Below are 72089 nucleotides of genomic sequence, written 5' to 3'. Positions count from 1 at the left end.
TTTGAATTAAAATGTAAGAGAATAGATTTTAGGATTGACCTTGAAAGACTATATTGTCAGCTTGTGCTTCATTTCTAGCTCCATTAGAACTGTTTATAATGGACAAAACCAAAGAGAAGAGCATTTTAATCTATTAACAAGGGCCACTTTGAGCATCAGTGTGAATTAGCGATATCCCTTTAGCTATTAAATGGCTAGACTGTTCCAGACTACAGAAGACCCTGGAGATGGTTAGGGTATGTAGTACAATTGGCATGAAGCAACTGATTTGAATTTGTAAGGAATCAACGAGGAAGGTACAATAGCTAAGATTTTCTAATAAAATTACTTAAATAATATTAAAACATGTTGAGTATCATTGGTATAATACCAGAGGAAAAAAGGTAAGCCTTGATTTTTACCTGGATATATCCCTGGAATTAACTTGCTTCAGTTCTCCAACATATGTTTTCTTCAAAGTAATCTTCTCAGATTAATGTGTTGCTGCAGTAGTTATTAGTAAATCATGTTTTTAATATCAAGAAGCATAGTTTTTGTGATTATGCTTTCAGCTAAGAGAAAGAAAAAATTCTTGCAGCCACTAGCAAGCTAATCATCATGTTTTATTTTTATAAGTTGAATTTCATGCTAATTCCTGAACCAGATATTGGAAGGGATTATAGTTTGACCAAACTGCATTAATTCTTAGGTTCTGAAATGATCAACTCATAGAGCAGACTTAATCTGACAATTTGTATACAATAGAAAAATTATATACCTTGACCTAATGGGATTTATCACAGGAATGCAGAATTTGTTTAATATGTGAAAATTACTAAGTCAAATATACCAAAGCATAGAATAAATGGGGAAAACATCCATAGAATCATCTCAATAGATGCAATTTTTAAATAAAATTCAACATTACTTTCTGTCAAAATATTCAAAAACTGAAAGTAAATTTTCTCAAACTCACAAAGTAAATCTTTGAAAAATCCATTTCTCCTATGATGCTAAATGGTGAAAGACTGAATAATCTTTCTCTAAGATCAAAAACACAATTAGATGTCCACTCTCACAATTTCTATAATTTCTATTCAATATTATGTTGGTAGTTCCACCATCAAAGTTCAATACTAAAATGAAAATGTCTCCAGATTATAAGAAAAAGGAAAACCTATTTCTATCCTCAGATGGCATAGTCTCACATGTAGAAAATCCTAAGGAATCCACTTAGAAACAGTTAGAGCTAATCAGAAAATTCAGAAAGTTTGCAGAATTCAAAATCAATATATACAAATAAAGTTTGTGTATTTAAAATGAACAATCTGAAAATTAACTTTAATTGATTTCATTTACAATTTCACCAGTAACAATAAGATTCTGCAGAATATATTTAACAAATGAAGTAAAATTCTATGTCACTGAGTTAGACAACCTAGAACAAATGGATGAACTTCTAGAAATTTTAATCTACCAAGACTGAATCATGGGGAAATTGGAAATCTTAACAGACTGAAAGCAAGTGACAGATATTAAATTTGTAATTAATGAGAAGTCTCACATCAAAGAAAAATCCAGGACCAGATGTTTCATGGATAACTTCTACCAAGTATTCAAAATACTGTTACCAATCATACACAAAATGTAAAATATTGAAGACAAGAAAATATTTCAAAATTCATTTACAAGGCCAACATTATTCTGCCATAAAAGCCAGAGAAAGACACTACAAGGAAAGTAAGCTACAGGACAGTATCATTCAGGAACACCAATGATGCAAAAGTCCTTAAAAAATACCATAACACATGCAATGATATGTGGAAAGAATTGCTCACTATGATCAAGTGGGATACCCTCTGGGTGGAAATATAAAGTTTGTTCCATGTATCCAAGTCAATAAATGTGATTCACCCTACTAACAAAAATGAAGGGCAAATGTCCTATGATTATCTCAACAGATACAGACAAAGCATTTGACAAGAGTCAATATCTTTTCCTAACACAAACTCTCAACAAATTATAGAAATATTATTTCTCAAACATGAACTAAGCCAAATATGGGAAGCCTACTGATGATATCATATTCAATGGTGAAAATTTGAAAGAATTTATGACATGGAGCAGGATAAGGATGCCCCTTCCCATTACTAAAATTCCTAGTTAGAGTAATAAGGCAAAATAAAATAAAATAAAATAAATCCAAGTTGGAAAGGATAAAATAAAATTATCTCTGTTTTCTTAAACTTGTTTATAGAAAGATTCTAAGGATACCACCAAAACACTGGTAGAGCTGGTAAATCAGTTCAGTAAAGTCTCAGGATATAACACCAACTTAAACAATCAGTAGCATTTCTAAACACTAACAATAAATGTTTTAAAAAGAAAGAAAATAGTGCCATTAAAAATAGCACATGAAAGAAAAAGTTACTTAAGACTAAATTTATTTATGTAAGTAAAAGATGAATACTAAAATCTATAAAACATTAATGAGAGAAATTAAAGTGACAAAAACAAATGTAATGATATTTCAGGTTCATGAATAGGAAGAATTAATACTGTTATACTCAAAGATTCAATGAAATCCTTATCAAACTTACAATGTAATTCTTCACAGAAATAGAAAACAGTATCTCTTGAAATTTCACAACTACAAAGTTCCAAATAAATCTTGACCACCAAACAAAGGTGGAGGAATCACACTACCAGCTTTCAAAATATATTATAAAACTATAGTAGTCAAAACACCATGGTACTGGAATAAAAACAGATATATTTACCAATTAAGTAGAATAGGAAGTCCAGAAATAAAATCACATATCTATAGTGAATTGATATTGGACAAAGGTGCTGAGAACATGGTTGGGGCAAGGACAGCGTCTTTGATAAAGGGCTAAGAAAACTGGATGTCCACCTAGGGAAGAATGAAAATTGATGCATCCATTATACAAGAACCAACGCAAGATGAAGTAGACTAAAGTATAAGACCTGAAAGTATAAACTATCAGAGGAAAATGTTAGGAAATTTTCTATCACTTTAATCTAGGCAGAGATTTCTTGGACATGACCCTAAAACCAAAGGAAATGAAAGCAAAGATGTACAAAGTGGGGCTAAATCAATGAACTGTTAAGGAAACAACTAACAAGGTGAGGAGACCACCCATGATTTGAGAGAAGTTATTTTCAAGTCATACATCAGATTAAAAAAAAACACATTTAAAATATACAAATAACTGAGAAAATAATGAGAAAACACATACTTATTTAAAAAGGGCTAAAGACTTGATATATCTCAAAAGAATATATGATGAGTTTATAAATGTATAAGTTTATCCCATGTTGCTACTGGAAGGATAAAAGCAATTTGATTTGCTACTTTTCTCATAAAATTTTCATAATATCTAACTTGCTTTGATATTATGAAAATTGTTCTAAGTGTATAAGTTTAATTATGTTTCATATGGTATTGTATGAATACTTTGAATTTGAACATTTTCAGTTTTAATTTCCAGCAAATATATATCTGTTATTTTGAAACTGTTTGTTTATGTGTATCTTTTCTCTCTTTCCAAAGATTGCCTTATTTATTTCCTATCATTTTAAACTTTTTCTTTCATACTTCTTTATCTTTGCTTCATGGTTACTAAGTTTCCAGTAATTTAAGAAAATTGCTTCCGTATATACAAGTAGTTTTACTTCACAAAGGAGATGGTGTTCATCTTTCTCACTATAATTGTGGTTCTTTTCTCCAGCTCCTTAACTATTTGAAATGCTGACATTTCCTGTGGAATGTCAGCATTTCTGTTGTAATATGTAGAGAAGTAAAGCCAATGGACAGGCTTTGTCAGTATGAGCTTATGAAGAAGACTCTAAGTAGTGATACTGTGGACTCTTAAGTAGTGATACTGTGAGTACCTTAGTTTTCACTCACAAAATTTCCAGTCAGAAAGGGAACATTTTTTAAAAACTTTTTTTCAATCAACACTGGTAATTTAGAGAAAGAGAGGTGGATAAGTAAGTACCTAAAATCAGATGGTGATCTATATCCATTACGTTCTTTTATCAATCTTTCACCCTAGTAAGAATATAAATCACTCATATACACTGCAGACTCTGGACATCCTAGGACCCCTATGCCTGTTTTGGGGGTTGTTGTAATTTTTGTGATGATGACCTATGCAGTGACTTTTTCACTGCTTTATTACTTTTTAATACACTTCCATTTTTCTTTCTCAGTTCTGTAGGTTTTCTGGATTTGCTTTGGGGAAGGAAGATTGAAGTTCATGCTGGTTCACCTTCTTGGCGGAAAGCAGAATCCTTATGTTCCCTCATTTGTATCTGTTACTCCTTTCTAACACTATGACCTTTCATCATATTAATATATTTTTCCTTTAACTCTTAGTAATGTGGGGTTGGAAAAACATCATGAGTCATGTGGTGTGTATGCCAAGTTGATCCAAGCTCTGCAGATTCAATGCAGAAGGATTGTAAGTTTTATCCACATAGATAGAAAGCATGCTAATTGGGAAATGGTAAAAGGTTTGGGGACCTAATGAAAGTGACATTTGGAGAAGCATTTGCCAAGGAAGGCGTGGAAGCCTTCAGACAACTTTAGACACTATTTTATCCATCCAGACTGAAGTAGAGGGCTAGGCTTGAGGGAATGTCAGTGAGAAGAGAAGAGTAAGGAAGTGTTTGTTGCCACTTAAAGTTAAAAACCACATAGCTTGGAAATTGATTTTGACATGTGAAGTAGAATAATTCAAATAAAATTAGGCAGAATGAATGCTTTTGACATTTGCAGAAATGAGAAATATGATGAGAAACAAAGTTTCTGGAGTTACACTAAGAGTATTTCATTTGCTGTCTGTTAGTCGTCTCGGATCATGTCACAAAATTACAGAGCTAACTGCTCCTTGATTTTATTGCGGATAATTACCTTCTGTACTGTTTGCATCATTAGCAAGGTCTTTTTTATCAAATATTTTAATGTCACAGAATCTTCTCATAGGTACACCAGCAGATGAAAACAACCATATATTTTGGTATACTCTTTAGTGAGTGATAATAATTTATCTGAGAAGGAATTTGATAGTTACAGAGATTTTTCTTTTCTTTCTTACAACTGATACATAAAAACATGAAATTGTACTTATTAATGGGATATTATGTGAGGTTTTGAAGGATGTATAAATTGTATAATGTTTAAATCAGTTTACACGTAACATTTCTATATGGCAAAAACTTTGAAAATCCTTTCTTCTAGCTTTTTGAAATGTACAGTACATTATTATTTCCTACCCTCACTGTACTGTGTACTAGAACACCAGAACTTCTTGCTCCCAACCAACTATAACTCAGTATCCATTGATCAAGAGACATATTTCCATTGATTGCTGACCCAAATAAGAAATTTGGAATATTGGAAAAAATCAAAGTTGAAAATAGATTTTGAGTTAAGTCTCTTTTTAAAATATTCTATATCCTTAAAAATGTATTCAGTGTAATTTTAATTTGCTATGTAGTTGCTAGAGTTGTTGAACATTTTTGCATACATTTGTTGATCATTCATATTTCTTCTTTTGAGAAGGATATGTTCAGTTCCTTTGCCCAATTATAGTTTGGGTTATTTGTGTGTGTATGTGTGTGCGTGTGTGTGTGTGTGTGTGTGTGAGAGAGAGAGAGAGAGAGAGAGAGCGAGAGAGATGCATTTTGAGTTCTTTGTATATCCTGGAAATTAATGTCCTATCTGAGGTACAGAGAGCAAAGATTTTTTACCCATTCCATAGGTTCTCTCTTCATGCTCTTGAGTTTTTTTTTTTAACTGTGAAGAAGCTTTTTAGTTATGCCACTGCATTTACTAATTTTTTTTAATTTTATTTCTTGTGCTTTAGAAGTTTGGTTCAGGAAGTCAGTTCCTATGTCAATATATTGAAGTTCTGGTATAGGGTTTCTGGTCTAATTTATAGATCTTGATCCAATTAGAGTTAATTTTTGTGCAGGGTGGGAGATAGGGGTTAATGTTCATTCTATTACATATGGATTTCCCTTTTTTCCAGTACCGTTTGTTGAAGAGGCTATTTTTTTTCCAGTGTGTGTTTTTGGTGCATTAAAACTACACTGAGATTTTATCTTGTGCCAACAGAATGACAATTATCAAGAATGTTTAGCCAGAGGAAGGCAAATTTGTATGCAATGTGTTAAATGCATTCTACTGCCATGTATAACTAATTAGGACAAATTAAAAAATAAAAATTAAAAATAAATAAATATCTTTGTGTTAAAATTATATATATATATATATATATATATATATATATATATATATATATATATATATATATATATAAACAGCAAATGTTAGCAAGGAAAAATGTGTGAGGGAATGTTCATACATTTTCAATGGGACTGCAAATTGGAGTGATCACTCTGAAAAACACTATGATGTTTCATCAAAAAACTGTAAATGGATCCACCATTTGAACCAGTTTTCTACTCCTTGGCATATATTGTAAGGATTTAAAATCAGCATATTACAGTGATACAGCCACATAAATGTTTATAGCAGGTCAGTTCACAATAGCTAAACAGTGGAACCAATCTAGGTGTCCTTCAACAGATGAATATATAGAGAAATTGTGGTATATAGGAACAATGGAATATTACTCATCCATAAATAATGACTTTATGCCATTTGCCAGCAAATGGATGGATCTGGAGACTATCATGCTAAGTGAAATAAGACAGTCTACAAACATCAAAGGTCAAACAAATGTTTTCGCTGATATGTGTAACCTAAACCACAAAAAAGGGAGAGAGGGGAAGAAGAGAATTTCAATAGATTAGACAAAGGAAAATGAAAGGAAGGAAGTTGGATAGGAATAGGAAAGACAGTAGAATAAATCTAACATAATTTTCCTATGTACACATATGAATATGCGTAGGTGAATCCTGCCATCATTCCTACCCACAAGAATGAGTCCTAATTAGAAATAAGATGTAGCCTATGTTTGTATAATTGTATCAAAATGAATTCCACTATCATGTAAAACTAAGAAAACCAATAAAACAATTCAAAATTTCTTAACTTGAGTAGAATAATAATAATATATAAGAACTATTATATCTTTATTCTAATAGATTTAATTTTTTTATTTCAACAAATACATATTTATGTTATATTATAATCACAATTATCACTGATGTGTAAACAAAAAAAATCATGTTATGAAAAAACTTAAAAGAGAAGGTTAATTAATTAAAATATAAGCCAGTATACAAATTTTAAAACAAACATGAGAAGGTACAAAAAGCTACACATGTACTATAAGGGTTTAAGTAAGACCACCTAATCATATTGATTGACAAGATGCCTTAATAGAAACTTTAAGTACTGTGAGAAAGCCGGCATAAAAGCACATTCTAGGCAAAGCACACAATTCAATCTAACAGTTATGAAATGATGGGAAGTATAACAATGCATTAGATTAATATGACAAACTAATTAATGATCCTTCATATCTTACTAATTATTATCCACAATAGTTTATATCTCAGTATAGTTACTGCCATCATGCATCTGCTGTAGCTCAGGTATGTAGATAGAGAAAATCATCTTGTGGCAGAGGAAAAAGATATAAAAGCTTCAAATATACTGCCCCATGGCGCCATATTTAACCACTTTGCAAAGCTCCTGCAGGCCAAGTCTGATTTCACTGAAGCACAGAAGTATCATTCTACAACAGAAATGGTCTTGGCAGACAGTGGAAACAAACATTTTCAACAATAACAGAGATTTCCCCAGATTATTTTGACAGTTGAATATAAAATTTGGTAGGCTTGGAACATAGAACACATTTAGGAATGGTAGATGTAGTTGAAAACGCTAATATGGATCAAACTATGAAAAACTTTACATGACACCAGAGAGTTTCATTGGAGAACTACATGTCTGATAAAATTTTCATTAAAAATTTTCAGTCTGGCAAAGAGAAAAATACCTGTCTGTAGGAAGGTAAAACAGAACAAGTGGTGGTGTTATGAACCACTGCAACAATTAGTATGGTTTTAAAAGGATAAATGCTGAAATAACATCATATGGAAACAATTGGAGAATTATCATCTGGCAAAATAATAGAATGAATTAGCAAGAAATTGTGACCAATTTGATAGCAATGACCAAAGATAATGCTTTTATTTTTATGTATTTTACCTGGGAAACTCAGAGATTAGTGATTATCCTCCATCAACATAGAAAACCAGCAAAAATAAAATACTTGAAAAGAAGTGTGGTGAGAGGAGCATTTCCATTAGTAACAGCAAAGTTGGAATAATTTAATACAGGACATTCAGAAAAATATTTCATATAATACAGTGCAGATAATATACAGGAATCACAAGTAAATTTGAAGTTCAGATAATAATTAATTCTTTTTATAATAAGAATGATCCATGCAATGTTTGGGACATGGTTATGCAGGGAAAGCACTCATAATTTATATAAAATTCAAACATATCTTACCATTCTTTATTTTTATTTGCTAAGTCTGACAATTCTAAGTTAGAGGTACCAAAGCAAAGAAAACAACTGATTTATTATTCAAATCCACAAAACTAAATGTTTAGAAAATAATCGGATAAACAAAATTTTAAGTAATGATTTTTCTAATTTTTAAATCTATAGTATCTATGCTACTGAAGCATATAAAATATTTAAAACTATTTAAAGTATGTGAGACAATTTTATGAGCTATTCAATAAAGGTGGCACGGAAAACTATTCATCTATGAAAAAAGTAAATGTACTCCTCATAACATATCCAAGAAATTTATTAATTTTTAAAGCCTAAATTGCAAAGTTAAGTTTTAATCCTTAGAGGTCTTTATAGAAACTTTTTATGTATCTGGGAGTAGGAAAAATATTTAAGGAAGTCACACCATGAAAGAAAAGAAAAAGTTGATCTTGAGAGTAATGATATTAAGAATATTATCTTAATTTTAGAATGGTACCCAAAGAATAAATGTGCAAACAGTAAGATGTTATTTGCAAAACAAATTATTATGTATTAGTATGCAAAAATATATAAATATCTTCAGACATCTATTTGGACAAAGCAAAACAAGACAGTAGAGAATTGCCAAAATTTGTGAAGAAGCATTTTGCAACAAAGGAATCAGGTGGGTGTGGTGGTGTAAGCCTGTAATCCCAGCAGCTCAGGAGGCTGAGGCAGGAGGATGGTGAGTTCAAAGACAGCCTCAGCAAACCTGAGGTGCTAAACAACTCAATGAGATCCTGTCTCTAAATAAAATACAAAATAGTATTCGAGATGTGGCTCAGTGAAAGAGTACCCCTGGGTTCAATCCCTGGTAGAAAAAAAATAGGAAAAGGATTTATATGGCCCATAAATTCATGAAAATAATCTTCAAACTTATAAATAATTGCAGAAATGTATTAGAATTCTGCATTTTATACCCAATTGCTTGATAAAATTAAAAAGTCTGGCAATGCCAAATGCTAGCAAATATAATTCAAACTCTGCTCAGGAAAGCATAAATCTACACCATCATTTGTAAATTAATTTAATGATTGCTTTCAATCATATCATGTATTCTATTTGATCCAGTAATTCCATTCCTTCTTATACATTGTAAAATAATTTTTTACATATGTGTGAGAAGTAGAACAATGTTTATTTTGGCATTATTTCATGATAGCATTTAAATTTTTTGATACAGTTTATACAGTATAATAGAAAAATAAATTTTACTGCTCTAAAGCTATATAACAGTGAAAATTAATACATCAAAAAACAGGAATCATACTGTTTAAATCATGAAAATATGCTTATGAAAACAGATTGGAAAATATTTTGAAATGTCATTGTATTTACATAAAGTATATTTTGTAGATCTTTGCATAATTTTAATGATATGAAAACATGTTTGGAATAGCAAATATCATTTTTAGGGTGTTTACTTATTTCTGTAAAGTAAAGAAAAAATAAAAAGGACTTTTGTGTTTATCTTTTTTTTTTCAGTTGTATGTAAAATATTACTAACTGCTTTGGTCAACTTTTCACCACTGTGACCAAATGACTTGACAAGAACAATACACGGGAGGAAAAGTTTATTTGGGGCTCTGGATTTCAGAAGTCTTAGGTGGGATGGCTGATTCCATAGCTCTAGGCCAGAGGTGGGGCAGAACATCATGGCAAGGGGCTGTGGTGGAGGAAAGCAGCTGAGGACATGGCCACCAGGAAGCAGAGAGAATTACACTCACTAGGGATAAAACGTACACCAAAAGGCATGACCCCAGTGACACAGCTTCTCCAACTACACCCTACAGTTGCCATCCAGTTAATACCTATCAGTGGATTAATGTACCGATTTGGTTTAGACTTTCATAATTACAACAATTACCTCTGAACTTTGCATTGTGTCACATAGGAGTTTTTGGGCCACAACTCATATCTAAACCATAACACTAACTGAATATTCTCACATGCTAATCTTTAAGACATAGTAGAAAGTGGACCTTCATGCACCAGACTTAGATGACTGTGCTCAATTTCTATTTCTGCCACTTGTTACCTGTGTGACTTTAGACAAGTTCATTAACCTTTCTGTGATTATTTCCTCATTTATAACTGAGTACAGTGATAGTATAGATCTTGTAATGCTGTTATAACGATTACTTGAGTTATTCTTTATAAAGAAACTAGACTATAACAAACCTGTATTGGTGTTTGAGAAATAAAATAAAAATTTAATGGAGTATGTATATTGTCAATTACTGAATAATTTTTCAGAAAAATTATTTGGATGATTATCATAGTGGTTGGTTTAAAGCAGTTTTCTGGTTGAGAACAAATTAATATACAAAAGAAAACAAACAAATCTTCATTTCTGTTAAGGATATTGCTTATGAAAGGAAGAGATGAGTGGAAGTTCTAAGGTCTTCTGGCACTGAGAAGTCTCCTGGGTAGGCAGAGGCAGAATAATATTCTCATTACTCTTTTTGTCTTATAGTTCCATGTTCATGGATTGGAAAAAATAGTGTGGTTAAAATGTCTGCACTGCCTAAGATTGGTCTATGGATTCAATTCAATCCCCATGAAAATGCCAATGACATTCTTCACAGAATGCATCTTTTCTGTTTCCAATAAACGTTAGGACTTTTAAAAAACGCAATAGCAAAATAAAGTCTTGAACAAAAGAACAAACCTGGAGACATCACTATACCTGCTTTCAAAACATTCTACAGAGACATAGTAAACAAAAACAAAACAAACAAACAAAAAACTCAGCGTGGAATTAGCATAAAATAGAAATGTACAACAAAGGAACAGAATATCAGATTCAGAAATAAATTCATGCATATTCAGCTAATTGATTATCTACAAATATATACTGAAGAAAGAACAAACTCTTTTTAAAACATGATCCTGGGAAAGCTGGACACACACATGTAGAAGACATGATAGGTATCTCTCACCCTGTGCAAAATTTAGTTGAAGATGGATCAAAGATTGAAACTAAAACTACCAGAAGAAACGCTTCAAGATTTTGATACAAGCAATACTTTTCTGGATAGGACTCCAAAAGCACAGAGAACAAACGCAAATATTAACCAATGGGCCTTAGAGAGGGCCTTTCTATATTGTTCAGGTTGGCCTCAAACACCTGGGATCCCTCTCATCTCAGCCTCCCATGCGGCTGGGACGACAGGTTTGTGTGCCACTATGCCCAGCGAGAAACACAATTTTAAAAAGCAAATGAAAAAATAAAATAGAGAAGTCAGGATATTTTTTTTTTAAGAAAGAATTTAAGCAAATAACTTCAGGACACTAAAATTGTTGACAGTGAACTTTGGCAAAGTGTTTAGCCACCTTCTTGAATAATGGAAGTGCAATGTGGCAGAGGACCTGGTCTACTATTTGATGATGAGGTTGTAATCACTGCAAAGCAACCAAATAATAACTTGGTGAAGTTTGATAAAATGAGATTACTGGGAGCATTTTTTTCATGATTTGACAATAAAGATACTAAGTAATCTCTTAGAAAAGATAGCTATTCCAAATCAAACTACCTTAGGAAGAGAACGATCAGAATTAGGCAAAAAAATACAATTTATTTAATGGAAATTATAATGAGAAGTTTTATTGAATACTATTTTATTACCAATAGTACTGATGCAAACTGTAACTGTTACTATCACTGAAATTTGTGTTAATGTCTCTTTCTGGCAATAGAACAAATTATACATTTAGCATAACCGACCTTCTTTGTTAGATAAATTTGTGTTTCTGCTATGCTTAAAATAATTTTAGTTAAAACAATTTTGTTTAAAATACTTTTATCATTTTTTATCTTATTTGGAGTACCCATTTCCTTAGAATGACTTTTATAACTTTATATTAATCCAGGTAAATAACAATATTAACTGAAATGTATTGAGTGTATCCAATGGGAAGTTCCCTTTAGTGATTATTTTTTTCTTCATCTTCTTGTTTGGGTGGTACTGCGGATGGAGCCCAGGGTTTCCTGCATTCTAGGCAAAAACTCTTTTACTGAAATATTCCCAGCCCCTGTCTTAGTTTGTTATATTCCTGAATTCTAATTCTTATAACAAAATTTTCGTTGTCCTTTAACTGTCTCGCTTCCTATATTTCACATATTTAAAAAATGCAAGTTTATCTTGCAAATAACTGTTAAGTACAGAAAATGTTAATTCGAGATCTGTTTATTTTTACATTCAATGTTTTTTTTTTTTTCCACTACTTTTCATTGGCAGACACTTCTAACTTTAAAGAAAAGTGATTAATGTCACTAAAATACATGACATTTAATTCTAAAGTATACCACTTGTGCAATTTTTCATAAATATCACATCTCACATATGCTACACAATATCACTTTCTCTAAGGATTCCATGCCAAAAGGTTCTTTACAGTTTTGCCAAATATTTTGAGAAATATTTTTACCATTTGTTTCTCAAAACAAAATTGTGGCTTACATAATTATTCAATTTTGTAAAGAATCTCAAAAATGCATTCAAATTACCCAAAGTCACAGGATTTGTATATACTCAGGATTTTAACTTGGACTTTTTTTTTCCCCAAGAATGATTAGATTTCCACAACTATCATTGAGTTTTTGAACAACATTCAAGAAATGTAATATTTGCTTAGAATTTGGCAAATGTGTCAGGAAATCACGATTGGATTGGTAATCTTTTTTTTATATATATATTGGGGATTGAACTCAGGGGTGCTCGACCAGAAAACCACATTCCCAGCCCTATATTGTAATTTATTTAGAGACAAGTTCTCACTGAGTTGCTTAGTGCATTTCTTTTGTGGAGGCTGGCTTTGAACTCTCAATCTTTCTGTCTCAGGCTCCTGAGCCTCTGGGATTACAGGCATGTGCCACTGTGCCCCACTAGGATTGATAATCTTTTATCTGTATGATTGCTCCATCTTTTCTTCTTTCATCTCTTTGCTAGCAAAAGACTAGATATAAATATTATAATTTTGCCCTTTTCTTTAATAAAAAGTGTAACTATTAAACAGTGAACAACTTTCATTAAAATATAATCTAAGTTTAGCAAAAAACAGACTGGATATACACTTTCAAAAAACTGTAACTCCAAATGACATATGGATTAAGAAGCCAATTGAAAAGATTGAGACAGCAGGCTTATAAGAAGGTCATATTATATAGGATATAACTTTTCAAAACAGTTGTAGTTTTGCTTTTCTTGTCCAAGTCTCCTTCCTAACCAGGGGGAACTTAGTTTGCCTTTTTACCGGAGGCACTTTATGCCTCCTTTACCAAGCAGAGTTGATGCTTTCCTTCCATTGAGAACCAGGGCTGCAGTTAATACAAACAAAAATTCTTTTAATCAAGCACAGTATTTTGAGAAAATAAAATGTTAAAACAGAAATAAAACTTTAAAACTCCTTCAGAAAAGGTAAGCCCTTCATAAAGATGTTCTCTCCAGTCACTAAGACTATAGCACTGAATCTATAGCAATAAAACATATAATTGCAAAAGTCCCATAATCAGAGTACAGATCACTTTTTAATAGCAACCACATTTAAGTGTGACAATGTGTATTAACATTTAAATGGAAATACAGCAATCATCTATCATACTTCACTTGGAGTTTATCTTTTCTTAAATTAGTTTCTTGCCATTATTTTATTCACTGGACCAATATCCTTAATTGTGAAGTTTTCATTTATGCCAAGATTGAAATTTCATGAATCTTAAAATAGGACTTCTTTATTATTGGATAAAAGAATTGTGATAAAGTGAAGCATATAGTGAATATGTATATGTAGGTCTATATGTATACATTTTACAATAGTTTATTTTAAAACCCAGTATAGAAAATGTTTGGGAAGTATAACTGTCCTGAATTAAGAAAACTACTATTATTAGTTATTATTAAAATGATATGTACTTTCAAAATCCCATTGTGTCTAGATAAAATACATTTCAAATTTTACTAAAGGGAAAAAATTGTGTTACATGTGATTTTTCTGTATTCTTTTGTTAGAAATGTTTGCTAGGTAGCCAGTTGGATGTCCTTTTATTTTCAATGCGTATTTAAAATATGTAGCAATTTGATTGAGTCAGTTACAATATAGAGCAGTGGATCATGTCAACATTAACTTGATTTTCCATCTACTTTGAACTTCAATTAAAGGCAACTAATTCAACCAGCAGCTAAAGATGTAAGGCAGGGCATAAGAAAAGTCTTAAGACCTCAGGGAGTGTAAGTGGAAAATAGGGGTATAAAGGTAGCTCTCAAGAGAGCAAAAATAAAATTGGAAACTAGTTTTAGAGGATCTAGCTTTAAGGACACCTGTAGTCAAAACTAAACCTAAGCTGGTCTTACTTAAAGGTGTTTGTAATTTCTAATCTCCAAATTTAAGCAAAAGGTAGAAGACTGAGTTTTCAATGTTGATGAGGAAGTATTATCAAACAAAAATTTGAAACTATTTTTTAATGTGCTTCAAAAACAGAACAGAAGTGGAACTATTATAACTATTCCAGGTCTCAAATAACCATATAAAAATAGCATTTTCAGACATAAAAATTTCCAAAATAATTGAATTACTTTTAGACTTTCAGTGCTTTTTTTTTTTTGTGGTACTAGGGATTGAACCCAGGGCCTTGAACCCAGTGCATGCAAAGTGAGCACTCTACCAACTGAGCTAATTATGTTTTTTTTTTTGAGGAAATGGCAGATTATGATCAAGGGTGGAGAGAATGGTGCTTCCTGTGCCCTAGTGGGCAAGTGGTCAGTACAAATCTTAAGGAAGCTGGAACTTGCTAATGTTCAAATTAGTTGGATTCTATGATGAGGAGGCCATAACCACACTCTAGAAGATTCTCAACTTCTTGATCAACTCACTTCCATATTCAAAAATAGGTAGATAAACCACAAAGTTGCCACCAGTGACCAGGACCACAGAGAAGTACTATAAATTCAATTGCCAAGCATCATTTTCAGGAAGCTACTTCCCTGTTGAGTGGAAAAAAAATATTAATGGCAAACCAAACCAAACACACACAAGCAGGGCTATTCAACAATGAAACTGGGTTGCCCTGCCAGATAAAGAATCATATTCATGTATGTCCCTAATTGTGGATGAAGAGAATATGGAATCTGTAGGAGAAGTTATAATTAGCGTTGATATAAGTACCTTGTGAATGATTGCAGAAATAATGCCTAACAAAAAAAATGCATATTTCCTTCCTTTGTTAACCATGTTTTCCCTAAGCCCTCTCTGTCATAGTGGATAAACCTCCACTAGAATTCTACACATCGATTATAAGAGTACTGTATACTTATAAATTAAGAATATATAAAAATCTCCCTTGGATATTGGTTATAGAACTTCGAAAGCTTAACTAGAAAAGAAATCATACCACTGAAAAAGGATATAAATTAAAAGGGTATCCAGGTGACACTTTGATGAATGGGACTGTGTTCTTCTCCTCTTGGGGGGAAGAGATGAGCATACATTCATTTAGGAAAGGATTTACATCATTTTAGGCAGAAATATGGCGCTGTACAGTTTAGAAGGGTGGAGTGAATTAAAACTCATTCAAGAGGCAGACAGTTTCAGAAAGTCTCCTGGCCTTTCAACACTATTCTTATTCCCCTTTAGACCCTCCCAGGATCACAGTGCTTGAAAGATAGGAAATTAATGTTTGGAATTCTTTTGCCAGTAAAATTACAGTTTTGGTCTTACCACCAAGAAGAGCATGTGTTCTGTGGAATGAGGCCAATAAGCAGATTTTACCAACAGAAGCAGAGCCAGGTAATTGGGCTTTGGCATGTGGCAGAAGTAAGATTTTCATCTTTCTGTGAATTACACATTTCTGTTCTGTAGGCAACTGGAATCACTGATGGCAATGCTCCCAGCAATTCCCACCTTCTAGTTTCCTGAACATAGCAGGTGCATTGCTAACCTTTATTTTTCCAGCCCTTTTAGCAGCTGCAAGCCTCTGATTCCCTTTTTTCTTAATTTTCCTGAAGAATAATCAGTAGGAAATAAGGTTAGAAAGTGAGGAACTGGGGTCTGAACCAAGCAAGTCTTGAAAGAAAGTCAGTTTTTGTTTGCAGAAATGACTCCGTTTCTGTGTTTCACCCCTTCTCCCCACAAACACACACAACGTACCCCATCTCTGTCAGGATTTGTTTATTTTACATTGAAAGACTGTGGAAAAGTCTACCCTTCCCTGCCTTTTAGAAGCATCTGGCCTACTTCCCAGTATTCTGCAATGTTCAGAACTTAGCATTGCACAATGGGGGAAGACTGACCATACATTTCAGACATTTGCATTTCTAGTTTTTGTGCCTGAAAGAACTATTCGGAACTCTTCTGATTTTTCTTTTCTCTAACTGAGGTCCAGAATCAACAAATGCTCTAGGGAAAAAAAATAGTGCTGACATTTCTCTGCTTAGCTGACAGTGGCTCTACATCTTTGAAACTTGTTTTTCAGGTTCCCATGCCTTCCATATTTCTTAGATGCTTTAAAGCCCAACCTGTGTTTTATAATATAGCTGGTTTCTCCCCCGCCACTTGCTTCAGGCATATTGGCTAATGACTGGATGAGCTACTTCAATTAAAAAAAAAATGAAATATCTATTGCTAGAAGTGCTAAACTGAAAATTAGATAAAAACATTAGTCATTTTACTGAATGGATTATCATCTTATTTATGGAGAACTAATCTACTCTAAACGTGGTATGTGTTTTCTATTTTCTAATCGTTGGTTCTATGATGATATTTTTAATGTGATAGCTGTATTTTTGAATAGTTAGTAGCAGGGTTGCATATCAAATGTTGCATGTGTGTGTATAAATAAATTAGAATTGGATAAATCTAATTATGCAACCATTATTTTTTCTCCTTAAAATTAATAATGCCATACACATTCTTTAAGAAAATTAAATACTCTACCATGTTTATTATGTGTTCAGCAATTTATTGAGACACAAATGTCAAGTACTCCTCAAACTTGAGCTTGCCTGGGAATCACCAGGAAACATTGTTCCAACACAGATTGCTGAGCCCATCCTAGAATTTCCTGATTCAGTAGGTTTGGAGAGGTCTGAATATTTGCTGTCTTTAAAATACTCACTGGTAGTGCTGCTTCTGGGGACCACAGTTTGAGACTCAATGGAATAAAGAAATGAAACAGATGCATGATTTTACGTCCTTCATTTTGTGCTTGTGTAAACCTAAAATATGAAAAGTGCAAGTGAGTGAAGATTGGCCCCTATAGCTCACAGTTCTGCTCTATAATTTGCACTTACAAATGGCCTGTCAAGTTGGTTATATGATCAGCTATTTAAATATTGATGAGACATATTTCCCCCTCACTGCTGTTCTCTGCTAAGCCAGGTTGGAACTGTAAGCAAATCATTTTGTCAGTCAATGTGTACTGCACATTACTTTCTTTTTCTCCCGCTCTCTGTATCTTCCTCCAATAATTTCCTGTAAAACTTGCTCCTTACATCTGTCGGGAATAGCAGCAGTTCAGGTCATCCATCAAACCAGCACTCTGTGTCAGCAGCTTCTCAAATGATATAAGGTGATTCTTATATGGCATAACCATCAGAAAGCCACAAAGAAGAAGTCACAGTTGTCAACTTGGGTCATAAACCACAAGAAATCTCAATGAGCCTTCTAGTATCTGCCAAGGCTAGTATTAAAGAGACAGGAGGATGGAATGTAGCACAGCTGCAAAGGGCAGGTAAATGTGTCTTTCTGTATTAAAATGCATATAGTATAACAATCCATATTATGGCCACTATGGTAGCAATTGTGTTACCGCATCCCTGATTTACTGAAGTTGGATTTACATCAAGTATTAACATTTCAGAGATAATTCACATGTGGAAAATCCATTTGGAATCACAAATACTCATTTAGGTATGTATAAGAGATATTATTTGAGTAAAGGTAATATAGATGTGATTGGAACACATTGCTTCACATAAGTCAGTCTACATTTTGAATTACAAGTTCATGTATTTGATAATTTTTACTAGTCAAGAAAAATTCCATGTTATTGCAATTTAATAATTTAAAGAGACTATTTTTAAAAAATATTTTTAGTTGTAGGTGGACATAATGCCTTCATTTTCATTCATTTATTTTTATGTGGTGCTGAGGATTGAACCCAGTGCCTCACTCAGTGCGCTAGGTGAGCCCTGTACCAGTGAGCCAAAACCCCAGCTCCCAGTTTTTTTTTTTTTGAGTTGGGGTCTTCTCTGTTGTCCAGGCTGCTCGAATTCATCATTCTTCTGCCTCAGTCTCCTGAGATGCTGAGGTTACCAGCAAACCACTGCACCTGGTTTAAGGCAACATACTTTTTATCTTGTATTTTCTTCCCTTTGCTTTAATTTTGACTCTCTCTCTATATATAGGGGGGGGGAAAGGTGTTATCATTTCAAACAAGTTGAAGAAGGAGGAAAAATATTGAGGTTTTATATTTGACTACATGGGAAACATGTTTGTCCATGTTTTGAAAACAGGAGGCACATGTTTTTTAAAATCAAGTGGAGAAATAACACTAAAATAGGATTTTAAAAACAAAATCTCCCAATGTCAAAAGTAATGGTCAGTTGATAAGAGTATAAAACTCATATTTGAAATGCAATCTTAGTGTAAAAATAGCCTCCTTACAAGATTTTCTCCATATTATTATAACAATCAAATGCAGATTGAACTTCTTTGTCTCTTAGCCTTTCTTTCATGATTTTAATTCCTGTCTGATACATTACCATCTTTAAAATTATCTGAACATATGTTTGAGGTTTCCAGTATTTTATTTTGGTGGTAGTGACTATAGATTTAATCTTCAAGGCTTTTAAAATATTCTTTATGCACTTCTTATACTATCACTTTCATTATCCTTAAGATATCATTTTCAGATCATTTAGTATATTTAGTATATTCTCTAAGGCTTTTCATATAGTTTATCTCCACTTCTTACAATGCTTATAAAATCACTTATGTTCTTTGTTTTTCAAATTCTCTTTCTTTGGAGAGATATATATATATATATATATATATATATATATATATATATATATATATATATATATTTGTACTGAGGAGTGAATACAGGGACTTTTAACCACTGAGCCACATCTCCAACCCTATTTTGTATTTTATTTAGAGACAGGGTCTCACTGAGTTACTTAGGGCCTTATTAAGTTGCTGAAGCTGGCTTTGAACTCTGAATCCTCCTGCCTCAGCCTCCTGAGCTGAGAAAATTACAGGTGTGTGCCACCACACCTGGATTGATGTTTATTCTTACACACACACTTTATTATCATCACTGGTGGTGATATTTAAAAAATAAAAAATCGATAATTGGCTGGGTTCCCTGAGTTGACTGGTACGATTATTTCTTAACATATTTTATCAAAAGACAATGTATCAGGATGGGTAAGCTAAATTACATTATAGTAACAAATTTCTTTATTTTGGTGGGTTGACATCAGGTTTATTTCTTGCTCATACAGAATTTCCACCTTGAGTTTGGTTCTATGTTGTGTTTATATTGCTTCTACTTTGGGATTTAAGTTGAGATAGCAGTCACTATTAGGATTTTTATTAATTATCATGTAAGGTAAAATAGATAACTTCTGGTAATAGTTAAATGCCCCCAAACTGGAAGAAGTACACAAATCATTATCTGGAACTAGTTACAAAGCTACAAGATGGCCACAACTTGCAGTTCTATCTTGTACATTTGAAAATCAGAGCATCCCAGCTAAGGCTCATAGTAATCACTAATGACTACCCAAGATCAGAATGTGGGAGCTTAGCTGGATGCAGATGGGAAGGCTATGGTGACTCCTGCACTTCCTCTGATGATGTCTTCTAGGAGAGCCTTCTGTAAGGAAGTGTGTTTCCCAGGTGTCAGAATGACTAAAACATTTTCTCTAGGAAACAAATCTACACTGAATCTTTGGCTTGCCCCAGATTATTTTCTTAAAAGTAAAATGGCCTGCTGGTTTTCCTTGTAAATGCTTATCCTTTCAATTCTACATTGTAAATAAATAGAAGAAAAACATTATAGTGAGGTTTGTTTCAATCCTATTACTCCTGTGAAATTTATATCTCCTGAATCAGAGTCAACAGCATTTTGGAGATTGCAGTATTAAAGTTGTGTTACAATTCCTCTCATATAACTTGTAGTTAACAGTAGCTTCCTATGAATTTCAGTCAATAAACACATTTCATCTGAGTTTTCATTTGAAGAAGTGTGCTGTTATAGAGTGATTGATTCCTATTTATTTTACATTATAGTTTCAATATGGTTTTAGGAGTTAGGCTAATCGAGTATATCTGATATATATCAGTTTTTAAATTTATTTTCTTTAAATAAATGTTATTATTTAAAATTGTTACCACAAGCTCCATGTAAAACAATATTTTCCACTGCCGTACAGTGGTTATATGTAGTGCCTTTTGCCTTTAGTATTACAAAGAGTATTTATTTCTACAGTTAGAATAGTAACTTTTTCTCTCCATCCTGTTTGTGAGGTTATTTTATACATTTATAAAAGAGTTATGGTTTATCATTTGTCAAGTCTGCATTTTATTCTGTGATACCTCAGTCTCCTAAGTAATTTTTAATTTGCATATATTAAAATTTAGTCTTTGTGTAATATTCTATGGTTTTAAAACTACACAGTGTTTAGAATGGGGATATAACTCAGTGGTAGGGTTTGCCTAGTATAGAATACCTAGGTTCAATTATCTTCAGGGGAAAAAAAAATGATTTTGCAACCTGGCATGTTGGTGCACACCCGTAATCCCTGTAACTTTGGAGGATTGCAAGTTTGAGGTCAGCATGTGCAACTCTGAATCAGAGGGGAAAATAAAACAAAAACAAGTCATTGCTGTCTTATACAGCTTTTTCTTTTCCCTAAACCTCCATATCCTGGACCTATTCAACACTACCACCTTATATTCTTGGCAACCATTCATCTACCAACCATCTTTATAATCTGGACCTTCAGAAGGTCAAAAAATCAAATCACAAAATATGTAGACTTTTTGGACTTGTTTCTTCCACTTAGTATATGCACCATTTAACTATATGTTTTGAGGTATAATAAATAGCTCATCCTTTTATAAAAAAATAACTAAATAATATTGGATTTTGTTGTAATACAGTTGATTTCCTTCCTTTTTAAAATAACCATTAATATATTATCTATTATTATCAAGTATTATTTACTGCACACAATTGTATATGTTATAATTTTCTGACTGGCAGTGCAGCAGGTCTGTTTATACCAGCATCACTGCACATGTGAGTACAGGGTCATCATGACTGCCTCACCAGGCTATAGGATTGTTCAGCTATGGTATAACTGAACAATTTTTTTTAAAAAAATTGGTTCATCTTAATTACATATAAATTTTGGGTTCATTTTTACATAATTATACAAGCATGAATACAATTTGCTCTAATTCAATCCTCAGTACTTTTTCTTTTCCTCCTTCCCATTCCCTTCTCTCTAATGATTTTTCTTCTCTTTATTTGTAATTTTAAAAATTAGTGCCTTGTATATATACACTAGAAGATGAGATTCACTGTGGTTATTCATGTATGTACATAGGAAATTAGGTCTACAGTTTCCTTCTTGACTTGATTTTTCAAACAGGACTTGGTTGCTTCTGGCTTCTGTTGATCATGAATGAAACTGCTGTTAATATCTAGGGCAGAATTGTGTGCAGACATGTTTTCAAGTCTTGGTGGCAAGTAGGAGGATGTGTGATATGGGGAAACCATATTAAGTTTTGTAAGAAACTGCCATATTATCTTTCAAAGTAGCTAAACTTTGTGTTCTCACCAGTAGCAAAAGGATATTCCTCTTAATATTCTATATGTGATATCAGGATTTAGGGATTTTTAGCCAATCTAACAGATGTGCAAACGTATTTCCTTGTTGTTTTAATTTGTAATTCCCTAATGGTATGTTGAACATATTTTCATTTCCATAGCTGCATATAATTTGGGGGAAATTTTTGTTCAGATAGTATACACTTGGATTATTTGTTTTCATTTTCAAATTTCAGAGTGTTCTTCATATAGTTTGGATACAAGTCCTCCATAGATCTATGACATGAAAATTTTTCTCCCAATCTGTAATTTATCTTCTCTCTTTTAACAATGTCTTTTGTACCACAGAAATTTTAATTTAATAATGCCCAATTTATCATAGTTTTCATGGGTTCTGCCTTTTATTTTATCTGGAATGCATCATAAAGCCAAGATTGTGTAGATTTCTCTAACATTTTCTACAAGAAGTTTTATTAGAGTTTTGTATATACATTTAAACACATGTTACATTTTGAGCTAATTTGCATATGAGGTTTAAGGATAAGGACTTGCTGAATTATTCTAAAATATGTGAACAGCCAATTTTTTTCCTGCACTGTTTATTTAAGATTATGCTTTCTCCATGGTACTACCTTTGTGTCTTGGCCTAAATCAGATAACTGTATTTGCATGGGTGTGGACTTATTTCTTGCTTTATGTTGTGTTCCATTTGTCTAAGTGCCTAATAGTTTGGTAATATTACATTTCTGTGACTGCAGCTTTGCAGGAAATCTTAAAAGTCTGATACTGTGAGTTCTTCAGCTATGTTCTTTTTCACTACCATATTAGACATTCTAAATCTTTTGTCATTTTTAGTACATTTTAGAATCAGTTTGCAGATGTTCAGAAAATGAGACATTGGGATTTTGATTGGTGTAGAGTTCAACTGATGAATCAATTTGGGAAACATTGACATCTTAAGAATATTGAGCCTTCCGATGCATGATCATAGGTATTTCTGTTTATACAGAATTTTTATGAATTCTATCTGTGTTTCATAGAGTTCTTTATGTATCTCCTGTATGAATTTGTTTTAACTACTTATACTTCAGTGTTTTTATTTGGACACTACTATGTTATATGGTAATTAAATAATCCTAGTCATTCAATGTTGGTACACATTATAAGAAATTACTTTTGTGTCTTGATTACATAATGTGACTTTCTGGACTGATTTATTACCCCCAGATTTTTTCTTTTTTGTGAATTATTTTGAGATTTTCTTCAAAGAAGAACATGCCATCTTTGACACAAAACCAAACCACGATTTCTGCATTTATAATCTGCTTACTTCCTAGGACTTCTTGTGTTATTTTGATTAGGAGCAGTGTGAAAATAACCTTGTAGTTTTTCTGATATTTTAGAAAATGATTAATTCTTTACCTCAAGTTACGATAGTAGCTATTGGATTTTAGTAGATGCCCCTTATTGAGTTGAGTCTGTTAACCTCTACTCCTATAGTGCAAAATGTTTATCATGAATGGAGATTTTGGTTAATACTTTTTCCATGTAAATTAATAAATTCCCATAAACTATAAATTTATTTCTTTGAACTACTGTTGGATTGCATTTATTGCTTTTTGAATTTCATAAGTTTGTATTAATGTTAAATATCTTATTCCCTATGTTATAAAATACTTTTTATACAGTTTTTGCATTCATTTAGCTAAGCAGATCTTAGTTTTCATTTGTTGTATTTGCTTGCCTCTCCAGTTTGGGCATACAATTTTTCTTGCAACCTCAGTTTTTTGGATGGAGCCAAAAAAAAAAGTTTCATTGTAAAATGAAAATGGAAACCTTCAAGTTCTTTGCATGCTGATGTTTAAATCATAAGCCACCCTACTATTTCCTCCATTAAAACAATAATATCTTAATATCCAAAAATGACTGACTGTTGATACTCATTCCAAAAATAAAATTATTTCTGTAAAATTGTGACAGGATAATTCTGATTCTTCTCCTTTCTAACTTTTCTACTATCACAGAATTACATTCTTTTTCTTTCCTGTTTTTTTTTCAATTTTCTCATGGTTCTCACTTTTTTATTTTTAAAATTTTTAAGTAATGAAGCCTAAGCAATATAAATCATTAAAATATGATAAAAATCCAATCAGTCAGTAGTAATGCTACTGGAAACAACATATTGATGTCAACCACAGGGAGTTCTCTAGTCAGACAATTTTCTTCTCAAGTCAGACTGAACAATGTCATTAATTACTTAGGTAAATGGGAGACACCACAAATTTGCAAGTCGTATCTGTTGACAATATCATGTAGGAATGATAAGTCTGATAAAACAAAATTAAATTTAACTGGAATGCCCATCATTATTTTCACTCCAAGTGATGGTTACTAACAATGTAAGCAAAAAAGAAAAATAATTATCAGTCAACAAGCTATCAAAGCATCTTCAATTGCAGTCAAATATCTTTACATACATCACTCAATATTATTCCTAAAAAAACATATATAAGACATATTGCAGAATAAATATTATTTTTCATAATAAAGAAACTGTAGAACTAAGACACTATTTTCATGCCTCAAATAGACAGAAATATAACAGATACTTGAACCCATGTCATATAAACTATGTAATAATAAATTTAAAAAGATGTTTTACCTCATTAAATATCACATAATAATACATGTATCAAAACATTACATTGCCTCATGATTTTTGTTTTTATGCATCAATTAAATAAGCTTAAATTAAAAAGAAATTCTTTTGTGACATACATGTGAAAAACATTGTGCTGTAATTTTTACAGTTGTATTTTATAATTTTGTAGAACATTTTTAAAATTTCAGTACACTCAGAAAATTACTAAAGATGAGTGAATACTTTGAAACAATCAAAAGAGCCATATTTAAAGATGAATTGTAAAACAGGTCATGGTAAATCTTTTCCTATGAAAAACAAATGGCCTTGGAAGAAGATCAGTAATAAGTTGAGTTTTAGATACTTGATTTTCTCACATTTAATGTTTTATGTCTTGTATCTGATTTAAAAAAAAAGGAAGGAATAAAGGAGAAGCTACTCTCTTTTCTAAAGCTCACTGAATCATAGGTGAGCTGTCTGGAATGCATGATAGGAATCTCCTTCTTGCTGATTCATTTTGGTTTCTTAGAAAGCTGCTTGTGATCTATATCATCTCTCTTAACATTAATATTCCTCTTGGCAAGTACCTTTTGTCGGTGTGAATGCGTGTGTAAAAGAAGTAAGATTTATTAAATATCTGAAAGCACTTCTTTCATTTTGTAGTTCTTTGTTCATAGCATTCTTGGGCAAAATTTTTTGTCTTGAAAATGGAATGAACTATTCCAAGGATGAAGATATGGTGAGGAATTACAGATCTTATGACAGAAGAAGACATGAAATGTGTATTCCCGATTTTGCAATAATACAACTTTCTGGAAAGTTTAGTGATTTTTTAATAAGATAAAAAAATAATCCTTTAAAATACCAACAATGATAACTGGAAGACCAGAATATAGCAATTTTATAATTTAGGAAAAAAGTCAAAAGCTCACAGTGAATTATGAGTTTTGCTGACATGTGGGTGGTAGAAGAAAGAATAACAAGAAAATGAATCTGAGATAAGAGAAGGGAAAGTTGAAATTAAGATTGAACCCTGAATCTTCCGATGAATTCAGGAGGCATTTGGTATATTGATCTATGAAAGAAATTCCAGGAAAAGATTTTATTCCTTCTTGTTTTTCTTTTTGGCACTTGGGTGGAAACCTCTGAATTAAGATGAATTGAACTGACATAGAGTGGTCTCAGCAAGGACAGAGGGTAAAGCAGAATCAATAGAGAAAGGAATTGTTAAATAGTCCCAAACCTCACTAGTGTGGCTTATACCACATCAGCAAACATAATTCCTTTATCTCTGGCAGTTACAGTGATGAGCCTAATTGAAAGCTCTGTCCTAAATCAGCTCTTCTACCCCTAGCAAGAGATGAAGTGCACTCTCAGCTGAGGATGAAGAACAGAAATCCTGGGTCAAGAGCTACAGAAAAATATAAAATAGATGATGCAGAGGCCTTTACCAAGAGCTACTGCTCTGAACAAGACAAGAAGATTATCAAATCATGGTTGAAACCAGACAGGGCTAGAGCAGCTGTTCACAACCTCTCTTTGGGAAAGGACCAGTCTTGCTTCAGCTGACTGGAAGTGGCACAGTCAGCCACTCCACTCTATGGAACAGTGGACAAAACATCAATCTGTGAATGCCCATATCCTCTAATGTCACGGCATTATGAAAACATCACAATTCTCTTTGAATAAGGAGTAGAGAGAGGAATAAAACCAGACATAAATATTAATACCAGAGGAACCCAAAAGAAAGAATAATCATCAAACCAAAATGTCCTCAAACAATTGACTTTCCTTTCTTACCCAATCTAAGTCCAAGAAGTTTTATTCTGGACATATCATCATTGCCTTATCAAAACCATTCATTGGTAGAAACCTCATAAAGAAATTTTCATGGTCATGTTACAGTTCTGCTTTGATTATTTTAAAGTAGAATATTTTGTTTTTCCTACATTTATTGAAATTTAAAGGAAGGAATGCTACTCTCAACTTCCCAGTTTAATTTCATATCTATTGAGAAATTTTAAGCATGACGAGGTGCAAAAATGTACATTTCTTTGTACATCTGTGCCTTATTTTTCATTGTAAACTATCACTAAATAACTATGTACAGAAACATATCAATAATGCTAAGGTGTCTTCTAAATATGTGACACTGAAAAAAGTAAAGCAAACTTCACAAGTGAAGTTATAAAAAATAAAACATTAACCAGTTATACCAATTTGTAGTGTTTCTCCTTTATTGAAAAGAGAGTGCATATTGTCCTTTAACTCTGATACAACCTACTATGACCATAAAAAAGGCGCAAGGGCAAAAAGGAATGCAGAAAATAAATACTTCTTACATAATGTTCCAGGACATCACAGAATTCAACTCAGAGTTCTAGGCTAATGTGTTTGAAAGTCACATATGCATACTTCTACTTACAAAAGAAAAAAAAACATTCTTGCTTGATTGACAAGATGTTATTCTTACTAAATGGGCACCTATCTTTTTTTATTCCATTCTTCCAATGTATAAAGAAACAAGTGACAGCCTTAATTTATTCTGAGACAGCTCCTCCATTTTAACTAGCAAGCCTTTACTTCAATCCTATTCTTAGTCCATAATAAGGAGACTTTTTAAAACTTCTTTAATCACTAAGAAAAAGATGTTCACCTAAAAAGACATTAGCAATATGTACAGCATTCAGGCACCTGCTCCACTTTTCTTTTTAAGTGTATTTAGCATAAGGTATTTCTTAACATTTGCCTGGTAAAACTAACAATGTCTGTGTAAATGGACACTGACCTTCATATATAGGTTTCAAGCAAATGGTCTCCAGACCTGATTTTCTTATTTTCCCTTTGGTATTGGGGATTGCACCCAAGGTTGCTTTACCACAGACATCCCCAGACCTTTTTATTGTTTTAATTTTGAGTCAGAGTCTCTCTAAGCTGCTGAAGCTGGTTTTGCACTTGCCATCCTCCTACTTCAGACTCCTGATTTGCTTGGATTTTAGGTGTGCACCAACATATCTGGCCAGATCAGATTTTCTGGCAATAGACAGATGACCCTATTCCAATTGTACCAAAGTGAGTCTCCCTATACTATTAGGTCAGGAAATAGCATATCAGTCCTCTATTAAGATGCCTTGTAACTTAAATATTATACCATTCTATGGTTTTCCTTGAAAAATAAATGTATCATTATAAATCAAGGTTTGCATCATTCGTATACATTTTTTTCAGATGTAACTCTTACAGATCAGGATTGACCATGTATAGATAGTCTTAATTTCTTCATGAAATAATGCTACCCCGAAGTAATTTACTGCAAATCCACTTGACATTCTTGAAACTTTGTAGAAAGTTCACTGGTGTCATCATAAACAAATTGTGCTTCATTCTTCTAGCTAAAAAATAAGCAATATTGTGAATTATTGAGGTCATAATTTTTATTGTTCTTTGCTTTGTTTCATTTTTGAATAAATGAACAAGAAATTAAAGATGACCTCTAAGTAAAAATTGCTTATGAAGACAAAAATTGTGCCTTGTGCCTTGTGGAATATATCATCATCTTGAATTTCACCTCTTTGGAATTAAAATAACCTTAAAATGTGTATTTACTTTGTAATGAGTACATGACAAAAACTGAAATTTTAACAGCTTTGTAGTTGATAACCCCTTTCTTTTAATTTCTAAAAGTAATAGAGATGTATAAGGTCTAACAATGCCACCTATCACTTTATCTCAATTGTATTGTAGTAAATATCAATTATCCTCAACTTGCAGCCAAAATTATAGTATTCAAGTCTCTTTTCTCAAATAAAATTTGGTACTGAGACAAAATGCAAAGGTAACTAGGTTGCTCTTCATATCATTAGCATATCATATAATTGATTTTATGATTGTTCAGAATCTTGAACAAACCTTTGAGTTTGGAACCTACGACAGCATTGTCATTTATTTAATGATGGCATTCTGACTCCTCTCCTCCTCCACTCTTATTATGACAATTAGCTTTAAGAGATGAAAGTGCTTTTGAACAGTGAGTGATTTTATTTTCATTAGGAAAAGTTTTCTACTTTGTCGCTTACATTTTGACCCATACAGAAACATTCAAAATACAAATTTTCTGAATATATAGGTATTGATTGATTTAAATAGGTGGTATAACCTTTTCTCTCATAATTTAGCATGGATGTAACCAATAATGCACCCCCACAATCATTTGTTGTTAAAGTAAATGATCTGCAATGTTCCCTCCTGCTCTTGACTTTTTTCACATAGCTGGTACTGTTGTTCATTTTAACAAGCATATATTTTATTTCTACTGATAACAGTTTCTGGATTTTTTGTTGTTGTTGAAGAATGCAAATGCATAAACCCAATACAGAACAAGACTTTTATGAACTTACTACTTTTATAGGATGCATTAGATTACAATTACATGAAAGCTATATTAAAATAAAAGCAATGAGCAAGAATATGTTGAATTATGTAGTACTTTATAATTTTATAATTATGTAGTGACAACTTGATTTACATAATATATTTAATGCATTGAATTATGTTTCATAGTGTAATTCACATTTTCTTTTTAAAGTTCTCTTTCTGTCATGGATAAGTAGGACAAAGACTTGATTCAATTATCTGTTTTTTCTAAAATAATCATTCAGTGGATGACTAAGAGATCTGCATTTTTCTTACATCCCACATTGATTCTTACATAATCCAAGATATTTTCAAAGAGAAAATTTGGACATTTTTAATTAAAATGGTAATTGATTAAATGTTTCTTATACTCCTTATAAAACATATTTCAAAAATTTATATAAATTATACATTAGTTTTGGTGCATTTATCGATGTTATAGAAGTAAATTGAATGAAAAATTTGAAAAGGATTCCAAATTTTAAATGGGATGTGTAGATACAAACTCATCTGCTCCTAAACACATCTCATTAAAAATTTTGTTAAGCATTCATATGCCAACTATTTCTCATGGTTATAAGGCTATATATATTAATTTCTGCTTGGTCCTTAGTAGTTAATATAATATGCAACCAGGCACATAACTGACAGCTTCTTGGAACAAGGATTTTAGATTAGAAAAATTGGGATAAAAGTAACTTATTGCCACTGATCTTCACTCTTATATATAGAAGACTGGCTATTGTAGATTCTAAAATATTAGATATTCTCAGTTTTTCTTAGAGAAAGAAGTAAAACAACTTAGAGAGATACAACTGAGCCCACTCAAAAATAGCTAAGCCTATTGTGATATGAAATGTGACAAGCTATGATGCAGAACTGGGATGCCAATAGCTTTCCTAATCTGTCTTAGAGAAATCTATTTTTGTCTCTAAGCATACCGGAAGAATGGCCATTCTCTTAATATTTCAGGGTGAATTAGTTTACCATTCTTTCTCTCATGCTTCTGTGTAGAAGCATATAATCAAAATTAATATGAAATTGAAAGCAGCTCTCCTTCCTCACAAGTGAGAATCAGGTTGATTAAATGAATAAGACTTTGAAGTAAAACATGAAAACTCCTGGTAAAACTTGCAATGTTTTAATTTTCTATTCAGAATTTCAAAACCTTTAATAGTGGATTCCATGCTATTTAAAACTTGTCAGCACTGCAGTTATACTGATAAAATTACAATAAGTGTCAGTGAAGGAGAATTTTAATAAGTAAAATAGTTTCTGAGTTAAGCATTTTTCATCTCTTCCAGAATTCACCACCTGCTCAATCAACACATTACACTGCCTCAGAATAAAGAAGAGTCATATTTTTTTCCCAAAGGTAACAATTAAACTAGTTCAGTATTTCAGTTGTTGAAAGCATTTGCCTAATATTAACAAGTTCAATTTTGTGAACATAGTACAAATGAGTGGGTCAGGTGTTCTGCGAATATGCTTATCATGTCACTGATAGACTTCACTGATCTTGATATTACATAATTCTCCCAAGTAACCCCTTGTTTAATCTCTTCATTAAATCTAAACATGGAAAGCATGTGCAATAATGACAAAAAATGAATAATTTCAGTGTGCATTCACTTGTCTAAACCCATCAACCCTTAGAATAAATATTTAAAGTAGGGGTAAAGTTATTGATTATCAGAACATGTTTAGAGTATTTAGCAGGTTAAGCATAAGGACTTGGCAGTTCTTTATTTCTTTTTTTACATCAATTTACCATTAACATTTGAGATGAAGGCTCTTTTTGTCTTTGTTACTTATTCCTGCATAACAAACCAACCTGCAACTAGCATCTTCAGTAACACACATTTGGTGTTTTATCATTTCTAGGGTCATGTAATTGGGAATAAGGTAGCCTAGTAATTCTATCTCAGGATCTCCCAAGAGTTGAAATGTAAACTATGGGTTCAGTAAACTGAAGGGCTGGCCTGGGCTGGAAAACCCTCTTCTAACAAGTTTTTCACCAGTAACTATTAAGAAGATGCCTAATCTCTCACTAACTAATAACACATATGGTAGTACCAATCACACCGATCTTTACATAGAACTGGTTGAATATCTTCATGGTCCCCCTCAGACTGACTGATTCCTTAGGGAACAAGGATTACCTGGTCTCCAAATTACACACTGTCATTTTTATAATACAGTATAGATTTCACAGGTCAGCCCTATTTAATGTGGGAGGGAGTTATACAGGAACATGAATGATAGGAAGTAATATTCATTAGTGTCCACAACTACATTCAGTATTTAAAGTACTATCAAGAAAGATTGGAAACATTCTCAAGTATTATTATTCTAGGAGCCTGAACTATTTTAGAAGCTACCCCATTGGGAAGCTGCTGAAATCAGCTATTAAGGAATTTCAAAAATGCTCTTTGAAAAATCCATTCTCATTTTTTCCTAATAGAAAGGGTTCACCAGGTCAGGAGAATTAATTCCAATGCTTTGCTCATTGTCTCCTTTATGATAAACGTCTAATCCACTATTTCTCATGAGCCTCATTCTTTTTTTTTCGTCCTTATTGACAATGAGAACACTAAAAACTCTTTTTCCACCAATTTGTATATGCAACATATCCTTCCAGCATTAGCAAGTGTCTTGTATTTGTAATATTGAATGGGCAATATCATATACTTTTTTAAAAAACTTCTTATTTTGATCAGGATATATCATAAACACAATGAAAATATAAGGTAGTAATTATGCAATTAAATTATCTATATAAAAGTAACTCAGAAGTATCTCAGACAAGGAACTTTGCCAAAAGTTAGTCAAATTTATTTGCCCTTTGAGGAAAAATTGCTGACATTATTTTTATATGGCTTTAACCCACATTATTCTAATATCTGCCATTAAATCTTGTTAATGGCACATTTTTTTTGTTGACCAGAATATCTTAGAAAACTAAAGATCAGAATGAACTTAAAACTATATTCCACTCAGCTTTACTTTCTTGTTAAAAGGTTTCTTTTAAATTTGAACTGTTATTTTCAAAAAATATTCTTCCTGGGGATTTTGTCATAACTCAATTAGAACTGACAGCACATTTCAAATTCCACTTTTGCTTTAACAAATTACTCTACCAAACTTCCTTCAGGCTGCACTTTGATTATTAATTAGCACACATATCATGTAGCTAAAGGGATATAGGTTTTTTATGGCAAAGGTTTTTCTCTCAATTAAATGTAACAACTTATTCATTTCCAGTGACTTTGAGGTTAACTTTTAAAACTCATTTTTTACTCTTTATTTATCTTTCTTAGATGAAGGACATACACTAATATGATATCAGTTGATTAGTGGTAAATACTGATATTCTCTTCTCCATTAGTAAGGTTTGAGTTCAGAAAGAAACTTACCTTTGTTATTGCATCCTCTTTAATAAACTCATTTTTTTGCCTATATTATCAATGTTTACAGTGATTTATAATCAGTAGGATTTTTTTAAAGAATTCTATTTTTGTATTTATAGATGAACAGCATGCCTTTATTTGTTCAGTTTTTTATTTGGTGCTAAGGATGGAACCCAGTGCCTCACACATGCTAGGCAAGGATTCTGCCACTGAGCTATGGCCCCAGCCCCAGTAGGGTTTTTTTGAATTATGAAAAAGTCAGATGACTCTTTCCATCTGTTGAAGATATGTCACCAGCATTGATTATATATTGTCAGGATATAAGAACCTTCTGTTAATTGTCAGTAATAGACGCACTCTAATACCCCAATTTGAGTTTTAAAGTACACTTATATGTGGATATCTTACTAGGAGTACGTGGTTTAATTCTCAGTCTTGTTTATTCTTTAATGGTGTTCTCTTTGCCTGGTTTTCCCTTCCTATGACAAGTCACAAAGTCAGCCTATTTCTAACTTCTGTCCAAAAAATTAGTCATGATTTCTCCCACTTTTGAGCCTGGAAAACAACTATTGTAAATGCTTACCACCTAAACAACTTAAAAGTGTAAAAGAAAGAAGAATCTTTTTTCCCCACCATTTCTATATTGGTAGGATCATCCAATAATATTTCATACAAAAGCTTGGCTAACGTTTCAATGCTGTTTAAGTCTGAGCTCTCTCTGGAAGATTGGACCACACTGCATTTCAGAATTAATCACATGGTAGACATGTCATTACAACTTTTAGCCTCTCTCTGCACAATCAAGTCCACAAGTTTCATTTCTTTTAAGCCTTGATTTTAAGTCAGAGGACTCACCACTCTATTGAGCAATTCTGGTTCTCCCTCATATGTTTAAAATAAGCAAATTTCAGGAGAAATGTAATTAAGTCTTTGTTCTTATTGTGCAGGAGGACATTTTGGCTCTTCATAAATAATTGTCTGTTGTTTCTCAGCAATCTTCATTATGTGAATATTTTTAATGCATGGGATAAAAAGAAATTCCTCCTAGTGGATAAACTAATGCATATTTGAAAACATACATATGGATAAGTACTTACAATCGTATGTATATGCGTGTGAATATGTGTGTACAGTCAAAAATATATATATATATATGTTCATATAACTTATTTGTTTATATAACTTATTATATGTTTATATAACTTATTTCATGCTTCATTAAAAATTCTTGGTACAAACTGAAAACATATTAAAATTCAATTGCCAAAAGTATAACCTGAGGGAGTAAATAACAGCAATAATTTTATTTTTCCTATTTTGTATTGATAACATCTTGTTGGATTCAAACACAATATATTTATTGATAAAAATAAAAATAATAATAATAACAAAGAAACAACTTATACAACTATGTTTTAAGAGAGAAAAGTAATGTCTTATGCTCTCTCCCAGAACTTGAAATAGGATCACGTTGAATCATGTTCCTTGTAAAATGGTAAAATGTTAAATCAAGTACTTATAAGAAAAAATTATCCTGCAGTTTAGCTCTGCTGCTATTAGGTTATCTTCCCATTCTTTTGCTATGAATTTATTGACACACATAAACCTGTTACTTTTGCTATCATGGATTTCAGATCATTTTGCTTCAGGGGGTTGCTCACTGATGTTATTTTCAATTTGCAATCTAGAGGTAGGCTTAATGCACCACTTGAAATACAGCAGATTTTCATCTATAAGTTTATCTCCTGTATAACAAAATCTAAAATCCTGTTTTTGGCACCCAGATATCAAGCAAAGCACACACTCTGATTTATTTCAACCAATATGTATAAAATATACTGATTGAATCTATTAGTAGTCAGCCACACACCTATATTTTTATGAACTAAATATGTACATTTAAATTAATAATTTTCATGAACTTAATATCTTAATATCTTCAATATTTGATGAATCTTAGGAGATAAAAAAGTTTTAAAAAGTCATCATAAGATTACATTTAGTGGCATGATATGATATAAAGTTGAAAAGCAATGAAACACAAAATAAAATAAATTATGAGAGGAGTTATAAATTATTTACTGATAACATCACAGACTGATGAATAGATAATCCTATAACATCATGGACAGACTTTAAACAGAAAGGCAATCTCAGAGCTTGTCTAGCTAATTCTGTTTTATTGATGGTTCAAAGAAATCATAATTTATAAATCTTTTCAATATTTAATTGGCCAAATATAGAAAGGCATCATGACAAGGAAATACCATCGTGGATAATATCAACTCCATTACCTTGCTTTCTGAAAGACTTCTTTCTAAGAAGTGATACACTAAAAGAGGTGAATAAGGAATGTGGAATTGCAGTTTATGATTATAGTCATAGAAATTTTTATGATAATCAAAAATGTCCCCCAAAGATTGGCATGAGTTTAGAGCCAAAAATCTAATCTAATTCTAATTTTAGTATTTATCTTATAAAATATTTATGTGTGCTGTTATCTTGAGTTCTTTCCAATAACATATTTTAAGGAGATATAAATAAGGTAAAATGCATAGAGAAGTTGTGTTAGTCAGCTTTCTGTACTTGTAACAAAATGCCTGAAATAATCAGTTTACACAAAGAAAAGGTGGCTTTTAGCTCACAGTTGGTAGGTTTCGGTTCATAATCAGTTGGTCATTCCTTACTTTAGGGTTTGTAGTGAGTAATATGAGGAATGATAAATAGATATAAAAATGATAAATAGATGAAAAGAAAGGTCACAATATCCCCTTTAAAGTTAGGCCCCCAGTGGCCTAACTTCTTCCCAGTAGGCGCCACCTCTTAATGAAGTCACGGCCTCCCAAAAGTTTCAGGCTGAAGACCAAGCCTTTCACCTTTGGGGAATCTTTCACATTCAAACTGAAGCATAAGTCTACTGGTCAATGAGTTTTGAAGAATGTATGTGGCCATGTAAACACATCTTTATCAAGATGTTGAATTTCTGTGTTCCCTTATGCTTCTTCCAGTCAATCTTCCCCATCTCTGGGTTCCAGACTTCTATCATCATAGATTTATATTGCCTACTCTAACACTTCAAGTAAATGGAATCAGGTTGTATTGTCTTGTGTTCCATTTCTATTTCTCACCAAAATGACTCTCAGCAAAATCTGGGAATCTACACTATTACATGTATCATAATTTGTTTCTTTTTTGTTGCTGAGTAATATTCTGTCTTATGCATGATTCAGTTTCATTATCTAGACACCTTTTGATGTGTACTTATAATGTGCAATTAGATATTTCCAGATCTTGCCTATTACAATTAAAACTCTTTGAAACATTCTTATCTAAGGCTTTTAGGGTCATGTTTTATATCGCTTAGCTAAATGACTGGAAGTAAAATTCAAGGGTCATAATTTGAAGAAAGTATCAAAGTATTTTTCAAAGTAGATGCATGCTTCTGTTGGCAGTTTGAGAGTTTCAACTGCTTGACAAACATCATTATTTACTTTCTCTGACTCTTAAAATTTTTATTTTAGTAAGTAAATCATATTATTGTGGTTTTTGACTTTTCCATTCAGTTAACTAATGCTGTTGATCAGTTTTTTCATGTGTTTATCGGTCATTCTGAATATCTCTTAAGCATTTGCTCAAGACTTTACTGCATGGATTTTGCACAACATATTAGAGCAAGAGGGATTGGACAGAAAACAGAAAAAAATGGGATTTTTTTTTGTTCTGGATAGATATATCCAAATTTTTGTGCTATATTTCTGAACATAAACTGTTTTTGGACTTATCCAATCATTGGAGTTACAAAAAATTATATAGTTTTTGAAATTTACTCCTATTTTTTTAAAGAGAGAGACAGAGAGAGTTTTTTAATATTTATTTTTTAGTTTTCGGTGGACACAACATCTTTATTTTATTTTTATGTGGTGCTGAGGATTGAACCCAGCGACCCGGGCATGCCAGGTGAGCCTGCTACCTCTTGAGCCACATCCCCAGCCCACTCCTATTTTTTAAAGTGTGTGTTTATCCCCACTATTGAATGGCTAACACATCTTAGATTTTATAACTTATCCATATTTTCTATTAAACTAATATTTCAACAGACAATAATCTGATTATGATTCTCTCTGCAATGCTTGTACACTGATATTTTATATACTAACAATTTAATAAATTCTCTTTTTTTCAGTGCAATGAATTGTTGTCCTAATTCTCTGGCATGGCAATATGTCTGAATTAAACTTTTTTTTTTACTATATTTAATGCATTGTTCATCAGTAAAATTTCATTAACTACAGTCATTACATAATATTTAATACTCCATGCAAATTAATAAGTCAGAATATTGCCCCTCAACTCTTAGCCATTCTTGAAAGCTGACCTCTGATGTTTTAATCTTTTAAGTTTTCCAAAATTCTTTGTTGTTAGGACCTGAAAAATGTCAAGAGAATGCCAAGGAAATGCTTTCTTTGTATAACAGAGAATTTAGTTCCATGTGATCACAGTACCATATTTGAACCTTTATGGAACCAGCTGCTATGGGAACGTGATGCCATAAAGCAGAAACTGGAAACAGTGGAATATAGGGAGGCTTTTAATTTTGGGAAAATAGCTATGTCCATAATATGGTATGGTTATGTGAATCAATAGTTTTCCCTTTTGCTTAAATTCTTCCTTATGTTCTTTATTTCAACTGTGTATTTAACGATCATATATAGAATATTTTCTATGTTCCATGGACTGATCAATCATTTTACAAATATTAACCCAGCATCAACCTATTAGGCACATACTATTATTTCTTCAACTCTACACATAGGGAGCTAAACATCAGAAGGTTTATGTATACTATCTTTTTCAGTTATCTATTAACAATAAGCCATGCAAAATTAAAAAGACAAGTAATTATTTGTCTATAATTTTGTGTGTCAGGACTTTTAAATGAGCTTAACTGGGAGGTTGTGCTAAGTTGGCCTAGAGTCACCCATCCAACTTCTGACATTGTAGTTCCACTAGGATGACTCATCCTAGATGGTTTTACATATATAAGTGGATGCTGACTCTCAATGTCAACTAAAGCTTTGTCCAGCTTCACAGGATGACTCATCCTTCACTAGTTCTAAAGGTTTATTGACTTGTTCTAAAGGTTGCGAAAACTAACAAGAAACTCTCTTGAAGCTTAGGCTCTGCAACTTGAGCAATACAACATACTGTATATTTTCTAAGCAAATAAAAATATAAAAAAGATATATAAGAGGTATTGATACCAATTGCAACTCATTACAAAGAATTAGTAAAGCCACATTGCAAGGGAATGTGCAATTAGGGAGAGAGCAGTTATTCTAGGCAAACATTCCACAATATTGAACAGATGAGTTGTCAAAGCCACATACCTCATGCTCCTAAATATTATATCATTATGCTTTCCATGTAAGCCAGATTTGTGACTTAATAAACCTCTTTTGTGTCCACATGAAGAAATAAATAATGATAGCATATTCTTAAACATTTTCTTACCTCAATTTCTTTTTTTATATCAATTTTATTTTTTTTAAATACACAACAGCGGAAAGCATTACAATTTCTTATTACACATAGAGAGCACAATTTTCCATATCTTTGTATATAAAGTACATATATGCCAATTCATGTCTTTATACATGTACTTTTTAAAATTACAATTCTTATTACACATATATACCACAATTTTCATATCTCTATTTGTATCTAAAGTAGGTTGACACCCAATTTGCGTCTTCATACATGTACTTTGGATAATGATGTTCATCACATTCCACCATCTTACTAATCCCCTGCCTTCTCCCCTTCCCTTGATCCCCTCTTCTCTATCTAGAATTCATCGAATCCTCCCATGTTCCCGCTCCCTATCCCACTGAGTCATCTACCTTATATTAGAGAAAATATTCAGCATTTGTTTTTTGGGATTGGCTAACTTCACTTAGCATTATCTTCTCCAACGCCATCCATTTACCTGCAAATGCCATGATTTTATTCCCTTTTATTGCCGAGTAAAAATCCCATTGTGTATATATACCACATTTTTAAAATCCATTTATCCACTGAAGGGCATCTAGTTTAGATCCACAGTTTAGCTATTGTGAATTGTGCTGCTATAAACATTGATGTGGCTGTGTCCTTGTAGTATGCTGTTTTTAAGTCCTTTCGGTATTGACCGAGGAGAGGGATAGCTGGGTCAAATGGTGATTCCATTCCCAGATTTCCAAGGAATCTCCATACTGCTTTCTATTTTGGCTGCACCAATTTGCAGTTCTACCAGCAATGTATGAGTGTACCTTTTTCCCCACATCCTTGCCAACACTTATTGTTGTTTGTCTTCATAATAGCTGCCATTCTGACTGGAGTGAGATGATAGAATACTTTGATTTGCATTTCTCTGATTGTTAGAGATGATGAGCATTTTTTCATATATTTGTTGATTGATTGTATATCCTCTTCTGAGAAGTGTCTGTTGAGGTCTTTGGCCCATTTGTTGATTGGGTTATTTGTTTTTTCGGTGTTTAGCTTTTTGAGTTCTTGATATACCCTAGAGATTAGTGCTCTGTCTGATGTGTGAGGGGTGAAGATTTGCACCCAGGATGTAGCTCTTTCTTCACCTCACAGATTGTTTCTTTTGCTGAGAAAAACTTTTTAGTTTGATTTCATCCCATTTATTAATTATTGGTTTTAATTCTTGTGCTATAGGAGTCTTATTAAGGAATTTGGGGCCTAATCCCACATGATGAAGATTAGGGTCTACTTTTTCTTCTATTAGACACAGAGTCTCTTGTTTAATTCCTAAGTCCTTGATCCATTTTGAGTTAAGTTTTGTGCATGGTGAGAGATAGAGGTTTAATTTAATTTTGTTGCATATGGTTTTCCAGCACTATTTGTTGAAGATGCTATCTTTTCTCCAGTACATGTTTTTGGCACCTTTGTCTACTATAAGATAATTGTAATTTCGTGGCTTAGTCTCTGTGTCCTCTATTCTGTACCATTGGTCTACCAGTCTGTTTTGGTGCCAATACCAGGGTTTTTTTCTTTGAGTCCCAATTGCATCAATTACTGAACAGATTGAATTAGAGAAAGTTACTTGGCTTCACTGACTCCCCATTGTCCTCATCTATGAATGGCAAGTGGTCGGGACTTTTAAAAGGATATTTTATTTTCCTTTTTTCATTTTTTAATTGGTAGATTAATCCATAAGTATTTACCTTGTACAACAAATTGTTTTGAAGTACATGTTTATCATGGGATTACTAGATTTATCTACATATATATTGCCTTACATGGTTATTTATTTATTTTGTTGAGAACACTTTTAACCACTATCAGTATTTTTCAAGAATACAGTATATTGTTAACTATAGTAACCATGTTTATAATGAAATAACATTTGGCCATAAAAAATGTATAAATATTGTGTTAGTCAACTTTTTGTCACCATGACCCAAAGAAATGACAAGAATTATTTAGAACAGGAAAAAAAAATTCCTTTGGCTCACAGTGTTTGAGGCTCAGTACACAGTTGACCAGGTAGAAGGCCATGGAGAGAGGGCAGTAGAAAAAGAAAGCTGCTTACCTGGTGGCCAGAGAAGGGGCAGAGTCACGGGAAAGATGTGATCTCTAAAGTTACATGTTCAGTGACCTGCTTCTTTCCTCATGTCCCCTGACAGTTACAGCCAGTACAGTAGTCCTTTCAAATTCTAAACTCATGAAAATTATCAATACACTGATTAAGTTATAATTCTTATAATCTAAAAATTTCACTTCTTAACATTCCTGTATTGTCTTACATGACCTTTTAAGGGACCATGCATATCCAAACCATTATAGATATTTTCTTTATTAAGAAAATCTGCTATGAACGTGATAGTTTTCCTGTTTCTCTTTCAGCAAGTTTGTCATTGATGTATAGGAACACAATTGATTTATTTTGAGTGTTAATTTTATATCCTGCAAGTTTGCTGAATTTTTTTATGAGTTGTAGAAATTTTCTGGTAGAGGTTTTTTGTTTTTTTTTTTTTATATTCTAAATATAAAATTATGTTCTGGGCAAATAGGGATAGTTTGAGCTCTTCTTTTCCTATTTGTATCCCTTTAATTTCCTTGTTTTGCCTAATTGCTTTGGCTAGCATTTTAAAGACCATGTTGAAAAGAAGTGGTGAAGGAGGTCAACCTTGTCTTGTTCCAGGTTTTAGAGGGAATGTTTTTAGGTTTTATTCATTCAGCATGACAATGGCCTTGTGTTTAGGGATATAGCTTTTACAATGGTGAGGTATTACGAAGTTAGTCTCTGTGTTCTCTATTCCTCTCTGTGTTCTTCTCTTGCTCTGCCAGTCTATTTTGGTGCCAATACCATGCTGTTTTTTTTTTGTTGTTGTTGTTGTTGTTGTTACTATTGCTCTATAGTATAGTTTAAGGTCTGGTATAGTGATGCCATCTGCTTCACACTTCTTGATAAGGGTTGCCTTATCTATTCCGTGTCTCTTATTTTTCCAGATGAATTTCATAACTGCTTTTTTTCTATTTCTATGAGGACTGCCATTGGGATTTTGACTGGAATTGCATTAAATCTGCATAGTACTTTTGGTAGTATGGTCATTTTGACAATACTAATTCTGCCTATTCAAGAACAGGGTACATCTTTCCATTTCTAAGGTTGTCTTTGATTTCTTTCTTTAGTGTTCTGAAGTTTTTGTTGTAGAGGTCTTTCACCTCTTTCATTAGGTTTACTCCCAATTATTTTATTTATTTGTTTTTAAAGCTATGTAAGTGGTATAGTTTTTCTTGTTGCCCTTTTAAAGGATGTGTCACTGATATACAGAAATGCTTTTGATTTATTTGTGTTGATTTTATACCCTTCCACTTTTCTGAATTTATTTACTAGTTCTGAAAGTTTCCTGGTGGAATTTTTTGTGTCTTCTAAGTATGGAATCATATCGTCAACACATAATGATAATTTGAGTTTTTTTTCTATCCATATTCCTTTAATTTCTTTCATCTGTTTAATTGCTCTGGCCAGTATTTCAAGAATGATATTAAATACAAGTGGAGAAAGTGGACATCCCTGTCTTGTTCCAGTTTTTAGAGGGAATGCCTTCAATTTTTCCCCATTTAGAATGATGTTTGCCTGGGGATTAGCATAGATAGCCTTTATGATGTTGAGATATGTTCCTGTTATCCCTAGTTTTTCTAGTGTTTTGAACACAAAGGGGTTCTGTATTTTGTCAAATGCTTTTTATTTGTCTACTGAGATGATCATATAATCCTTATCTTTAAGTATATTGATGTGATGAATTACATTTATTGAATTTCTGTAGGTTGAACCAGCCTTGCATCCCTGGCATGAACTCCACTTGATCATGGTACACTATTTTTGACATATTTTTGTATTCAGTTTGCAAGAGTTTTATTGAGAATATTTGCATCTATGTTCATTAGAGATATTGGTCTGAAATTTTTCTTCTTTGATGTGCCTTTTCCTGGTTTTGGAATCAGGGTAATTTTGGCGTGTTCCCTATTTTTCTATTTTATAAAATAATTTGAAAATTATTGGAATTAGTTCTTCTTTAAAGGTCTTCTAGAACTCAGCTGTGTATCCATTCAGTCCTGGGCTTTTCTTGGTTCATAGGTTTCTGAGGGCATCTCTATTTCATTGCTTGAAATTGATCTGTTTAAATTGTATATATCACCTGATTCAATTTGGACAAATCATTTGACTCTAGAAATTTATTGATGTTTTCAAAATTTTTTGGAGTACAAATTTTCAAAATAATTTCTAGTTATCTTCTGTATTTGTGTAGCATCTGTTGTGATATATTCTTTTTTCATCATGTATGTTAGTAATTTGAGTTTTCTCTCCTCTTAGTTAACATGGCTAAAGGTTTGTTAATTTTATTTATTTTTTCAAAGAAGCAACATTTTGTTTTGTCAGTTTTTTTCAATTTTTTTTGTTGTTGTTTGTTTCAATTTCATTGATTTCAGCTCACATTTTAATGATTTCCTATCTTCTGCTTTTGGTGATGATTTGTTCTTTTTCTAGGGCTTTGAGATGTAATGTTAGGTCATTTACTTGTTGGCTTTTTCTTCTTTTAAGGGTTGAACTTTATGCAATAAACTTTCCTATTAGTACTGCCTTCATAGTGTCCCAGAGATTTTGATATGTTATATCAGTGTTCTCATTTACCTCTAAAATTTTTTTTAATCTCCTTCTTGATGTCTTCTCCAACCCATTGTTCATTCAGTAGCATATTATTTAGTCTCCAGATGTTGGAGTAGTTTTATTTTCTTTAATCATTGGTTTCTGATTTCATTCCATTATGATCTGATAGAATGCAGTGTAGTATCTCTACTTTTTTTGTATTTGCTAAGAGTTGCATAATATATGGTTTATTTTAGAGAAGGATACATGTGCTACTGAGAAGAAGGTGTATTTTCTTATTGGAGTTTGAAATATTCTATATATGTCCGTTAAGTCTATGTTATTGATTGTATTATTAAGTTCTATAGTGTCTTAGTTCAGGTTTTGTTTGGAATATCTATCCAATGGTGAAAGAAGTGTGCTAAAGTCACCCAAAGTTATTATGTTGTGGTCAAATTGACTCTTGAACTTGAGAAGAATTTGTTTGATGAACATAGATGCTCCATTGTTTGGGGCATATATATTTATAATTGTTATGTCTTGTTGGTGTGTGGTTACCTTGAGCAATATGAAATGTCCTTCTTTATCCCTTTTGATTAACTTTAGCTTAAATTCTACTTCATTTGATATAATGATGGAAACCCCTGCTTGCTTATGCAGTCCATGTGAGTGGTATGCTTTTTCACAACCTTTCACCTTGAGTCTGTGGATGTCTTTTTTTATGAGATGAGTCTCTTGAAGGCAGCATATTGTTGGCTCTTCTTTTTTGATCCAATCTGCTAGTCTATGTCTTTTGATTGGTGAGTTTATGCCATTAAAAATCAGGATTATTATTGAGACATGATTTCTATTCCAAGCCATTGTTGTTTATTTTTCTTATTTAACTTGAGTCAGTTTGTCCTTTGATTAGTTTTTTTCTTTAGTGAAATACATCCCTCTGCTGATTTTCATTGTTGTTTTCCATTTCCTCTTCATGAAATTTTTCTGAGGATATTCTTTCTAGTTGTTAATTCTTTTAACTTTTGTAGATTCATGAAATGTTTTTATTTCATCATCAATTCTAAAGCTTAATGTTGCTCAATACAAGACACTTGGTTGGCATCTATTTTCTTTCAGAGATTGATGTATGTTCTTCCAGGATCTTCTAGCATTCAGAGTCTGGGTTGAAAAATCTGCTCATAACCTAATTGTTTTTTTCCCTATATGTAATCTGATTTCTTTCTCTCATGGCTTTTAAAAGTCTCTCCTTATTCTGTATGTTAGGTATTTTCATTATAATGTGCGTAGGTGTGGGTTTGTTGTGATTATGTACATTTGACATCTTGAAGCCTCATGTGTCTCTTTTCCAATTCATTCTCCATGTTTGGAAATCTTTCTGATATTATTTCATTGAATAGACTGTTCATTCCTTTGATTTAGAACTCTATGTCTTCGTCTATTCCAATAACTCTTAAATTTGGTCTTTCTATGCTATTCTATATTTCTTGAATGTTCTGCTCATGTTTTTTTTTTTTTTTTTTTTTTTTTTTTTTTTTACCTTTTTTCACTCTGTGGTCTACATTCTTTTCAAGATTATATGTTTTGTCTTCATTGTCTGAGGTCTTGTCTTCCAAGTGATCAAATCTGTTGGAGATACTTTCTATTAAACTTTAAATTTTGTTTATTGTTTCTTTCATTTCAAGGATTTCTGATTGGTTTTGTTTAGAATCTCTATTTCCTATGGAAGTAAACTTTTGTTTCCTGTATTTGTTTAGGTGGCCCTTTGTCAAATGATCTTTTGCTGCTGCCTGTATTTGCTCTCTTATATCATCCTTTAATCCATGGAACATTTTAATTATGTACATCCTGAACTCCTTCTCCGTTGTTTCCTCTGCTGTGTTGGCCATAAATTCTAATAATGTGGTATTTTGATTTGTTTGGGTCACTTTTATCCCTTGTCTTTTCATGTTGCTTCTGTGTCTTCCCTTCTAGCACTGTGGATCTGAGGCATTATCTTTTATTATCCTAAATGCTTATAGTACACCTGTAGGTTTCCAATATCTCTCTTTTGAGGGGAAGGACAATGTTAATAGATCCCAATATAAACAATATACAAGCTTAAATCAAATAGTTGTTATTAAGATGTTTACAGTTTGGTCATAATATACAGAAATGGTGAATTCAATTATTAAATGCAATATAATTAGGAGGGTTGTGAAAGGGTTTACAGTTTCTGATATTGGAAAAAGAACTGAAGGTGAGATGTATGATGGTATGCTGAGGTGGTAGGAGATGAGGATATAGTTTTTATATCTTAAGAAGCATGAAAGAGGAATCTAAAGAAGATTAGTAGTAGGAGAATAGAGAGGAAGTAATTTTGGATAGACAAGTAAGTGGGAAGACAGTAGAGGACATGAAACAAATACACATATATATTAAGAAAAATAAAAGTTGTTAAAATAGTAAAAATTGGGCAAAGGAAAAAAAAGGATATACACACAACTGTAATATATTATTCAGATGTCCCAGTCCTTAAAATTTTAATTCATGCAAAGTACTTAGTTTCAAGTGTCTGGGATGTGAGGGCAGAGAGGGAGAAGAAAAAAATCTTGAAGGAAGATAAAAGGATGGTTTTAGTTGGAGAGCAGTATTATTTTTGCTTCCCTTCTTAAACAATAGGTGGGGTCATCTGTTGTTAGCTAGTATCTTCACCCTCAGGATAGTGAAGGTAACCAGGATGGGAGGATCGGTTCTGGGTGGAGGGCACCTGGAAGTGCAGTGTTGCACCCACCAGTCCCTGAAGGAAGATAGCACATCAAGGATTTCTCTTTAGGCCCTCTTTTATGATGTGAGTGGCTGGTCTTATCCCCTTTTCTTTCCCGAAGTCTTCCCAGTTTCTGGTCTCTAAGCTACATCACACTCACCCTCTCCCTTACTAATTCCTAATAAGGGATTTTTCTCTCCCAGGGTCTTTTGTGTGGCATTTTGGGCACATTGTGCACCTGCTGCTAAAAGCTATTTTGTGTTGGACAGTCACTGTGCCAGGTTAGCAGCTGCTGGGGAGAGTAGGGAACTAGAAACTTGGTACCTGGCCAGCCACAGTTCCAAACTGGGAGTTTCATGTACTAATGATGATGATGAAGGTGACCCAAGATGGAGGTGGCTTCTTTCAGTGATAGGGTGTTGGGTTGGGTGGGGAGATCCGGGCAATGACATTGGACATGGACAATGTGTTCAGAAATGAGCACTGTGGTGTGCACTGTGTGGTTTTGCCTGTCTTCAGAGCCTATGTAAAGTTCTCAGGTGCAGGCAGGCAACTGTGCATATGGGACTATCTCCGTTGCTGCAGAGTCCCAAGACGGAGACAACCAGTAGATCCCCACGTTTGTAGATGGGGGTCCACATGAGAATGGCAGCCAGAGTTCCTGAGTGTGAGTAACTGCTGTGTATCCTGCCTGGAAGTGGCATCTGGGATTTCTGCTTGGGTGGGTGGCTGATAGTTCTGCACGGGTGCTGATGTCGATGGTTCTGCTTGGGTACCTGGTAGTCTGTGTGGGCAAGTACTTGGGAGACCCATTCTGACACTGAGGCCTGGAGCCCTGGGCAGTTATGGTGGCTGTGATTCCTGTGAGGGAGTAGGAATTTCGCTCACAGAGAAAGAGTATTCTCACTACTTGAGTCCCAGGTCATGGAGCAACACAGAATTCTGGCTCCCTCTGGCCTGCCATCTTGAATCACCCTAAAATTGTATTTTATATAAAATATCTATTTTATGCATATATTTGTGTAAAGTAATATAAGTATATATTATATAAAATGGATAATTAACACATGATACTGCAAGATAGTTAAATACTACATAATCAAATGGGGTTTATCCCAAGAAATCAAGGCTAATCTAACAAATTAAAATATATTGTATATAAAATATTATATTCATATGTACATGAGTATATAGCCATATATGTTATATAAATGTAATACAACATGAATAATTGCTACATGATTATCTTAATACATTTTATAAAATGTATTATTAATAAAATATGTTTTATTTAATTTCTGAAAATAAGATATCTATTTAACAATGCAAAATCACATGGGAAAATTAAATATAGAAAAATTATATTTTTATTTAATATTCTGTATATATGTATAAAAGGAAGATTATGTGACTAAGGAATTATTCTATTTGGCAATATTTGAACAAAAGTGTAATGAGTGTGTGACACATGCATTTAATCCCAGCAACTCAGGAAGCTGAGATAAGAGGATTGCAAGTTCAAGTTCAAACCCAGCAACTTAGGGAGACTGTTTCAAAAAAAAAATAGGAATAATATTTTATAAACAAGTATAACTTGAGCACATTTTAGAATATTAATACTGGATAAATATTGATTGTCTAAAAATAGGTCTTGGTCAGCTTGTTCAGCTTTAGAACCTAAGGAAATCTTTCTCAAGACTTAGAAGTCCTGAGACTTGGAATGTTGAAATAATAAAAGGTTGCACCCTGTCTTCTAGTTTTTGAGGGTCAATAAAAGCCTAACTTCAGTGGGTTTTACAAGTTGGAAAACTACATATTGTCACTAATATATGAGAAGTTTTTTTTGCCTATAGATACAGCCAATTATCTTTTACTCAGTGGTCAACCCAGTTACTTGGTGAATCTAACATCAACTATGTCTGACAAATGGTGCTGTCACATTTTCTATCTTATGGACTGACTACCATTCATCTTGATAACATGTGTGAGCTCTCATCTGTCTTATGGGTTTTGTCTGCTTAGATGTATGAAAGGGCATGATTGTTTTCTTTCTCTGCAAAATCTTAGCAGATTGTGATATGATCAGGTCCTGGTTTAATGCTTATTCCATAATAAAATTGCTTTCATTCTGTACACACTTTTTGTAGAGATTTTATGAGTTGTGAACATATTTGGGTATTAATTATAATTCCTCTAAATTTCGTATAGGATTTATTTAGTAAGTACCTATCTCCCAAGTATCAATGTCTAATTAAGTATCTTTTTGTTTCAAATAGACAAGTGGCATATGTTGTAAAGTATCATAATATAAAAAAAAAGGAACACAGGTTTATCTTATCACTATAAATGAATAGTGCCAAACCAGATATCTTTTCCCCCAGGCTTGAGTATTCAAATAGATATTTCCAATATACATCCCACCAATGCCTCATATCCTAACGTGCCCAAATGTAAATGTGGAATCTTATCTGTCCAAACTGCTTCTAGTTTCATTCAATGCATTCGCCCTGACCCAGTTGTCCAAGAAGGAAGTATCATGCTTGATCAGTTTTTTTTTTTTTTCTCATCCTGCCAGCCATTCAGGAATGTGAATGGTCCCTCCTGAATAACTGTCAAATCCATCAACTCTTCTCCATTACTACTGTCATCATATTATTCCAAATCTTCATCATATCACAGTGGGTTATTGTAACAGTTACCGAAATGGCATTCCTAAATTAATTCTTACTCTTATTTAATTCATTCTCCAGTTTCAGCCCAAGTAATTTTTCTTTCTTTTTTTTTCCAAAATGAAAATCTGTAATTGTCAGTCCCCTACTTAAAATATTTCCTAATATTTATTGCTTTCTATCTAAAAAAATGAAAAAAATTCTTGCTCTCCTCATATTTGCAGGCTTAAGTTAAGCTGTTTCTTCTCAACTCATAAATTTTGCTATTTGGCTGCCTTGAGCTACTGCTTTCCAATTCTCACTCATCATGTACTCTCTCTGCTTTTTCAAGACTTATGGTAATCATTATTTAATTTTTAGGAAGACATTTACCTTCTGCATGGTTAGTATCCACCCCATGTGCTCTCAGTGTCCTCCACCTCAGCTCTATTGGTAGTAATTCCATTGTATTTTAGGTTCCTTACACCTCTAGGCTTGATCCACAATTTTCTAAATTTCATAAGTAAAAATATTTTCTGTTCAGTGCATTTATTCTCTTTACATATATTGGGCAGAGAGCTCTCTCAACAACAAAAATAAATGATATACCAAGTCCACACTCTTTTTGACACTTAAATAAAAGTTTCATCTTATCATAGAGAGAAATGAATCAAAATATTTTTGATAGGCCTAAGTGCTTAGAACGCACTAGAACAGTTATATTGGTTTTAAGGGAAAGGGTATGTACCTTAGATGGAAAATCTCCATGATGATATTTGTTCACTGTATCCCATGATTCCTAGTACATAGTTTATAGGCAATACATCTTTGCTAAATATTTAAATTCATGAATAATTTAAAGATTTTTTCCCCACTCAAGTCATTCATTATGTAGATTGATGGTACTCAATTAATATAAATGATCATATATGAAATTACAAAAATAGCATTTCAATCCATACTAAATAATATAAAGAAGTTCCAAAATATGTTGGCATGACAATAAATGACACACATTGCTCTCATTCACCTCCTTCAATGGTTCTAATTACCTAATTTTGGTAGATGCATTAAAGAGTCCTGGAGAGATAAGGACATTTAACTAAGACATAATACCTAGTCAGGGTGGATTTGGGTTTGGAACCAATTTTATTTCTCCTTAAAGTCTGTGCTCTTTTCAATAAACATTCTGAATCATGATTAAATCATGAAAATTAGAGCAAAAAAATCTAATGTGAAAAATAACATATATTGCAATATACTACTAAAAATAAACCAAAATAATGGTGAATTTAAACTTTTGAAGCAGTGATTTAGTAACTATTCCCAGTTCAATTTAGCAGAAAAACATTAATGTGAATACTTATAAAATAGGATTTCATTTCTAATGCTATTTACAAACTATAAAGTCCTGATTATCTTTTTATTTCTCTCTGTCAAGTGGAGTAAAATAACTACTATTCTAGCCAAATATTTTTGAGGCTAAAATGTGAAATATAAAATATCAATTTTAAGACTTTTTAAATTAATTGACAATTGAATTTGATGACATAAAAGTCATTGTGACTAAAAATTTGACCTATTGTCCTTCTGATAGTGGAATTATCTATTCTGGATTCAGCCCAATATTTTACTTTGTGATTTGACAGGAAATTACTGGTGTTGTAGAATAGTAACAAAGAATAAAGTGTGAACAGATAATGCATAAGACCAGTTGTGAAAATATACATGAGAAGCCTAATTGTGATTCTAAACATAATTTGTGGCAACTTTGTCAACTAGATTACGGTTTTCTGCAGGACAAACTAAATGTATATAAAACTAATCCTCTATCTTACCATTGTTGAAATTTTCTTTAATTATTTTTGAAAACTCTAATAATTAAAATAGTTTAATGTTAACTATTCCTAGGTAAATATGGCTCTATAGCCATTTTTGTTTGTTGACGTTTTATGTTGATATAGAATTTTTATTTTTATTAATATGAAATGTGTTCTTTTGTAAGGTAAATACTGCATATTGACTAATCAACTTTTATTCCTTTCTCTCCATCTTAGAAGCGACATAACGCTGCTACTTTTATTTCCCTGGTAGCTTGTAGTTTATTTTCTGGATGCAAACTGAATAAATAAAAGCTCCATAAATTAGGAACATGTGTGTAAGGTTTGGAAGACAAAAGCAGAGAAAAACCATTTCCTGTGTATTTTTGCCATTATCACAGCAGACAACATTGAAGATTAGTGAATATCTCCAGCAGCCACTCTTCAAGACTCTTCATCCAGCTCCCAATATGTTAGGAGACAGATGTGGCATCACCAACAGTGGCTTCCTGATTCTGTGTTTGATTCCTTGAATGCCATCCTCAGGGGTGTGTGCTTGGAGCCATGACTCTTATTTCTAGTGGTAATGAGAGAGCTGTGTGGTATTCCTTTGGTATTCCTTATTGGTAACCAAGAACACTCTACCTTAGGGCTTATGACTATGGAAGTGTCTCTTTAAAACAATCATGTACAATAGGTTTTGTTTCTTGTACTTAGCTTGTTAATATCAGAAGCAGATGTAGAAAACACATGCTCAACATACCATAAGAAAAATGGGAGAAACAGTACTCAAGAAGCTGTGGCCTCATTGAAAAGAGTGACTACTTCATTTGGGTATGCTGGTGGAGACAAGGAATGTGAAAACTGAGCAATGAGTTGGTTACTTTTGATAACACTGCTAAAAGAAAGTTGATTTCAAGTACCAGCATGTCCATTCTCAACTCAAGGCAGACTTTAATATCTCATATCAGAAGTCTTTGAGCCTTTATTGATGAATGTTCATACCTTTTTGGAAACTTTTTAACATTTACCTGAGATAATTGCTTTGATGTACACTGATGATCCTCACTCCTGCATCATTCAGGATCAATAAATCAATTCTGATCACAATTTGTCTCAGTAGATAATAATATCAAGATCAATACATTGGCATCAAATATTACATTAGTGTAAATATATATTGTCCTAGTGACAAAATCTAGAATGACTTTTTGGGGGAAAGTATTCTAAAAGTGCCAGAAAATGAAAGATTTATTATACTAGGGCAATTTAATCAATATGGCTACATGTACTTGAAATTCTGAGTGCAATGTGCTATGCAGAGAAGCCGGATGTGGTTCCAACAGTTGGTTCAGTTGTTTTGATTAAAACCGAGTCTTAGACTCAGAGGTGGCCCACATTAAATTAATATGCTATACTAAACATTTCTTGGCATCATTTATTATTGGTCATAGGCTCTGGATTCTTTTAGAGAATCCATAATGCCACGGTGTTCTACCAGAGTATGAGCTTAAAGGCAGATGACAGAGATGGGTCATGAGTTATTTTCACAGTGAATTCAGTGGTGAGGAAGAATCAAGGAATAGTTTTACTACCTGGCCCTTCAGACAAAAAGAAAACCATAAATGCAATACAGTATTTCCTGGGAAAAGAGCTGAGATTGAGGGTGGGTATTCCTATCACAAATCCATTTGATATGTCTGTTCGGCCTGTGCAGATGAAACATGGCAGGAGTGGGACACAAAACACATAAAATCTGAGGATGCCTCCAATTGCTGTTCCAGATGTACTCTCTTTATAGGACCAATTAGCATCACCCCTGGCACCTTTTATGCAGCTTATCAAACTGCCAAAAGATTTTGCTTTCTCCAATAAGTAGAAAACACCAGCAGCAGTTGGATTTCAACTTGTAATGACAGCACTAAACCTCTATTGTCTCTTTTCCCTTTAGAGTTTTCTGTCATAATTTAATTAGCAGTCTTCCAGCCTAACTCGCTGTCTCAAGAGACATAGTTCTGGTCCACCACAGTGATATCTAAATTCTGACAGGACACGGAGAATTGAACAAAGTTACTACCATCTCACATTTAGCCAGAAACATGATTTTTTGGAGGAAACAAAAGCTGTAAAGTGTCAAATATCAGGAATTTTCCATTTCAGCCATGAGTGTTGGGTTTTTCAGACCTAGATTGTTGTACCAGGATTTCCTCTTTAGAAAGGCAATGTTCATTCCCATTTATTTTGTATTACTGAAAAAGGGACACAGGCTCACATAGCATTTTCGTACTTCAAGGTTAATATATGACAAACTGAAGTGTTCTTTAAAGATAGAAGATTTTGAATTGGGGTCCAGACCTCACATTGACTCTAAGAGCTAACAGCAGTAGTGAGTATACCTCTGCCACATATGACTTGGCAGAGTCAATCATGCTTAAATTCCTCCAGCACGTTAAGGTGTGCATATAGTGTTTTGCAAATGAGACTTATAATATGGGCACATAGGGTTTGGGGAAGATCCTTCTGGGTTCTGGGGGACACTCAACATTACTGGACTACAAGAGAGTATTGTAGTCAAATGCAAACTGACCTCATCAGTGGGCTGAGTGGGCATTATCTAATCCACCAAGCCACAAGTGCTTGTTTACCACTTTTGCACCATGAAATGCATACACTACATAGGAGAAGGGCCCCTAGTCTTTCCTGAAAGAAAAAGTTAAGATACCTAAAATAGTGTGTCATGCTTCCAGATCACCAAATATTGCTGCATTTTCCTTCACCCTCAACTGACCACCTTGCCTCATGGTAATTTTTCTTAGTTAACTTTTCTAAGGAAGTTGAGGATAATCTGCTTTACAGATAGTTCTGCATGAAAAACTGACAGCAGCTGAAGACGGAAAATCATGACTTTAAAATCTTACACATGAAAATAAAGAACTAAATTTCCAGTGAAAGAGAATCGATGGTCTGATCAGCATAGATTTTTCTGTTGTCCCTCTCATTATTTTCCACAAGACATTGGGCTTTGATGATGTAGAAGTCCTAGTTTTAAGGTGCTATGGCCTAAGTTTTGTTTTTATTTTGCCCCCAAATTTATACATTGAATATCTCACATCCAATATGATAGTATTTGGAGATAGGGTCTTTGGCAAGTAACTAGATTCAGTGAAGTCATGAGGGTGGGTTCTTAACATTTCCAGAATTAGATATCAAACTCAAAGTTACATTTAAAAAATAAAATGAAACAGATAAAAATCTTGTGAAAATACTTCAACTGTCAGATCAAATACCCTGAATTTTGGATAAATAATATAAAATTATATAAAATTACCTTGTCTTTGTAATTTCAAATACCTGATAATCTCTCTTCACTGGGATACAGTCAACAAATATGATGTAGTCTGAATGATGTCTAAATAATAAGCCTATATAAATATTAAAATCCATAAACTAAACAATTCATTTTATTCAAGGAAGAATCCAAAGCTCTTCACCAAACTGTCTTCATTCCTAATGTACATGCCACAAAGATCCACAGACAACACTTTTCTGAACCAGTTTCCACCCAGAGCTCATAATACTAAGAACCAGCTTCACATATTTTATGATAGCTGTTAAAAGAATAGAGCTGAGCATTTGCTGGAACACATGAAATGATAAACCCAATAATAGGAACTTGCAAGAAGAAAACAACCTGGGTTCATTTACTTTGTGAAAAACAAGGCTATGCATCTCTGAGAGAATTTACTTTATGAAAACTGGACAGATGATTAAATTGTTCATTTAAAATTATTTGTGGAGTAATTTTTAAAATATTTAATTAATTAATATTTAATTAATTTTATTTTTTAAATACAGTGGAAGCATTACAATTCTTATTACACATATAGAGCACAATTTTTCATATCTCTGTATGTAAAGTATGTTCACACCAATTCATGTCTTCATACATGTACATTAGATAATGATGTTGTGGAGTAATTTTTTTTCTATGTTGGGTACTATAAGATGTGAAAGTAAAAAATACAAATGTCTTTACTATTTTGCATCTTATATTTGAGTGATTAATGTTCATCCAATATTCATCATAAAATTTTGAGCATCATGATGATCAAAAAGATATAAAGTATTATAGGTGCCATGATACTAGGTTAAGCCACATGGAGTTGTCTTTGTTAGGTATAAAGTGGGCAAGTATGGGGAGTTTCACACTGTCTGACCTATTGATAACTGTAAATTCTAGTAGGAGGCAGAGATGTAAAAGTATACTTGTGATGAATCATAAAAAAATGTTATTTCTTAAAACAGAAACAATGTAGGTCATATGTTAATAATTAAATCTCAAAAACCAATCATAGGATTTTATAGCTCACATTATTTATTACTTAAAAAATGTACTGTGTACTGTGTATATTATCTGTATGTACTTTTCTATGTATTTGAAATATGGCTATGTTACAAACCAACAGTAACTTTTTAAGTAAAAGGTGAACAAAGATATAAAATCAGAGTAGAAATATCAATTTTATAATATATTGATGAAATTAAAGCAATGACATAAAATTTCCAATTGGTTGTCTTGGAAGATTTTAAATGTACCTAAAAAAATTAAATTCTCAAAGATATTATCCCTCTTTTTAAAGAAGAATAAAATTGTGGGTTATTATCCTATAAATTAAGAATACTGTTAAATGTGACATGAAGTTGAATTAGGGTATAAATTAGAAAAATGAAATATCAAACCATAGTTCTTAACCATTTCAAATGTAACTGAATGTCTTAAATGACAAAAAATTAAATAAAATAGAGACAAACATCAAATGTTTAAAATATGTGAAGGAACTAGAGGTTTCATCCTTTGCTCAGTTTGTAAAAGCAATTGAAAAACTATTAGTATGTGCTAAATAAATATTGTGTCTAAGTAGCTGCATACTTAGAGGTATATTTGACATTAAAATACTCACTATCAAAGCAGTATTTGTAATAGATGCAACTCTAAAATAGCCTAAGTAAACACTGATGAGTAAAGTAGACAAATACCTTGCTACATATTGTTTGGTTTCATGTTTTTGTTCTGGCAATTCCCTCTTCTATTCTTTAAGTATTTAGAATACTTGACTCTATAATCCATTATTTTTTTCTTTTTTCACATATTTCAGATGATGTCAAAACATTTGAGGCCAATCTTTTAGTATGCTTCTATTTAAACTTTGTAAAATATTGTGAAGTATGCCAAACTTTTAGATGTATGTTAAATGCTCTCATATAGATTCATAAAAATGATTTACCCAATTTCTCGATAAAACACCATAAATAAATATTAATAGGTTTACTGAAAGTAAAGTGATTATTTTGGAGTGTATAAAGTATGGATTCCAGCCACAGATCTGTTGCACAGAGTCAATTAGTTGGTGTTTGTTAGTCAATTTCTTATTTTTTCAGCTGTGTAAACTACATAATTTGTAATTTCTTTTATTTAAGAATCTGTAGTTAATAAAGTAATAGGTAGAGATATTTTTGGAAGTATGAAAAATGGCCTGAGATACCAAAAACCAAATATATCACAAAATCATTAATAAAAAATATTTGTTGAGTTTGATAGAAATAATTTTATCTTTCAATTAAATAACTGGTCAAAACTGCTTAGAAATTTCAAGCAAATGCACAGCAGTTTAAAATTCAAATTCTAGAAGTCATATAATCAAAATAGGACAAAAATAGTAGTGAGTGACAAGTGGGACTTGATGGCATTGACTTTCATAAACTATGGGAAAAGAAAAATTAGAGATTAATTAGAGTGCTGCCACATTTTAATTATATATTATAAAAATGAGAGGCAGACAAGAGGGAGAAAATAAAGCTTAAAATATATTCAGATAATAGAAAACACAACCACTGAGCACATACAATTTTAATGTATAAAATAAAGTAGAATTAATGACACATATTGTAATTTATCCCTAGTAATAAAATGGCTTGGAGGAAATCCACTTATTAAGTAAACACTTATGTTGTGCTTACCAGGTGTTAGGCTCTGTTGTCTAACAAATATAAACACTAATCCTCATAAGAACTGCAGAAGGCGGATGCTATAATCACACCCATTCCACATGGGAGGAAGCCTAAATACACAGCTTTAGTAATCTGTCAACATCACAGCAGAGCCCTAGTAGAGACCCAAGGTGTAGGTCCAGATTTCTGGCTCTAGACTCTTGCTCTCTACTGTTATATTATACTGTCTATCTAACTGAAAGACATTAAGAATAATTTTCTGAACGATTACTGGAAAGATGAAAGCGATACAAGTTTTCTCTGTATAATGAAAATATTAGAAAGGGTCACTATTTTGTTGGGTTATTTCACACCTATTACTGAGTGACAAGGTTATATGCCAAATGTTCAGGGACCAGTAGACAGTGCAAAAAAAGTACCTGGTTTTGATTATGGTGCATGATCACTGAGTTGGAACAAATGATTGTAGATAATGGGGAAATGACAATTGTTGTAACCACAGAAGAGAATAGATTATTACAAAATGAACCGCTAATTTTAAAAAATAAATCCTAGAAAAAATATAGTTAAAAATCTGTATGAGTGAATGCATTTCTTCACAGCACTTTATTGGCATAAAAAATACATTTGTATAGACTAAAAAGAAAAGTATATGGCAAAGATAAAAGAGAAACACTCTTTAATGTTTAATTTTTAAAGCCAAATTACCAAAAAAATAGAAGATGACATCAAAATATTAGAAAGGTAACCAACTGATGGACATGAGAATGGACTTGGAAACAACTTTTTATAGGAACATGAAAGGGGCTTTGGAGTTTGCATAGTACACTGAATTGTTTTAGCACTTATTAGGCTGCAATGGCTCCAGTTGTGAAAAAGAATACAAAAATTATTTGGAGGAGAAAAAAGGAAGTGGCAGAGTCCTCGTGTGTTGAGACAAAGCTCCTACAAACATTCAGACTGATAAAATCTATAGAGCTGGAAAATTAAGGGACAACTTTAACTAAGTTCTTCTTCAAATCGTGGCTTAATCAATCTTAAAATGTGGCTTATCAACATCCTCACCTTTTCCATTCCTCAGCTGTGTCCTATGTAAATTTTACCCTCTTGCTTTTCATTAATTTTATTTTTTTTCTTATAAACTTGAGAGAGGGATCATGAATATAAAGTCTCCTTTTGATTTTGTGAAAAATGAGTTAAACTCAACTTCTATGAAACTAGGAGTCTAGAACTTTTGTATCCTTTTTTTTTTATAGTTGGGGCCACTGAGGTATAATAAATGCCAAAATAATTAAAGTCACTATGTTAATGTCAAACCTTCTTTAATGCTCCTTTAAATCTTAGGCCCCTTACTTACTGCCACATCCATCCTGGTGGTATAATCTTTTTGTGCTGGAGGTGCAAATATATATATATATATATATATATATCTCCAGTACCTATCATCACTCTGTAAATTTTTTTAAAATTTTTGATTATCTTAAAGCTCTAGATGATTTTGTTGTATAATAAGTATTTTATCTTATTTAGTCACAAGGCATTTATAAACTAAGATAAAATTCATCATACTATTTTATAGAATTGTACAATTCATACATGGTTTATTTCAAAAATTCAACAATATCAACAATTATGAATATAACAACATAAGAATGATTATGTGTGATGCATAATTATTTTCTTTAGTTTTTATCAGATTAACTATTTATGAAACTTCTGCCTAAAATGATTTAGTGAATATGTAAATCTACATTTCACAGGAGGTAGCATGTTTTGTATAGCTCCTACATTTTTAAACTGGAAGAGAGTTAACCAAACAGCTACAGTGACCACATGACATCCTAGGACAAGAGACCCAGTTGCAGGATCTTTATGAAAATGTGAACTGTCTCCCTGGATTTGAGCTCAGTGTCAACCTGTGCCTATTTTAGTTTAGCACCAAGGTCTTTCTCAAGGCTTGTTTATTTAAATTGACAAGCTAATCTCCCCAAGGACTACAAGAGTCTTATTATGCATAACTACATGTGATTTTCCCATCCTGTGCTCATTCACATCAATACAGGATAATTCCAAAAGCAGTTTTATTCCTGAGAGAACAGAAAACAACGATGACTATTTATTCTGATAAAAAGAGAATCAGTTTTATCTTAATATACCTAGTGACAGTGTGAATCCAGGGAAGGAGACTTCTCCAGTCTGAAATGTTTTCGCTACTAATACAATTATATTTGATAAACAATTCAAACAAACCAGGTTTTATCCCTTTAGATATTAGAGCTATTACTGTGTAATAGATATTAAACTCTTCTCCCTGCATAGCTATACTGTATGTCCGGACTAGACTACATACAATTATGGGGAAATTCTGAAGATAAGCCAATGGCAGAACTTGATAGAGTTGAAGAACATAGAAAATAAATAAAATAAATTTTGGTCTTTCAGTGAAACTTACAGCAAAAACACAAATAAATCTGACCATTGCAGATGGAAGGAAGAAACTTTTTGCTGAACATATTTGAATCAGACTGCATAAGTAGGGACGAAGAGCAGGAGAAGAAGATTAACATTTAACAGGGATGAGAGGTGGGAGGGAAAGGGAGAGAGAAGGGAAATTGCATGGTAATGGAAGGAGACCCTCAGGGTTATACAGTGGAGGGGGTAGAGAGAGAGGAGGGGAGGGGAGGGGAGAGGTGGGGAGGGGGAAGGGTGGAGGATGGGAAAGGCAGCGGAGCACAACAGACACTAGTATGGCAATTTGTAAATCAATGGATGTGTAACTGATGTGATTCTGCAATCTGTGTATGAGGTGAAGGTGGGAGTTCATAACCCACTTGAATCAAAGTGTGGAATATGATATGTCAAGAAATTTGTAATGTTTTGAACAACCCACAATAAAAAATTAAAAAAAGAAAAAAAAAAGAAAGTGTATAGGTTTTAGAAGTAGCAATAAGATTATTTTCATCATAGTAACTGAAAAGACGTGTTCCTAATAAACATATTTAAGAACACTTTGCTTAAATGTTAAGACATTTAAAGTAGGAATTGAGGATACATTAACATTTTTTAAGTCTAATAGAGAAATTTGGGTCTTGTAATTCCATTTTTCTCTCCTTTATTACTGAGGCTCATCATCATTTGAATTTCTATTTCCAATTATTTGCCATATCATTTTACATATATTTTATTTCTACTTTATCCCTTGGATTTATAGCCTCTACTTTTCACTCAACTCCTGTCATTTTTATTAAAACCACTTCCTTAGGATAAGAGATTCCAATTTTCCTAATACATTTTACATATAAAGAAGGTAAACATTAATATTTATGGTTCATGATTCCTTAGGATGTGCTTGCTTATGAACTGTATTTTCAGCTAAGATGGAAATTTAAATCTGTAGGAAGCTGTGATTTGAGAAAGTGGTTCTCAGATACTAGAACTCCACTAATGTGATTTAGTTGATTCATTATAAAACATTTAAATTAGTTTAGTTTGAAAATATGCATTTCTTTATATGTGTTAAAAATAAAATAACCATTATTTAAAAAACAAAAACACTGGGCTGGGATTGTGGCTCAGCGGTAGAGCACTCGCCTAGCATGTGAGAGGCCCTGGGTTTGATCCTCAGCACCACATAAAAATAAATAAATAAAATAAATAAAGGTAAAAAAAAAAAGAAAAGATGGTGTTATTTAAAAAAACACTGTTTTTAGGACAATTGATCAAAATGTTTAGTCATTTCATAAGAGAGTAAAACATAACTATGGAAATATGTGCAGACAGAATTGCCCCAATTGTACTGACATGAATGAAAGTTTAAAGAATATATTTATAAAACTTTTGGTGCTATTAGAACCTATTTCGCAGAGTTACTTTGTACTTGTATCTATGCCAGGGCCAAAGAACATCTTAGGTTGTGAAAAACTGTCATTGTACTCATATAAGTTGTATTCATTTTTTTAAGCTTAGAACATGTCTAAGAACATGCCTTTTTATTGAACCACTGCAGAGGGTATGTAACAAGCTAGACTTCTTTCTTTTTATTTATTTATTCATACATGATGGTAGAGTGCATTTTTATATAATGGTACAGGCATGGAATATGTTATTCTAGTTAAGACTCCATTCTTAATGGATATCCATGATGGCAGGATTCACTATGTTGTATTCATATAAGTACATAGTAAAATTATTTCAGATTTATTCCACTGAATTTCATTTCCTATCTCCCTTTCCTTCTTTTTCTTCACTTTGGTTTAGTCTACCAAATATCTCTTCTTCCCCTCTCCCACTTACTGTGAGTTAGCTTCCACCCATCAGAGAAAACTTTGACCTTTGGATTTTTGGGATTGGCTTATTACACTCAGCATGGTAGTCTACAGATTTATCCATTTACTGGAAAAAAGTCATAAAATCATTGTTCTTTATGGTTGAGTAATACTCCATTGTGTCTATAGGCTATAATTTCTTTATCCGTTCATCTGTTGAAGAGCATCTGGGTTGGTTCCATAGCTTTGCTGTTGTGGATTGAGCTGCTATAAATGTTGATATGGCTGTGTCACTGTAGTATGCTGATTTTATGTCCTTTGATATTTACCAAGGCGGGGGATAAGGAGTTAAATGGTGGTTCCATACCTAGTTTTTGAGAAATCTCCATACTACTTTTCAGAGCGGTTGCATTGATTTGCAGTCCCACCAACAATGTATGAGTGTACATTATTCTTCACTTTCTTGCCAAAATTTAATGTTACTGTATTACCGATAACTGCCATTCTGACGGAAGTGAGATGGAATTTTATTGTAGTTTCAACTTGCATTTCTCTAATTGCTAGAGATGTTGAACATCTTTTCATATAATTGTTTACCATTTGTATTTCTTTTTTTTTAAATTTTTTATTGTTGGTTGTTCAAAACATTACAAATTTCTTGATATATCATATTTCACACTTTGATTCAAGTGGGTTATGAACTCCCATTTTTACCCCATATACAGATTGCAGAATTACATCAGTTACACATCCATTGATTCACATATTGCCATACTAGTGTCTGTTGTGTTCTGCTGCCTTTCCTATCCTCTACTATCCCCCCTCCCCTCCCCTCTTCTCTCTCTACCGCCTCTACTGTCATTCATTTCTCCCCCTTGTATTATTTTTCCCTTTCCCCTCACTTCCTCTGTATTTCTTCTTTTTGAGAAGTGTCTGTTCATTCCTTTGCCCATTTGTTGATTGGGTTATTTGTGTTTTTTTTTTTTTTGGTTATTTGTCTTTTTAATAAAGAATCACTTTGTAGATTATATTCTTTCTTTTATAATTCTATGATTTAAATATATATTAGACAGAAAATACAAATATTTCTTACTATAAATTTCTAGCTATTATTTACCTAAATCATTTATCATTATTTTCTTTGTAGTTTTGAAACAATGTTCATGGATTTAAAGATATCTTACTATTTGTGATATACAGGTTGGGCCTGGAGCACATGATGCTAAGTCACAGAAAGACCAATATGTCATGATTCCCATTCTTTGCTGTATCTAAAATAATCAAACTCATAGAAGCAGGTAGTGGATTGGTTCCCAGAAATTAAGGGAAAGGGAAAATGTCAATACAACATGCTGTTTAATTTTGTTCATCAAAATTCAATAATAGATAAAAATTAAAGTATGTATTAGAATTTGAGCAGAAATGGGGCATGGAGTGATGTCAACGTGATTGGGGAGAATTCTTTGGGGAATTCTGTTAATGTGTAATTTCATGGCCTTGTCGTCATTTTATTGTGCACCAACTTTGATAACTCACAAATAATGTTTACTATTGTTTTGTGAAGCTTTGTATATGCATATTATTTATGATGAAAAAGTTCATCAGTATTTTTACAGAGAAAAGATTAAATATAAGCATTTATAAGATAAAAATATATATATCAGATAATGTATATATGTATCAAAAATTCAGTGAGTTATAACACTAAAATTGTTGACATAACATTACATACATAGCATCAGTACTCTTTTTAAAAACTGAGAGAAAAAGAAAAGACATGTTGGTATTTGTGAATTCTAAACAAATATGTAAGAATTGTAGACTAGTTCCTCTTCTGTATTGTGTTGTACCATAACTAACTAAATCTTCTAATTGACTCATTTCACCTAGTAGAGATTTGTGTTTGTTAGCAATATTGATATGAAACAACACTGCATGTAGATGCAAGAATTCACACAAACTTACCCCCAAATCCCAACAAATATATAAAAATATGTAAAAATATTTTTAGTAGTAATATATCTCTACTTTTAAGGATAGTGTTAATTATTATAGAAATAAATTGATTGAACTCCTAAAAACTTATATGTTAATTCCTAATAAATATTCTGATCAATTAAATAAAATTTTTTTTTCTTATAGAAATGTTTACTTTTACTTGGTATTAGTTTTTCAGAATTTATATTGAAAAAAAATCTATTTTTAAAATTTTTTTATAATAGATTTAGTTCAAGGGCCAAAATATCAAAATGTGTTTCTGACAAGCATGGTCCGTGGGATACTCATTTTGAACTGAGAGTTCCACTTTAACTTTAGAAATGAATATTCATCTAATCTAGTATACACTTTTCTGTTTGTCCAACAATCTAATTTTTTTATACAGCACAATTCACAATAGCTAAACTGTGTAACCAACCTAAATGCCCTTCAGTAGATGAATGGATTAAAAATGTGGAATATATATACAAGGAATATTACTCAGCAATAAAACAGAATAAAATCATGGCATTTGCAGGTAAATGGATGCAGTTGGAGAAGATAATGCTAAGTGAAGTTAGTCAATCCTAAAAAAACAAATGGCAAATGTTTTCTCTTGTATAAAGTGACTGACTCATAGTGGGATAGGGAGAGGGAGCATGGGAAGAATAGACAAACTCTAGATAGGGCAGAGGGGTTGGAGGGGAAGGAAGGGGGTAGGGGGTTAGCAATGATAGTGAAATGTGATGGACATCATTATCCAAAGTACATGTATGAAGACATGAATTGGTGTGAACATGCTTTATAAACAAACAGAGATATGAAAAATTGTGTTCTATATGTGTGGTAAGAATTGTGAAGCATTCCGCTGTCATGTATTTAAAACATGAAAGCATTTAAAAAATTCTATTTTGATCTTAACATTTACCTTAATGCAGTTTTTATATTTTCATTTACCACATATTTATGAAGACTTAAAATGATCTGTCTTAAGTTATTGTGGTCGTTTTTGTCCCTTCTTTACTAATATCACATTGAGTTTGTCGTTGTCAACTAGATTTCTAAATATAGTGCTTATTCGTTCAGGGAATTGCCCCCCCAAAAAAACCTCAATCATCAACTGGCTCTTGTCACTTATGTCTAAATTGGAGATGAGTAGCTGACATATATAAGCATCATGTTTTTCTTTCACATAAATGTGCAGTTGAAATCAGCCAATGAAAATTTTTATTACATATTAAATATACTTTTATAAAAATTGCATATACAAGATAAAAAAATCCAAACTTCACAGAAAGTTGAAAAAGAAAGTCAAAAAAAGAAATGCCATATTCACAAAGTATTCATTAATAATTGTGTATTATTTAATTTAATGCCTCAAGACCTCAAGGATAATGGCCACAAAACATCTGAATCCTAATTTCTGGAACCAACCTTGGAGTATTTTAAGTTATCTGAAAAATAAGAATTAAGTTTCAGATTCAACTAAAATTGATAATCAGCAGACCTCAAGATAGTGAGATTACCCTCAATTACTTTGGTATCTTGATGTAATCACAAGGATTCTCAAAAGTAGAAGGAGATAATGGAGAAGGAACCAGAGGGATGCTAACATGAGAAAGAATTAATTGACCCTTGTTGACTTTGAACATGGAGAAGGAAGGTCATAAACTGAAATCTACAGGAGGACTCTAAAATATGGAGAAGATAAGAGCAATAGTTATACTCCTTGATGTGGAGAGCAGTGAATCAAATCATGGCCTCTGAATCTCTTGCAGCTACGTTTGTGCTGGGAGCTGCCTGTGCAAAGATGCAGGTCAAGTTGCCCTAGTCGCTATGGTGATGCTGGCCTGGGAACCTGAGAAGGCTTCATCCCAAAGTGTAGAGCTGTAGGCCTTGAGTTCAATACCAGCTCTAAGGAGTAGAGAATTCTGAGCAAAATAAGATGACCCTAATGTCTTGCCAGTCCTGCCTCCTTTAGATTGCCCACTTTGCTGAAATTTTCCCACAAACAACCGTTTGATGAAACCTATATAGTAAATGTGCTGAGCTAGCTCTGGGGTCACTCAGTACTCACCAGGGCTCAGCTAAACAATTGGCCCCAGCTTTTTCTCTATGTATGTGTCAGTTTGTCTTTTTCTTTACCCCCTTATCACCCTTCTGTTTCCTGAATTAACAGCCCAGGTATGAAGCTTCAGCACCTCTAAAGTCCAGAGAGAATGCTCTTTATTTCAGCCCATTGAGACTCATTTTGGATTTCTCACTTCCAGAACAAAGCAGCGATAAGTTTGTGTTGGTTCAAATCAATTTTTATTTTGGCAACTTATTATAGAGCCTTATACACTGATGTGGACTCACTGTATATTAATATAAAGGATATTTCACATGTAAGGTCTTCCTTTGCTTGAATGTTCTGTAGTTTTCATTGTAGAGTTCTATAAAAGTAAAAAAAAAGTAAATAATTTAACTAATAACCAGTAGTTAGATTAAATTATTAGGTAGTTAGATAATTGTAGACATATTATAAAGTATGATGAAGACTAAATATTATTAAAATTTCTATACTTCTCAAAATTATCTGCAGTTCAATGATATTCTCATTCACAGTTCATTGGACATTTCCTATAGATACAAAAAAAAAAAAAAACAAACAAAAAAAACAAAACTGGAGTTCATATGGAATCACAAAAGACTCCAAATTGTTAAAACAATTTTGAGAAAGGAGAACAAAGCTGAAGGTACCACATTTCTTGATTTCAAAACATATTACAGAGATTCAGTAATTAAAACAGTATGGTACTTACTTGCATAATGACACATGATAAATTAATGGAAGATAACAGAATCCAGAACCCAGAAATAAACCCACATCTGTAAAGTCAAATGATCTTCACCTAAAATACCAAAAGGATAGACTCTTTAACAAATAGTGAGGATAAAACTGTTCATCCACATGCAAAGGAATGAGATTAGACTCCTATGTTCTAACACACACACATGCACACACACACACACAGACACACACATACAAAAAATAAATAACTAATTAAAAACAAAGAAGATCAAACCCTTAAACCTAGAATGAGAAACAGTGAAACCTCTAGAAGAAAACACAGGGAAAAAGCTAATCTTTGTCAGTAATTTATTTGGTTAACACTACATCTGCAGACAACAAAAGCAATGGTGGAAAAGTAAACTACATTAGACTAAAAAGATTCTGCATCATCAAGGAAGCAATCAACAAAGTGAAAAGGCAACTTATAAAAATGTTTGCAAACCATCACAGGTGAAGGGTTGATCTACAAAATATATAAGACTCCTACAACTCTATAGCAAGTAGTAATAATGATATAAGATATGCAAATGATCTGCAAAACCATCTCTCCACAAAAGACACACAAATGACCACCAGCTATATGAAAAGGTACTTAAAGTCACTAATCATCAGTGAGCTGCAAATGAAAATCACAATCCTTTTCTTCCTAATGCCTATTTTTATACCTGTTAATATTTAAGTAACAAATAGGGTGTCAAGTTTACCTGAAAACAATTAAGACTCTGGGTGACTTTATCTTCTTTTGAAATAATTTATTTTACTTTTTTTTTTTGATGGTTTCTGTGGAAGCAAAACTGAGTCAAAGCAAAACTTAATTCCTTTTTTTTAAAAAAGAGATTTTGCAATCTCTTTTTTTATTAGTTGTTCAAAACATTACATAGCTCTTGTCATATCATATTTCATACATTTGATTCAAGTGGGTTATGAACTCCCATTTTTCCCCTGTATACAGGTTGCAGAATCACATTGGTTACACATCCCTGTTTTTACATACTGCCATACTATTGTCTGTTGTATTCTGCTGTCTTTCCTATCTTCTACTATCCCCCCTCCCCTCCCCTCCCCTCCCATCTTCTCTCTCTACCCCATCTATGAAACTTAATTCCTTTTGAAAGCTGTTTCCTTCTCTTTCTTCTTTACTTCATGGGGCACTTTGTGTGTAGCCTTGGCTAATTATCAGAACCCTCATCCTTGGTGTCTGCTGAACTTCAGTTTTACCACTGATGCTTTTGTAAGCCTGCTTGCCTCAACTTCTACACCAACTCTCTTGCTTTAGAACTCATTATTACTTCAAACCAGCTCCAACTATTAGGTTTAGCTTCCTGCTTCATTTATTATGCTCATTTTGGAAAGCTCACTGCCTTGATAGTTCTCCAGTGCTTTCAGACAGATGTTTCATTGTTTTTCTTTCTTTTTTTTCTCCAGGTTTTTTAGTTTTTTTCCACTGGAAGAATTTGATATAAGCAAGATAAGCAGTCATTATCTAAAGTGGAACCAATGATTATTTTTGGTTTAATAAAAGCAGCAATGGATGTATTGCAGGGGTTTCAGAAAATGAGAGTAAGAAAAAATAGCAAATTAAGTCACATAAAGACATGACTTAAACTACACAAACTTAATCACCATGGAAACATACCAACTTTGTCACCATGCAGTCAAATGCCATGTTTACTCTATCCCTTTTTTTTCATTGAATAATTCACACCATCAAGTTACGAAGTGATGTTAAAAGAGCAAATAATGAGTAAAATGGAAGAGTAAAAATTAGAAAAAACTCCAGCATCACTCTTTATTGTGAAGAATTCTGATCTGATAATCTTTGTGTGTGTGTGTGTGTGTGTGTATTTGAATAATAGGTATTGAACTCAGGGGCACTTGACCACTGAGCCACATCTCCAGCCCTGTTTTGTATTTTATTCAGAGACTGGGTCTCACTACATTGCTTAGTGCCGCACTTTTGCTGAGGCTGGTTTTGAACTTGCAACCCTTCTGCCTCAGCCTCCTGAGCAACTGGGATTATAGGCATGTGCCACTGTGCCTGACCTCTGACCTGAATATCTTAATTAGTCCAACCTATATTTGAGTTGTCAACCCTTCTTCCAGAATCCTGCAAAAAAAAAACAAAATGTTATGACACTTCACATGTAAAGTAAACTGTGTAACATGGCCCAAAAGGGACTATATATAGTCTTCAGCCTCTAATTTATCATGTCTGTTTTACTTTACAACATGCCTGTACCATCTCTACATACTACTTCCTGATACCTCATATTTACATGGCTTCTTCCTTTACTTACACTTTTGTAGAAGTTCTTTGTTCCTTCCCACTCTCCTATGGTCATCCTCCTAACTCAGCTCAAACATTATTTTTCAAAGAAATCCCCAGATTTTCATTATATATATATATAGTAGTTGGGCATTTATTTATTTATTTTTATGGGATGCTGATGAGAGAACCCAGTGTACTGCATGTGGTAGATGAGCACTCTACTGGTGAGCCCCAGTCCCAGCTGAGATCATCATACATACAGCTCTACTTAGACCATGTCTACTACTGCTGTCTCATGTTATTTCTTTTTATCAATTGCAACTTTTCCTAGCAGGCCATTCTTCCCATAAATGAACATAAGATGTCCTTTTATTAAGGATTTTGTTCAAGCACTTAACACAGTTCCTTGAACATAATAGATGCTGAATTAAAATTTATTGAGACTAAAAGGAAAAACAAAAATAGAGCCAGCATGATTTTACAGCAGATGTGCTTGTGTTTTGAAGAGGCATTTGGTGTACATGTGTTAGTTTCAGGTGACATTATTAGACTGGAAGTATACACAATGTACATTTTTTTTTTCATCTGCCATTTCTCTGATCAAAGAAGAGATTGAAATTTGTTGAATTTCCTTTCCTTTTTCAGTTCACTAAATTGGATTGCCATATAGTAGCCTACAGATTTTATTATCTTTTATTGTTGGTTATGTCATTTTTTAAAATTTTTGACTTGTTATATATGACAACAGAATACATTACAATTCATAATGTACATATAGAGCACAATTTTTCATATCTCTGGTTGGACACAAAGTAAAGTCACATCCTTCATGTATTCTTACATGTACTTAGGGTAATGATGACCATCGCATTCCACCATCTTTCCTACCCCTATGCCCCCTCCCTTCTCTTCCCTCCCATTTTCCCCTTTGACCTATATAGAGTTCATTTAATCCCTCCTGCCACCGGCATATTATGGATCAGCATTCTTAAATCAGAGAAATCAATCGACATTTGGTTTTTGGCTATTGACTAATTTGATTTAGCATTATATCCTCAAGCTTCATCCATTTACCTGCAAATGTCATGATTTTATTCTCTTTTAATGCTGAATAATATTTCATTGTGTATATAACCTCATTTTCTGTATCCATTCATCTACTGAAGGGCATCTAGGTTGGTTCCACAGTTTATTTATTGCTAATGTGCTGCTAGAAACATGTTGATTATGTTCTTATTGAATTATTTGAGTCATTTACCTCATCTGAAAAATAATCTTTGGTAGTTTGACAATACATTTTAACCAATAAAAAGGAGGAATTCATATAATTCTTTACCATCTTCTACCCATCTTACCATTACAAACCATGAATCTGGGGCTTGTTTTTCCCCTCTCTGTCAAATTTAAAATCATCCATATTACTTATTTAGACAGTTTATGATGATGAGATAATATATTCTCTGGTCACTTCCTCAATTATTCTTTATTAATATGTGTATTCCTCTGAAATATTAAAAGCTGTAATGTATTTAAAACTTCCAACTCCCCAATCTTGAAGTTGGTGAAGGCTGTGCATCTTTTTTTTTTTTTTTGACTATCATGTTTGTTTTTACTTTCCATTCACTAAGCTGCTTCCAACTCCTTTAATATGGAGGTGAGGAAGAGGAAAAGTTAAAAAGAGATAGAAAGCGTATTTCTTGGCTGACACAGTATAAAATGTATTTGATTCTTTCATTTTTTGCAGATGTCTAAACACAACTCTTTTGTCATATTCAATGAGTTTTTCATAGACTTTCTCCTTATTGTGGAAATCTCTGAACTAGAGACTTCTGACTCCTTTGATGATTGCTTTGTAATTCCAGTTTCACCCATGGTTCTCTAAAGGTTATTGTCATTACTCTTAATATTCCTAATATTCCTAATCCTAATATCCCTCCAGTAATCTCTTGCTTAACTATCTTAAATTAACTTTTGGCCCATTCCTGGCTTGCGAGAATATCTTTTACCCATCTGGTATGAAACTCCAGGGTTTTTAGTTGTTGTTGTTATAGCACAATTCAACTAGATATCCCCCTTCGTTGTTTTTCCTCTCAAGTGGTAGTTCATTGTATTTTCTCAGACTCTAAGAGGAAATTCTCAAATTCTCCAGTGATTTCTCTCTAAGCTCTAGGAACTGAAGAATCATCTCTGTTCCTATTCTGTGCTGATTTGACATGACAGTATCTTTAGAAAAAGCCTCAGTATTTATATTACCCGCAGTGAACTAATCCTCATACAAACTAGTTTGGATCTTTTTGGCATAGAAAATCTAGACTCTCACTTTGAAATATGGCAGCAATTTACCCCTGCTCCTATAAATGGAAAAGTCTCTACATTTCTCTGTTTAAACAGCTACATGTATATTGGGCCTGCTTTTCACCAATATGCCTTTTGTCTTTTAAATATGTACATAGTGACATTGATTTTAATATTGTTGTATTTAATCAATCATTATGTTTTTATCTTTTTAATATAGTTTAATGAATCAGTTATGCTAAATAAAATGAAAACTTAAAAACACTGTTTTCACACTTAGGCTTTTAATTCAAGGTATATTTAATTTTTTATGGAAAAATAAGTATCCCACTCTGTTATTTTTCAACAAGGAAATCTAGTTATTTTGTATTTTGATTTAGTTTATTTATTTTTTATTAGTTGTTCAAACCATTACAAAGTTCTTGACATATCACTTGACATATCATATTTCATACATTTGATTCAAGCAGATTATGAACTCCCATTTTTACCCTATATACATATTGCAGATTCTCATCGGTTACACATCCACTTTTTTACCTACTGCCATACTAGTGTATGTTGTATTCTGCTGCCTTTCCTATCCTCTACTATCTCCTCTCCCCTCCCCTTCCCTCCCCTCCCCGCCCCTCCCTTCCCATCTTCTCTCCCTACCCCATCTACTGTAATTCATTTCTCTCTCTTGTTTTTTTTTTTTTATTTAGTTTAGATAGTAGTGCTTTATACCACCACATGTCATTTCTACAGCATAAGGAATATTCATATCCACATACATTAGCTTCTGGGTTCTTTATTCTCATTTTAAATCTATTTTTTTTTTACGTTTTAAGGATTTATTTTTTTTTAATTTTTTTTTATTGGTTGTTCAAAACATTACACAGCTCATGACATATCATCTTCCATACATTTGATTCAAGTGGGTTATGAACTCCCATTTTTTACCCCAAATACAAGTTGCAGAATCACATCGGTTACACATCCACATTTTTACATAATACCATATTAGTGACTGTTGTATTCTGCTACCTTTCCTATCCCCTACTATCCCCCCTCCCCTTCCCTCTCATCTTCCCTCTCTACCCCATCTGCTGTTGTTTAATTCTCTCCCTTGTTTTTTTTTTCCCCTTTCCCCTCACAAACTCTTATATGTAATTTTGTGTAACAATGAGGGTCTCCTTCCATTTCCATAGTTTCCCTTCTCTCTCCCTTTCTCTCCCCCCACTCGTCTCTGTTTAATGTTAATCTTTTCCTCATGCTCTTCTTCCCTGTTCTGATCTTAGTTGCTCTCTTTATATCAAGGAAGACATTTGGCATTTGTTTTTTAAGGATTGGCTAGCTTCACTTAGCATAATCTGCTCTAATGCCATCCATTTCCCTGCAAAATCCATGATTTTGTCATTTTTTAGTGCTGCGTAATACTCCATTGTGTATAAATGCCACAGTTTTTTAATCCATTCATCTATTGAAGGGCATCTGGGTTGATTCCAAAGTCTAGTTATTGTGAATTGTGCTGCCATGATCATTGATGTGGCAGTATCCCTATAGTATGCTCTTTTAAGGTCCTCAGGGAATAGACCGAGAAGGGCGATAGCTGGGTCAAATGGTGGTTCCATTCCCAGCTTTCCTAGGAATCTCCATACTGCTTTCCATATTGGCCGCACCAGTTTGCAGTTCCACCAGCAATGTACAAGTGACTCCCCCTCCTTCTTACTTTTCAAGAGCACCTTCCTTTCCCTTCCCCCCAACTTTCATCCCAAGCATTACGTCCTCCATTTCGTGTAACTGTCTAAATGCAAACAGGTGAATGTTTCGAGGCTGTCTATAGTGCTCCTAAATACCTAGCTACTACCAACACCCTGATCCAATTGACGGTTAGCATCCCCCTTCAGTAGAGCAATCTTCTAAAGTAGCCAAGACATACTAACCCATATACCTTCATAGCACCCAACATAAAGTCCTAAGAACAAAAAACAAATCACTATATGCATACAAAATCCGGAAGCCCTTTATAAATTGAATGAATCAGCTCTAAAGTACAATAAAGCCCAACATCTATAGGCATAATCTCCCACCACAAAGGAGAAACAACAGATATAAACAAAGCCAAAACAAATGTATAGGAGAAGGCAGTTACAAAGTAGTCAAATAGAGCTGGAAAGTAACGTGAACAACATGAAAAAACCAGGGAAAAAAGGAGTACAGATAATGCAGGACAACTTAAATCTACAGGAGGA

Source organism: Marmota flaviventris, chromosome 2, assembly GCF_047511675.1.
Source record: "Marmota flaviventris isolate mMarFla1 chromosome 2, mMarFla1.hap1, whole genome shotgun sequence".
NCBI classification, from domain to species: domain Eukaryota; kingdom Metazoa; phylum Chordata; class Mammalia; order Rodentia; family Sciuridae; genus Marmota; species Marmota flaviventris.
The sequence above is the reverse complement of the archived record's forward strand: the minus strand, read 5'-3'. Positions refer to the sequence as shown.